The sequence below is a fragment of the Parus major genome, chromosome Z, assembly GCF_001522545.3.
Source record: "Parus major isolate Abel chromosome Z, Parus_major1.1, whole genome shotgun sequence".
Taxonomy (NCBI): domain Eukaryota; kingdom Metazoa; phylum Chordata; class Aves; order Passeriformes; family Paridae; genus Parus; species Parus major.
Window position 1 is genome coordinate 12747672 of NC_031799.1, and position 72089 is coordinate 12819760.

Consider the following 72089-nt stretch of genomic DNA (forward strand, 5'->3'; position numbering starts at 1 on the left):
CATTATTCATGCACAAATGTATGCACACACAAGCATAGAGCAAAATTTTCATTGGGGAGTAAGCAAAAGTATTTGAGCTACCACCATCTGGTGTTGTAGTCTGAATCACATTCCAGGTGGAAACGCCTAGCTTCTAACCACATGCCTCTTACATTGCAGCAGAAAATATTTTAGTGAGTTGTGAGGAAAATGTTTGTACCAGTACAGACTGCAAAGTACTGGACTTAATTTTCCTTCAGATGGTTCTGGAATTTTTGAGAAAAGGCTGGTCAAATAGTTGTCTGAAATGACATAGATTTGGTGGATCTTGTAGTGGGGAGGCAAATAAGCTGGATGACCTTCTAAAGTTCCTTCCAGCTGTACTTTAGTCATGCTGTGATTTCATAAGAGGCCTCTAACTATAGAGACATAACTGTATCTCTAATCTCTCAGGCTGTCATTTTCTCAGAAAAATGCATTTGACCAATTTTATACTTGGAAAAAAAAGGTCAGATCTTCATGAATTCTGCTTTCAAATTTTGTCTACTTTTCCTGTTGTGGTGGCTGGCTGTCTCGTTATGAACTTTTGGATTTGGGTTCTTTTTCCCTTTGAACTGAAGATTGATGAGATGGGAGGCTAGTGTTTTCTCTCGTTTGGTCTCAGTTGTTTATTTTTTTCTTATCAACATTACAAGGTACAAGGAGCTATGATAAAAGGGGTAAAATGGCTAACAAAGATCTTCTTCAAGGTCTTTTATATGTCCATTTACCTAATTAACAGATGCCAACTAAGTTATTTTTCTTAGTGACCCAATGACCCAACACCTGTGTGCTGCACTGCGGCATTTTTTACCCAATCACTTACTACTACCCAAAAACCCCTAGGAGAAGAACATGAAGAAGAAAGAAGAATTAACAAGAGACAACACCGTAAATCCTCCATCTTGTCTCTTGTTCTCTAAACTACTTTTTCACCCAGTGATTTAAAAAACTTTCTAATCTACACATTTACACTTTTCCTGTTTAACTTTAGCATTTGTTCTCATGTATCACCATGAAAACATGCCCATGAATTTCATATTATATGAAATTCAGTGTTTTTTTGAATCCTATAACTAAGTATTAAAAACAAGGGCACACAATCTGTATCTCAGACTCCAACATCTGGCCAAGTAAGTTCTGTGTCCCCTTTCTTACATGTCCACTGACAGGCCTGCATTTTAAACATCCATCCCTCTCCTGTGTTATGAAAGTCTCTGACTTGCATTTTTGGAGTTATTCTAAAGCACATTAAACCCAAAAGATTGATTATTGAAAATAATTATATAATTGAAAAGCAAATGTTACCTAGTCATGACCCCAGCTAGTCAGAGATTAGCTGAGTAGGTCAGAGCATGGTGCTAATAGCACCATGGTTGTGGTTTTGATCCCTATGTGGGCCGTTCACATAAGAGCTGGGCTCCATCATGGTTTCCAATTCAGAATATTCTGTGATACATCTGTGTATCTTTCAGTGCAGACAACATACACAGATGGTATACACTTAGCTGTATTAAAAATGTTTTCCTTCTTTTGCACTAAAAAAATATCAAAAGCTTGTGTCACTTATAGCTGGACATAGCCTATACCTAAACCCAAGCATTATGGTTGAAATTTGCTAACTTGGAAGCTGAGGATCTAAAAATAACTTAAAATGTCAATTCCTTCATACTTCCAAATGTTCTATATGAATGATACATGGGCATAATCTTTGGAAAAGAAATGCAGTATCAACTGGTTGGGAAAAAAACATCTCTTTCCTGCAAAAGTGTTGGAAGTAAAAGTCTTTGGCTATCTTACCCTCTCAATTTTCTCACTTTTTACATGGCATTAAATGCTTGGTTAGTTATGTCTTTGCCATTACATTCCCTCCTTGTGCTTCTTAGCTCTGCTTTAAGTGCATATGTGAATGACTTTATCTTTTGTAATAGTCTGATTTTACTAAATGTGAATGATTTTCCTTCTCACCAGCCATTCCTTAGAACATAGCTTGATATTCTCCTCCTGGAAATGCTGGAGAAACGCAGAGAAGTGCCTTTTTACACCGCTTTCTGTCTCCCAAAGTAAGCAGGTAATTCAGTTTTACAGGGCTCATCCAGGTTTGGCACTTGTTAGTGTTAAAAGAACTGGTACAGCACATACATGGTAAGTTTTCAAATTTCTCATGTATATTGCAATTATAAGTATCCATGTATGTGAGTAAATGCAAAGCTGTGCACAAAATATAACAGATCTGATTTTCTTTTGGAAAAATGCACTTCTCACATGTATTTATTGTGTATAAGTTTCGAGTTTTACTTTATATCTAATATTCAGGAAGAAAGTTAAGTTTCTGCAGTAAGTGGAAGGTCAAAGAAGAGGCCACTGAAGAAAATTGGGGTATTCATGTTTAATCTGAAAACCAGAAAATTAGCCTAGCATATTAGTTGTTTGTATATGTATTTACTTTATCTTATATCTCACTTCAGGAGTCCTAAGGAATTTACATTTTTCTTGCTCTGGGACTACTACAAATGATTGCTTTCCCTGATCACCCTGTCCATTCTCTAGAAATAAAAATATAAGCTCACTTTAACGTAGAAAAACCTATCACTTACATAGCATGCTTTACCCTATATAGATTTATGGGGGTTGCTTTTAATTTTTGGATGTGAGACACAAGCTTTAAAAAAAAAAAAAGGCTTTGCGGTGGAACAGGCAAATTTAAGTTTTATGTTTACTGAAGATAAAGAGTTATTCCCCAGGTAAAATAAGTTCACTTTTCTTCTTCAAAATCACTGTTGCATTTTATTATTTTCATCGGCTGAGAACATTCCCTAAGTACAAATCAATTGCTAACAAAGGTCAGCTCAACTTTGCAGTTGTAAATGCTGTCTTCTGTTTATTCTGGAATGTTTTCCCTGTATCAGGCATTTTCAGTTTTGCATTTACTGGAATTGAGGCATACTGGATGCATCAGGGAATTCCCCTAACACCCATGCACAATTTCCCTCTTACACTACTTCACTTTACCAAAAATAGAGGATAAAATAAGGCCTAACCTTATTAGTGTGTGTAAAGAGGACACAGAAAATAAATGGAGCTTTTTGATCACAAAATGGAATTTACAATCCTCTGGCCACAAGACACCTAGATTAGACTAACACACACAGCATGGACAGTCTTCCAGATGATGCAGGGCAAACTCAACTTCTCCAGCAGATGGCAGAGAATATGCCAGATTTAGATTATCCTTTAGTTAGTCCTTGTTAACCAATTGCAGTGTTCAGCAGAGCTTGAACATACATTAGGGAAAGATGTAGCCTAAAAAGTGCCTGCTCAATAAGGGAAAAATGTCTGAGAGAATGTTGCACTGCGTAAAGGTCACAAAACTGTGACAAGTATAAGCCTACTTATTATATTTAAACAGCAGAATGAAATATGGTAGCCCTCCCAGTAACAGTATCAGTAATTTACTTATTCTGCTCCATGTCTTGACCATTTTACAAATTTGTAATTGACCCCACTGCAAAACTGACCACCAACCTTTTTCAGGGTACCTTTCTCATGGCTGATGCATGCTTTTACATGGAAGTATTTCCCTGTCCTAGTGTCCCAGCTTAAAACCCAGCTAGGATCTAAGCCACGTGCAGCTGCTTGCTCATCCCACAACAGTGGGATTTAGGACAGAATGAGAAGGGTAAAAGCCTGAAATCCTGTGGGCTGAGATAAAGAGGGTTTAACAGGAAAAAAGCTGTGCAAACAAGAAAATCAAAATAAGGAATTCTTTCACCGCTACACATGATTAGGTAGGTGCTCAGCCATCTCAAAGAGAGCAGAGTACCATCACACATAATGGTTATGTCTTGTGAAGACAAACATCATCACTCCAAATGTCCCCCAGTATCACCTTCTCCCCACTTCATATACTGAGCATGATGTCATATGGTTTGAAATATCCCTTGGGTCAGCTGTCCCAGCTGTTCCTCTTCCAACCTCCCACAAGCCCCCTCCAGCTTCCTTGCCAGTATGGCAGTGGGAAAAGCAGAAAAGGCCTTGGGTCTGTGCAATCCCTGCTCAATAACAATAAAAACATCTCTATATGTTTATTAACCCTATGTTCAGCACAAATCTGAAACATAGCCTTGTACTAGCTAATGTGAAAAAATTAACTCTACCTCAGCAAAAAACAGCACACCTGCTTTTCATTGCTGTCTCTGAAGACCAAAATACGTATTCACCAATACATGAGTAGCATTATGTACCTCTCTTGCCAGGAGGCCTTTTCAAAGAATGAAACAGGAGGCTTCCTTGTATGTTGCTATCACAAACCTTATATTTTATATTCTCTCTTTGGAATTATCAATATATATCACTTTTTTTAATCATTTATAAATATCTCAAAGTTATTTGCTAGTTCTAAAAGTCTTTTTGCTGAATATTTTCTTCTAGCTATCAGAAGTTCTAAAGAACCTCCACCTCTGTCAGAAACACCATACTTTTGATTACTTTCATGATGGTTTTTCAACCAAATAAGTACAGAATGGGATGTCTTCTCGGGCTAAGGTGGGGACAAGTCCAATCTCCAGAAATGAAGATTCTTTCAGAGATATTTAGTGATATGGTCTCCACTATCAGATAAAGCATTTCCTACTTGTATAACTCCAACTAATCAAAACTGTTGCATAAAAGAAATTGGATGGCTAGATAGAAAGAAGTTTTCTGAGAATTTTATATCTGGAAATAAAAAAGTACATCATTAATATGGTCACAGTGACCCTGTGCTTCAGTCATGCTCCTTTTAACTGAACTGCAAGTACAGACAGAAGCCAGAATAGTTCACTATGCTTAGAAGCTTGTTGTGGAAGAAATAGCAAATGCTGAACACATCTAAACTTCTCTGGGTTCAGGTGGATCTCTGCAACTGCATTATCCCTTTCTTATTACTGGTAGATGTTTTCAATTATCGCAGTCTGCTGGTGGATATGTGCATAGCCAGTCCAGAATGAGGGAGAGCCAGAGACAAGGCTGTGTCACTTCTGTTTCTACACAATGCACTGCATCTCTCTTGCCTCTATGAAAGTTTGTAAAACCTTACTTTATCTGTTGAACTTTGTTTCCATATGGAAGATATCCACAAAAGCTTATTCCAGGAAATTTCACAGTAGCAGTTAGGGTTAATTACTGACTTCTCAAGTAAGCTGACAAAATTAAAATGAGTTTCAGATGGTCCTGAAAATGCTGTAGTTCAAAAAGATATCCTAATAAGATCTGTTTCTTTGAAGTCCTGCCTTCATTTTGTTCCCTAACTCTCCTCTATAGCAAAGGAGACTTTGTTCTGCTTATTGGAAAACATTTTTAAGGTTTTAATTTCAAGATACTTGGAAATTTTCAGAGGGAGGATAATGGACTTTGATGAAAGATTTTGTTCAAGGTTTTTGGTGCTTGAGGCATTTTAGCTTTTCAACTAGTTACAATAATAAGTCTAGAATATATTCACTGATTCAGAAAGAACCAGAAATATAAAAGCATGGGTAAGGTTGCTAATGGTTGATACTTGACATTCTATTCAGTCTACAGAGAAATCAGAAAGAGATGATATTTTAAAAGGCATGAAGACCTCAGGCCAGAAGATATTTGGATTATCAATGTGAGATACTGCTCTCTCAGGCAGTCATACAAAGCTCCTCATGAATTTATTAAACTGTAGGAATTAAACTTAGAGTAAACAATGCAGAAAAATCCAGGGGAAAAAAATCAACAAAAACTTAAATCCTTGGATTGTGAAAAATTGGCTTTGTTTAGGCCTGAGGAGTAACTGCTTAGAACAGGATCTGCAGTCCTCCCTGTAGTTTAACCCCTAATTTATACCTTTATACACTGCGTATGGTACTGTGTTACTATTAACACAAATGGAATAATACTTTTACTCTAGCCTATTTCATATGAGTTAGCATATTTAAAGTGCTAAAGTCTTGATACCAGCCCTCTGGTTCACTATATTCACTTGTTTTATGTATGTGTGAGCCCCTCTGTTGCTGGACACACAGAAGCATATAGATCTGCTGTAGATACAGTACCTCTGCACGCAGCTGGCACATGAGCTCTCAGAAGAGCTTCTGCAGAAACCCTTGACCCCTCTGGGCAAGATTTTTTGGAGAAGGATTCAAAGTGGATCTAATCATGCTCCCAAGCCTTGGTGATTAAGACCATAGAAAATCCCTCTTATTTTACTGGCCATACGTTGTTTGCTGTCACCTCCCCAGACAGATGGTCTGAATCTGAGCAGTTTTTGTCAGCCTGAAGGTAGAATGTCTCAGGGAGGCAAGTATCAGTAACAGTAACAATGAAAAATAAATATTCACCTTCAGTGAACAGCTAAATCAGGCCTGTCTAGGCAACTGATCACTAGCTAGTATGGTGCATTTGGTTGCCACAGTCCTGTCCAGGGGAGTCCTTTGAAGCAGTGAGCACTGTCTGCTAGTCTAGGATGAGCAGAAACCGGAAGAGTTTGTGCAAGGTGATGATTCACTGGCACTTGGGCAGATGGAGTGGCTGGCTACATCTGCAAACAGAAGGTTCTCTTGCTCTTCTTGTTTTCCCACTTCCCACCTCTTTTGTGCCATCTCTGTTGTCTGTGTCCATGTATGTTTTTACTCTCTCTATGGGTCTGTTACTCACCAGACCTTTCTGGGAGAAGACCTAACCTAACAACCTAACAGTTCAAACCCACCCAGATTTCTTTTTTTTCTGGATTTATTTTCTCCTATTGTGATAAATTAAACTGGCTCATAGAGGGCTGAAGTGTGCCAAAGCCAGCACCAGATATACCGAAGAAACAAGCACATGGTGGTGACTGGGAGTAAAAGCAGGCAAAGATGTGGAAAAAAAGAATAGTTACTTGACTTTGGGCAGATTCAAGCTTCCGAGTTTGTTTACCAAGAGCAGAACATAAGTCTAAAGAACAGTAATTATTTGTTTGCCCAGTGATGACCTTTGTGCATATACAGCCTGAAATATCTGTGCTCTGGACAAGTCTCATGTATTGCAAAGATAACACTCCCTGAGCTCTCTGAGTTTTGAATCCTAATAACTTGAGCACTTTTGTTCTAACCCAGTTCTTTCAAACCAGAACTCTCACAGCCCTTGTTTGTTTGGTGTAGTTTCTGCAGAATACAAATTCCAGTATCTAAAGCAATATCCTTCTACAAGGTCCCCTGAGAGAGAATCATTTGCATTAAAGTTAGCACAGCAGTAATGCTATTTGACATATTTCATGGAGAAACATCCCAAGGCATTGTCATTAATCCTAGAAACGCGGCAAATACATTAAAAGCAAAACAGGCAATTAAAAAGCTTAAAAAAAAGAAAGTGAGATGGCCTTAGCATACAGAAACAAATATAAAAACTCTTCAAGACAATTTCACAATTCAAAACCATAATAACAGGATGTTCTTTCTCCACTCAGTTGTCACTGGAACCTTGGCATTTGCAGTAGTCACAGAGCACAAACTGTCTTTAGGGCTGTAATACATAATGAACTTGGACAGTGAAGACACAAGACTATTTAAAGCTTGGTAAACTATTGAGTAACCTTAGCATCAATCCTATAAAAGGCCAGAAGTCTACAGGGAAATATCATTGATATAATTATATTCTGGCTGACCTTAGTGTGAAGTAGAATACAGACAATACCATTTCAGGCTGTCTCTAGACCAGGCAGGATATCATTAGCCCAGCAAATGAAGCATTTCATTAATCACTCCTGTGCTAGGACTATCATTTGATGCAAGACAAAGAGTGCCCTGCCTTATGGCTAACCCTTTGTGTCCCTCAAACTACTCCACTTTTAATCCCCTAAAACATTGGTTTTGATTCTAAAGAATTTATTTATTTTATTAATTTTAAAGGTTTACTTATGAATACACAGTAGAAATGTTTAGCAAGTACCGAAAATTGCTATGATGAGACAGTAAAATAGTTACTAGATTGTTGCCATTTTCACAAACAGTAAGGGAAAATCAGCTTCCATTTCTCTGTAAGTTGCACTCTGCCCTTTGGTACTGTGCCATCAGGGGAAGGCATTGGCAAGCTCCTCAATAGGGCCTTTTATTATAATTGATGTTGTTGTAGAACTGCATGTCAGTCAACTTGAGACTGTACTAGATGTTGCACAGTCACAAAATTCAAGTGTAAGTAGATGTTTCTGCTACTGCATATTGCCTTTGTAATATATTACTTGTGTCAGTAATATGCACAAAAATTAGGAAACTATATAAATAGTTCAGAGCTTAAATGCTAAGTAGAAAAAATCTGCTGTAAATACCCTATGAAATGAAATAAGAATCAGTCATTCCCAGGCCCACTGCTCTAAAGGAGAGGCTGAACACCCATCTACTGCAAAGCAGTGAAGTGCCAAGGGCCTCATAGATTTGCAGTCCTAGAACAGCACAAATCCAGCTCTACCCTCCCTCTGGTTTGCACCGTGTTGGTTCAGTTTCTTGCTTTTGTTACTCTTAAGCAGGATCAGGAAAAAAGCAAATAAATATTTCCAAATAAAAGAAGATAAAATCATTAGGTTGAAATACCTGAAAATGTTTACTAAAAGGACTATTATACAGCATCTGTCAGAAACATATTTGTAGTGCTGAAATACTTTTTGCAGGAAGAAAGTCTATCAATATAAACTCGTTTGAATATGGTACCATTACTAGTAATTATTTGCCTACCTATTAATTGAGACCAGACCTCTGCCAACACATACACTTTCTTTGCTACATCTACTTGTCCTTTTTAATATTTATTTGAATGTCTTGTTTGGGACCAAATTACAGTATATTTTACTCTTGAGGGTTACTATAGCTAATGATATACTTACCAGAAGTGAAATTGGTATTTAAGCCTTTAAAACAGCTGACTGAAAAATTAAGACAAATGTCTGGATAGATAAAATACTCTTTGCATTTCCTGTATTCTGGGCCAGCTATTAAAGGTCTTAACTCAGTTTTAACAATTTCATTCATAGGCAAATCACCAATCACTGTCACTGCTGCACAAATTAGTCATAAACTGAATAAGAGCCTGAGGATTTTGATGAAAATCAATAAAATGTGTACAGAAGTCTTGAAAGCTTGTGAATTAGTTTATCAAAGAGATGCTAAACCTGAGAAGTCCCAAAGACAGGCTCTGGCTCATCAAAATTTGCTCTGAGGAGTGAAGAAAGTAGTGTGACTCAAGATCTAGGCATCTCCTTAAGGAGATGCAGACCATGCCAACAGAGTGCAGGGATTAGAACTCAACATGTTGTGATGCTATGGCATGATGCGTTTTTTCTTCTAAGGACTGTGTAAGCAGCTCAGAATTGGTGTAGTATCTGAGATCTAGCATATGAGATGTCTTCACACAGAGGTGCTACTTTTCCATGAAGCCTTCATCTGGGGTACGCTAGGATAAATTAAGGTAAGTTTCACCAGCATTTTCATTGGCATTTCCATGGCATTGCTGCAGTGGATCAGCTCTGAACAAAAAAAAAGTACATGGCACAATAAGGAAAGAGAAAATTAAGTGTTCTTCTTATTTCTTTATGAGTATCTTCACAAAAAATATGCAGAACCAGAATTAACTAAAACTTGCATTCAGATCCATAAGCTGATTTTCATGGTGAAATATTATATGCAAAAATCAGCATGATTTTGGAAGTGGAGAATAGAGATTTGTGCTTAAAATGAAACCTTAGCAACATCAGCTTTATTCTAGAGCAGTTCCTGCTGCAGCTGTAAATTCAGTCACTGTGTAGTACATGTGGCCTGGGATCTCTCAAAAGACTTGTTCAGAGGAAAAAAAACTATGAGAAGATAAGGAAAAGATGATTCTTCTTTCAGCAAATGCTCACAATTTTCTGCCAGCCTCAGTTAATATATCCAAACCTTGATTTATATGTCTTAAAAATACTAAGCAGTTCCCAAAGCAGGCTGTGCCTCTGGAGAGAGCTAGATGGGTTAAGGTTAAAATTCCTTGGCACTATTCAACCCTTTTAGGGAAAGAAAAGCAGGGTAGCAAGGCAGAGTGAGAAGAGATGAACAGCAGACAGACTGACTGACTCCTTTGGCTTCCAAATTGAAAATGCTAGAAGTGCATTTTCCCTGGTAATTGCTGTATATCTGAGTATTTTGTATAACATGAAGGTAAGAAAATTGCATACTTAATTTGTACTGATGAAGTGAATATGGAAAGTGCAATGAAATATTAATTTATATGGAGAAATAGCTGAAAAATATAATTGGACAGCATTGCAAGAAAGAAGAAAATTTAAAAATGAGCTTGCACAACAAAGCTGAAAAATCTGTTACATTTTCCTTTTATTTCTTAAGCTGACTAGTGTACAGATTGCAGAAACCTTGAACAACTGCATGACCTAAAAAAGGGAGGAAAAAGTAGAAAACCAAAGTGAATTTGCTTATGTTCCCTTTTTTTTTTTTTTTTCAGGTGCTGGAGATTTTTCTGTTGCTGGAAGTTTCAGGCTTCTTTCCCATTTTTTCCAGGTGAGTATCTATTTAATAAAATATATGCTGAAGGTTAAGCACGTATAATTGTGGTGCATGATGTGAGGCAGGATTTCAAGGGTCATCTAGTATATTTTCTGTGAGAAATACATTCTGTTTGGTGTCAGCTCTGGCACTGCCACCAATAGTGGCAACAACAGTGAAGCATGATGGTGTTCTCATGTCCTTTAACTCCTACCCAGAGGAATCAGCCATCCTTGGGGAAGAGAGTGTACAGTGGTGGTGTGAGGCACAGCAAGCCATGTCTCTGAAGCACCGCACGGTTTACCCCAAGCCAGCCCCAGTCCCAGGGACTGTTTGCACCCCTGATGCCTCCCATGGAAACTGGTAGTTTGCTTTGTTCCTGATCTTTAGGCCAGGTGAATGTGTCTAGTTTCTTCTTTCCAATGGCCAGAAAGGCCAAGCTGGGACTGATTTCATTCTTAGGCATGAAAAGCAAATCCAAGTGGTTTTACAGTAAACCTGGTCATACCCCTAATTATTACTGAAGGTATGTTTTGCCTTTTAGGAAAGTTTTGCACACATGCTTATGGATGGAAATCCCTGATGATTTTCCTCTCTCTTTTCTTTTGTTTGTTGTTTTTTTTTGGGGGGGTGGGTGGGGGGGTGTTGGATTTTCTGTTGGGGTTTTTGTTGTTGTTGTTTTTTGTTTTTTTAATGCAAAAACCAATACTGGAGCAGCCCTTCTCCAATCCATTGCCACTGGAATTCTTTTGGCCCTTGGTCCGAGTGCAACGGCTGTACTCAAAAACAGGTATAGATAATCTTTTCTGTGTTTATAATCTCATTAGCATATACATTTTCCCCAGTTATTAAGAAGCCACTCTAACATTAAACCCCCAAATCAGGTGCTCAGGCAAAAGCCCCAGCAGAACAAGAAGGGTGAAGAGCAAAGAACTGAGAAGATAAATTCTCCAGTCTGTCTCAGTATGTTTCCTTTCAAAGCTATGATGTTCATGTTCTAAAATAATTTGTGATCCTTTTATTTTGGTGATCGTTTCGAAAAGCTCAGCTGAACTGTCCAGTAAACACCGATATTCCTCCACTGATGCTGATTTGTACAAATTCCACTGATTTTTCATTAGTGTCATCATGACACAAGGGAAGAAAACTTGGTTACGTTCAATGAAAATAAGTTGATGATTTCTACACTGCAACTCTGTAGATGTGCAAGACACTTGCTTTTGATTTTTCTTCTCATTTACTTTGATGTTACATCAATTAAGGAGGGATTAGTCGAAGTTAAAGATGTGCCATGAGACAATACTTACCTTTTTTTGGAACCAAAACTAGCCCACTGGATGTAAGATTTTATCATCTTCCTCAATGATGTTGTCAACTTTGAAAATGCTAAGAAATACATCTCAGGCATGGCTAGTCCTATGAAAAGTGTAAAAAAACCACTTAAATTTCTTAGCAGCTTTCTCTTGACTTCAGGTACATATTACATTTTTAACAAAACAAACCACGCTCATGCACCAGTCTAAAGACATTATAGACAAAAATGTTGTCTTTCTATTAACTTGAGAGTTTGCTACCATATGGTGGTAATACCAGGTGTGGCTGTTTGCAGAAAAAATAGTGAATGTCTAGATTAGTAGCACTGTCTTCACAGTAGCAAATTATTCTGGCTTTGCATTTGAATTTTCTAAGGTCTCCTTTGATTTGCATTCAGATTAGGAGACGGACAGTGGCTGTTTATGGCCAGTATGGAGGAAACCCCTGCTCTGGGGATACCTTTGAAACAAGACCATGCAAACCCACAAGAGGATGCCCAACAGAAGATGGCTGTGGTGATCGGTTCAGGTGTTTCTCAGGTACCATCCAAGACCATTTTCAATATTTTCTACTCATGAAGTTAAGAAAATATCCTTGTTATCTTTCAATTTCAGTAAATGGGCAATGTATTTGCAGTGTTCTTGATCTGCAGATGAATTTGACTAAGGTAAACATTTCTTTTGTTTCCAGCCTCGACTATGCATGCTTTTAATTTAATGTAGAGTATGGCAGAGCATTGAAGATAATATGCTGTAGCCCTGATACCCTCTTTTACTCATTCTGCCATACTTGATTGCCCCAGAGAACAGGTTTTTTCATTATAAGAGGGTAGTTAAGGAATGCAACCTTACATTGATGTCTTGCAGCTGTTCTAGGCTATTTCCAAATATGAAATTACCTGGATCATGGAAACTAATACTCCATAAAACATATCCAGGCTGCTCTCAATACCTTCACAGAGGAGCACATTATCTTGTCGGTAGATATTTATCACAGAGGACTGTGATAAACATGTTTTGGTGCTACTAGGGAGACAATCACAGTTAATCACCAGTGATTGGGTCAAAGGGTGAAAGCTTAGGAAGCAGATGTAGAAGTCAGCTGTTTCAATGACATATCATAAGCCTCAAATAGCTATGGCTCTCTCGAGTGTCCTGTGCACTATGTCTTTACGTCTACATTTAAGGCTTCATAAACCTTAAGGGCATAGGCTTTTCATCATGGGAGTGAATCTGCTAATTAATGTAGTAGATCAATAGGACTTCTACTTTGATTTTAGGTAAGCTACTTTCAAACTAACAAACACTTCTTTCACCATGCATGTTTGTCCTGATTTAGGTCAGTGCATTAGCAGATCCCTAGTGTGCAATGGTGATCAGGACTGTGAGGAGGATGGTGCAGATGAAGATCGATGTGAAGAGAGGAAAACTGTATGTGATATTGACAAACCACCTCTGAATTCAGAACTTACAGGAGCAGGGTAATGTTCTGTGCCAGGCTCAGTAGTACTGGTACCAAATGCACTTACATTTTGATGTATTTGAAAGCTCTGTGTGTACAGATAGACTTCCTGGGCTTCTGATAAAGCATTCCATATGCAAAAGTGCCCAGTACAACTGCTTCCACCATGCCAGCGGTTCAGTGCAGGATGTACAGTCCTGTGACCTGAAGCACAAAATAAAGCTTTCAGTGTTTCATTCCTGCTATTGAAAGACAGCTACAAAGATATGAAATCAAATTTCATTTAGTAACACATGATTTTCAGCATAGAAAAAAACAAGCTAGCAATGTTCATTCTTTTTTTGCATTGCTGTTGAATTTAGCACTCTAGATTCAAATGGATTTCTGTTTATACATCCAAACTGCAACCTAGAAAAAGAATTGTTATAAGTTTCTTTGATATTGATTTATCACTTGTTATGCAATACATTTCAGATATAATACCCCCACCCCCCATTTTGGAATGGATGCCCTGTTGTTTCTATGTTGCAGTAATTGTTCTAACAATAAAACTTTAAATCATTTGAGAGAGATATAAATGTCTTAATCTATAGAGATAATGACGTGTTAATTTTTGTTGACAAATCAAGACCAACATTTCCTTTACAATGTTGTAATATGCTAGGCATACTGCTGTTTGGCATGTATAAAAGGCTGTCAGGTGATAAACCCTTGATTAAATCAACCTTTTATAGTGATTTGCAGATACAGCACACAGTTATAATGGCTCTGTAATTTTTGTTGCTGTCTTAATGATATTTTCTCTTCCTGTAGCTTTGATCTTATTACTGGTGAGACCAAGGGAAGAGTCATTCATACAAAAAGCTTTGGAGGGCAATGCAGAAAGGTCTTTAGCGGTGATAGGAGAGAATACTACAGGCTGAGTGAAAGTGTTCTTGCTTATAATTTTCAGGTATGTTTCCATTAAGCATAGCTTTTTATTTACAGTCAGGATTAAAACGGGGAGAATGGTGCAAAGCTTGCAGAGGCCCTTGGCTGGTACACTTCCCTAAACACAGCTCACTGACACCTGTACCCTCTCTGCAGTTTTGTATTATTTTGAAATACAAATTGATGTATGTCTTGCTAAAACAAAAGGGAAAAAAAATTCTTAGACGTGATTTATAAACCTCTCACAGTTAGACTGAACGTAAAGCTAATCTCATTAGAATAAGCAGTGACCTGAATCACCCTAAGAAATGTTTTGGGGAATGAAATACAGGGCTTTGGCATGCTTTGTGTGGATCTTCCAGAGGTATTTTGTTTGAAGTCACTGTCTCACTGATTTGGTTTGTCTCACATTTATCAAAAGCATGCCAAACAATCCATAATGTACTTTACTACATAGTGTAAATACTTGAGATAGAGATATAGATATAGATATAGATTATATATATATATAGATATATAGATATAGATATAGATATAGATATATGAATGCACTTCCAATAGTGTGCAGTACTTCTTATGAAATCTAAAATGGATTCAGCCTGAAAAACACACCAGCTTATTTTGCATCAGAAAGGCCTTGCTCTACTCTATAAGTTATTGTTTCTAAATCCTAGCTCTTCATAGAGACACCTATCTTTTACCTTCTAGGTTAAAGTTCAGAATGATTTCAGTTATGAGTTTTTCAACAGCACCTGGTCTTATATGAAACACATAGAGCAGTATGAAAATTCAAACAGATACAAACACACACAGAATAAAAATCTGCAAAAGGTATGTATTACTTGTCACTGTAGCTTAGTATTTTGAATAAATATTTTCACTATTTTATTAATGTGTTTTTGTAGTGAGTTGAAAATGCTTGTTTTATAAAGACATTTTTGACACAAAGTGCAAGACAGTAAATATCCCATAAAACTATTAAAAAGAGATCACTGGTTTGCTTATCAATCCAGAGGAGCTGGCTGCTGTTTCTACTTCCTTTGTCTTACTTATTTAGGAGTAATTTATTTATTTACTATCTGTTTTTCTCCATATTTAAGAGAGAAATCATTGGCTTCTTCTCATAATTGATTCATCTTTTTCTTTTTGCAAGTGGTTGATTGCCCTTTTTTTTTTTCCTGCTACCGCTCGGTCAGTATAGTGGAGCAAAAAGATTGAAATACTTCTGTGGTTAAAATTAACGTATTTTATAATGCATTTTCCATTAGTAGAACTCCATTAAGAGAGAGATCTGGTGTCTTTAACAACCAGGAGGTCACATTGTTTATGCTTTTAACTTACTTTAAAAGGAGCATTAGATAAATAATTTGAGAGTAATTTTCAATTATGAAGTACACCTTCTATCTTACAGAAAATAAAATCAAATAACAAATGTATGCATTTTTATGTCTACCCCAAGCAGACACTAACAATGACATATTTTGAGACTCAGCATAACCAAGTTCAAAAGCAACTTTGAGAGTCTGAAGTGAACTGTATTGTACAGACATATCAGATTTTATAAGTAAGCAGCATCCTCAAAATGGGTAGGGCCCCTTACAATAAAAGCCTTACCTAGACAAAATTGACTGCAAATAACAACTGTATTACCTGTGATTCACTTTCAGACAAATAAGAAGTTAGCCTTCTTCTACCAGGCTTCTGATTCTGGAAGCCACCATTATCTTTGAAGAGAGAGATCTCATTTGTCCTTGTGCTAGTTTTCAAGTACACAGGAGGAAAAGAAAGATGTTGCAGTAATTGTAAATAAAGATCCAACCTCATTTCATGACTTCAGGGTGTTTTTTTTGCATTTATTGTGTTGCTTAGATATATCTAACAGCCCTGTAAAGCTGTTGGTTAGTTGTCAATAGAATATGTTTGCCATCTGGCTATTAGGAGCCACTCTGATAGTCACATGGAGCATGACTTATGGCTTTTCCTTCTCCCAGAGTAAGCAGCTGATGGTTGTGGAGAACAGTGTGGAAGTTGCTCAGTTTATTAACAACCGCCCAGATTTTCTCACTCTTGCGGAGCCTTTCTGGAAGGAACTGTTCAACCTTCCAGTCATCTATGAGTACAGCGTCTACCGAAGACTTATTGAACATTTTGGGACACACTTCTTACACTCTGGGTCTCTAGGAGGACATTACAAAGTTATTTTTTATATGGATACTGACAAAATGAAAGCAGAAGGTAGGGTACTAGAGTGTTTGTTGCAGAAAGCAAATTCAGTAATCAAGAATAAAAAGTTATATGTATGTTTTTCCAGCTAATGTCTAAAATCAAGTAACAGACTTCTACAAGTTGCCACATCCTCTTCATGGTCAAAAGAAAGAAGACTAAAAAATGTGCTCAAACCACAGCATTTAGTTCTAGATCCATGTTTGTGATATGCTCTGGGTATATAAAAAAATAAAATTATCATTAGTTTAGGACCTCCTTAGTCTAAACTTGAATATAAATCTCAAACAATGTTAAAGGTTACATGGAGATGAAGGTTGGGTAAAACTGTGTAAAGCAGAAAAAATTACAGAGCAAACACCAGAGTGGCACCTATAATGGTAATCCGTTGGAGCAGTGCTGTGAAAATACAGACTGCTGAGAAAATAAATGGTATTGTAAACTGTTCCCAGATACACCTCACACCTCTGAGAATTCATCCATAAGCTTTAGCAATGTGTAGATCTTCCCATAGTACACAAATGCTAGTTAGTTACTTTCTAGTTTGAGTGTAGTACTTCATGACCTCTCTAGCGAGTGGGAGACTCGGAAATGAATCCAACACACTTTCTGTGTACAGTATTGTTAATGGATGGAATTATCTGCAGATGTCAGCATAACAGACTTGTACAAGTGTACCTCATCAGGCTGGAATATACTCCTTGTGAAAAAGAAGAAGACAGAATGCACCAAACTGGATGAACTGCTACTGACTTCTTCAGGTAAATGTTCAATGGTGACTCACACAGTTGTCATCTATCTATCTCTCATCTCATCCTAAGTAGCTTCAAAATGAGGAGGAGGTGTTGATAACTTTGATGAATTCTGTCCTAACATGCTGAACCCATACATCAAGTGTCTGGTTTAAAAGGCTCTCTGGCACTTGTCAATTATTGCTAATGCTTTCCCACTAAATAGCACTTTTCTGGACACCCTAAGTTAGAACTGCCAAGACCTGAAAAAACAGATACCTCCTATATATGATCAGTGTAGGAGCTCTTGATGCAGGCACAGGTTGTTGAACTGCACCAGTGAGTCCTTTCACTACTTGCTAGCAGAGTTTTTGTGTGTATTGTTTCTATTTTCATTTGTAAACAGCAATGCCTACATTTTATGTATTTCCTATCATGAATCTGCAGGAAGCAGTGGCAATAAAATTAAAGGAGACCCTTACATAGAAGGAGGAAGCCCAGGTGCTGTTGCTGGCCTTAGTTATCTAGACCTAGATAATCCTGCTGGGAACAGTCGTATGTACACCTTGTGGGCTGCATCAGTGACAGACTATCCCAGAGTAATTAAAAAAAAGGTAAGGCTATTTTCCTGAAGCAGAGGTGAGCAGATGGGATCACTTTAAGAGGACAAATTATTAAGCTACAGCTGGTGATTAATCATGTCATGATCTACACTAATTTTGTTTTCAGATCACTTTGTAAAAAATGGAAAGTTCTCAGGAAGAAAATGCTGTGAAGCTAATATGATCAAGTGCATCACAAATCTAAGTCCATTGACAGATCAATACCATCCTTCAGTGACTTTAGTGGAGTTCCAGTTAGGAACAGAGAGTCATGTTAGCATTGGAGAAAGACCAGATTTGAGATAGCCCTTTCCCCAAAATGCATATGGGTATGTCTGTGTGGCCTCCACTTCACTTGCCAACTTCTGCATATCCCTTTTATCTCTCTTCCTTCACTTTGCATCCAGAAGTTTGGCATAACTAGAGATTCTCCAGGTCAGACACTTCAGACCTAGGCACATCCCTATTCACTGCTACCTTGTCTATGTCCCTTTTGGGAACTCTCCACATACTCAAGAATGGTATAAACCCCAAATATCTCTGTTAGGAAGTTTTCAGCTAAATGTAAAAGCATATAATATCATAAAGTAATCAATTAGAGGAAAAATATTTTCAATTTTTGTTACCTTTGATCACTGTTCAATGAAATGCCATAGTAGGCTCTTTAAATGTCCCTTTTTTATGCTGGGAACATCTGGGTGAGAATTCAAGTTAATGTACATTGGTGGTCTCTGTTGTAATTTTATCTCCTCTGTGTTCTCATAGCTCAAATATGTCTAAATATTACTGATATACCATTAACTTTAAAGGATGCTTTTAAGCAGAACTGGCTTTTCATAAAAAGACTAATATTAAATACTAACATAAGATTTTAGCTAATTAGCAAATTAGAGTATCTAATGTGCTAAATTCCATGTGCAGAAGCATATGTCACAAATTATTTTGCATGATGAAATGTGCTTATAAAACCTTATATCCCAGCATAACTATTTAATATGCATGTTTTTCTACTCTATGTAGCTAACACCATTATATGAGCTGGTAAAGGAAGTGCCCTGCTCTTCAGTCAAAAAGCATTACCTAAAACAAGCCATTGAAGAATATATGGCTGAAAATGATCCGTGCAAATGTCAGCCTTGCCAGAATGGTGGTGAGGCAGCCGTGGAAGGAACACAGTGTGTGTGTTACTGCAAGCCTTACACCTTTGGAGCAGCTTGTGAGCTGGGAACTCTTGTGCAAGATCAGCCAGGTCAGCACTCTTTAAACCTGTGAGAGCTTAGAAGTGGCAAAATGTGCTCTCCTGCTTCCAGTGTCTGTCCCAGTGCACAAGCATGCAGAGGCTGCTGGGGTGAGATATCACTGCAAACAAGCAACATGGGGAGGGTCAGGCCAAGCCCGAGTCTTTGTTTAGCATGTCTAAACAGTCCTTAGCAAAGAGCTGTTTTTATTGTTTGTGTTAAATACAGCAGTCAATACTAACTGCTCAATGCAGCCATCTGTAAGTATGTACATATCCGAAATTAATTATCAATTACTTCATAAGTTTTATTTTTTAATTTTATAATTAGTAATAGCTGGCAGCTGTTTTTATGTTTTGTCAGACACTGATAATGTATAGCCTCTGTGGAATTACACCTATGTCAAAGTTGGGGAAAGATGGAAGATTAGATTATTGCAATCTGGAATTTTCTGTAATGGCACAGTTGGGGCCATCGCTAGCTTTGAAAAACCCCTGCCTTTAAACCTCTCACAGGGAATGCTTTAAAGAGGGAGTGGTTTAAAGAGAGTAGTTTTCACATTAAACCAAATATTCCCAAATGTTGCACAGGCGTTGTTGATGGACACTGGAGCTGCTGGTCTTCCTGGAGTCCTTGTTCAGGGGGAAGGAAATCGAGGAGTCGAACCTGCAACAACCCCTCCCCACGTGGTGGTGGGAAGGCCTGCCTGGGAGAGCAGCATGAAAGCAAAGCATGTGAAGATGAGGAGTTACAGCATCTTCGGTAAGTAACACTTGGAGACAGCTGAAAGATTTAAAAATTTGTTTCAGAGGGGTGCATAAACTATTGAATTCAAGGAGATCACTTACTGAGCTTTAATATTTAAGTTTAAAGACAATAAAATTCAGAAGCTGTGAATGTCACAGAAGATAAGGCTAGAAAATGGGGTAAAAGCCAGTAAACTTGACAGCATTCTATTTACCACTCTCTTGTATAGCCTGGCAGTGCCTGACTCCAATATAATCCTGGTGTAAATGTACACATAATAGTCTTGAAAATGGGCTTCACTGAGGAGTGTAGCATTTTGAAAGGAAAGACTAAATTCAAACTAAACTCTACTTTTGTTTGCTTCATAGCTTGATTGAACCACACTGTTTTGATTTATCCATAAATCCTACAGAATTTTGTCCACCTCCTCCTCTCTTAGAGAATGGATTTGTTCAAGTAAGTTATTTCTATTGCTCTGTTATCTGTTCTATCCTTACCTGCAATGTCTTTTCTACAGTCAATATAGATGTTCACTTGCAAATTTGTATTTCTCATAGCAAGCTTAGCATCCTGACCTAGTGAATAGCCACTCTTGCAGCATTTTTTAATTTTTCTGAAGTTTACGTGACAGTATCCAAAACTTCAAACTGAAAGTTAAATAAAACCAAAAACCAGAACAAGATATTTTCTTCTCTGTACCATGGTACCTGCAGAGAAAAGTCATCTACTTGTCCTTTAGTCCATATATGTAGTCAAAATTTACTGATTCACATGGATTACATATAAAATCACAACAAACTAGAGAGGAAAAAATGTTCAGTCATCCAGGAAGTCCATAACAAAATGATAAACAAATTTTAGGAATCTTCACTCTGTAACTCACTATTCTGTTTCTCTGGTGAAATGAATACCTGACAAGGTACTTGCCTCACCACAGTTTAGGCCTATTTGACAAGGGGGGCTAATTCCTCCCTTGGATGAATGGATTATGCCTTCTTCATGTTATCAGACTGTCATAAGTCTCTTTCCTCGATAAATAGATAAAAGGATTAGTTCAAAATTCATTAGTTGCCTCTGCACAACTGCAACCTTCAGCAAGATCCATAATCTTGCCCTCCTTTTACTAGTGTTTTTTTGGTTTTTTTTTTTGGAATCAATAGGTGTCTTCTGCATTGATGTTTTTGGTTCACAAACAAAGGGTAAAACCCTGCAATTCATGGAATACTCTCAATGTTTTGTAAGATCTGTCCTTAGAAGACAGCAAAATATAAAATGAGAAAAAGCCTGTTTCTTCAAGTCTACCTTTAGAAAGCTGATAATATGCCATCCTAAAAATTGGCAAAGCCATGTACTCTCCACTGATCTCCCCCCAGCCCAAGGCTGTTCAAGATCTTATCCTGCTCTGCTAATGTTTGATAACAGCCATATTTGCAGCTTGTTTATACACCATCGGGAGAGCACTGTTCCCTTTTGATCACATTTAGTGACTTGATAACCAGGATTGCCCCCAATATTCCAGACTCTCTCACCACTGCATTGTAGAGTAGCAATAATACTTCTCACTGTCCTCAGCTACTACATTCCAGAATCAACAAAAGTTTAGTGATGCTTAGGTAGTTCTTAGGTTGTAGTGATGAAAGGTAGTTCTTATATTTTATATCCAAAATTTCACCTGTTCATTTTCTTACAGAATGCTGAAAACTCATACCCTGTTGGGAAAAACATTGTCTATGCATGCAAACATGGATATTCTCTTGTTGGTGATCCTGTTGCTAAGTGTCACAGTAATTTACAGTGGCAAGTTGGAGAGAGATACTGCCAGGGTATGTCTAACTGATTCCTGTTTTGAACTACAGGTCCATTTCTGAATTCCAGTGAAACATTTCAGAACATCTGCTTTCCAGCTGCAATGGGAGGAAAAGACACACCTGTATTTTCAATTCCCTAGACATAATCAGGTCTAAATTGACTTATATTGTGAATCCAGATATTGTAATGCTGAATTAGAAACATACCCATAAAGTCTAGTTTTAAGGAAGGCTGAACTGAGGAAGACTAAATTCCATCCCAGGAATTACTTCCTGTGGAAACAAGCATTGTTGCTTACTTAAGTCCTAGGGCTATATACAAGAATCATGAAAATTTTCAGCACTGCATTTCAACAGCCTCCTTTCCTCCTTTCAAGCAGGACTGACTGCCTACAAATGCTAGTCCACACTGATTAGAGGCCATCCCTATGTTTACCAGGACATGGTCTCCAGGGTCCCATATATGAGACATCCCTCTACTATGAACCTGTTGCCTAGTAGTAACCATCATCAGAAACATGTGTCCTAAATACAGGGAAGCCCTCATACATCTAGAGCTGCACCTGCAGGCAGTAGAAGATACTGTCTCTGTGTCCTTAGTTTGCATGTTTGACTGATGTGATAAGTTAATATCCCGACTGTACATTTTTACAGAAAAATCAGCTAATCTCACCATTCAATTTTTTAAGGAATTTTGAAGAAAATAAAATACATTACTGCTTTCTGTAATCCACTGATTTACTGTGGCTGTCTCAAATGCTTCAATCCACAGAAACCGCTTGTCTCCTGCCTGACCTGGAGGGGGGTTTGCAGCTAGAGCCATGGAAACCTGTGTACGAGATTGGTGAGAGAATAACTCTGTCTTGTCCACACAGCATGCACTTGGAAGGGGCACACTCCATTTTGTGTGAGCCCAGCCTCAAGTGGTCTCCTGATGTGAACACTATTCAGTGCAAGAGATCAGGTAAGCCATTGCAGCCCCCAGGTACAATGCAGGAGTTTCTTTCCTGGAGTTTCTTCCCAACTAAGCTTTATGTAGTTTAGATATATGCAGAGCTATTGCTGAGACAGTGATAGAGAAGCCACACTTACATCACTGGCAAGAAGCACAGAAAACATGGGGTATGTTTTCTGTGGTCTGTTCAAACAAGATGCCTGAAGGCATTTCATTGAAGTTTTGTTGAAGCTTTTTGCTTCCCACTCCCCTGTAGCTATCAAGTGTTGTCAGTAACTATTTTAAGAAATTGCCTGCAATCTCTTCTGTTCTGCCACCCAAATATGTTTCACTTTTCACATATTGTATAACACTACCACCATATGAAATACACCTTAGAGTTTTTCTATCTGGAAGCTGTTCAGTGCACCAGAGCCTCTTGTGACAGAGGATGACTGGGTGACTGCTTTTGTTGATCTGGCAGTCAGACAGCTGATACAAAGTGAATATCCAGCAACTGGAAACAATGGGAAAATGCTGCTTTAAATTCATGCTGTTTAAGCTCTAGTTTGATAAGGGCAGGCAGTGGCAGAAAGGGAAACAGGCTGTAGCTTCAAGCAGTTCTAAGTCATCTTTTCCAACCATGGAAGACAGATGGGAATTTCTCTTGAACACTGCTGTGATGCTGATCACTGACACAGAGGCACCCAAGGAGCTTGTGCTTTAAGCCTGCCACTACTTCACAAGGTCCCTGGTATTCACCTGGGGAGACCCTTGACTGGGGACAACAGCCACTGCTGCAGGAGACTAGGTGCTTTTCCTATATTTTTTTCTGTCCTCTCCTTATCAGCTGGTGCTGCTGATACTGCCTCAACTACAGAAGGTGACAGTCAGGCTTAGATTTCAAAAGGCCTGTGAAATTCCTGGTGTAAGTCATCTGCTGTCATAAACACATCAACAGGAAGTACAGTGATTTCTGAAGGAATAGTATAGCTGTACGTGAATGACTTGCTGCTGCTGCTAGACTGCCAGAGTAGCAGTGCTGAACTTCTGTTACCAGTTACTTAGCCTCAGTAACTGATTTTCATTTGATTTTTATTCTTTTGCTAGCATCATGTTCTCAAATTCCAGCAATAATTGGAAAGTTTCAAATGCTTCCATCAGAAAAAAAGATACAGCTTGTGCTTACCTGTATGGGAGAATTGTATTAGTATAAAAGTTAAAAAAACAAAGGACAACAATTAGATAAATAACAGTTAAAAACTCAAGGAGTATGAGATAAGGGTAAAAATTATGAAGATAAATATTCATAGACACAGTGGCATACATATATTTGGATGGGAGTGTTTGGTCACTATGCAGCCAACTATCCAGGGAATGAAGAAAATGCAGTGATTTTTGGTGAAAATTTCCCCTCTGCAGGAAGACATATCCTTGCTGTCTGTATCATAATGCACTGCAACTCTTACTTTTTCTTTTCTTTTTTTCTTCTTCTCTGATAATTTATTTTGTTTAGCAAGTCTTAATCTCTAAGGGAGGTTTTTTTTTAGGAAAAGCAACAATCCAGAGTACTAAATTTTCATGTTGGCAGATACAAAATATGAAAAAAAATCAGGATAAAACTTCCTTAGAAATTGTGTCCATATGGATTTAGCAAGTCTTGCTGTTATAAATTCTACAGAAACATAAAAATAAATGTTTAGCAAAATTTGGAGTAGAACTCTCTAGCTAAAGAATGGTACATCTGTGATCATGAAAATTCCCCAATAATTACTACTATTTTTATTTTAAAAGTTGGTACAAGCTGAGGACTGATGATGGGACTTATAATTTTCATTACCATCAATGTATAAAGATATTTGGGTTCACACAGGGGTTTTGATCCTTAGGTTTTCTAGAGACAGCAGTGAAGTTAATAGTTCTGAAACCTAATGACAAAACTGTTCCCAGCTACTATTCAGCCGTGCTAAATTTAGCAGAAACAAATAACTGCTGCAGAAATGAGATGAATGTTTAAGCTTTAACCTAGTACTTGTCTCTTTCCATCTGGCTGGTGACCCATGTATAAATTACTGAACAGTAACTTTGCAAAGTGTATCATATCTTTTTAATACTGTTGATTACTTTCCTGTAGTAAATACTTTTAATGACCATGTAGGATGTTACTTTATGTCATGACTATATAATTCAGTGCCTCTTAAAGTCAACTGATAATTTCAAAGTAGGCCCTTGTTTTTCTGACCCTTATATCTGTGTGTTCTTCTTTAGTACCCAGTGTGAAAACAGAAGTGACAGAGCCTAAATGTCAGCCATGGGAGAAGGTATATCAGTCACAATGTGTGTGCAAAATGCCCTATGAGTGTGGGTAAGTTCAGGTTCAATTTGGCAATTAGATTCTCACTTTATTCAAGACCAATTACATTTCTTAAATTTTCAGTCTATGACAGAGGACAAAACTTTACTTTACATGAGGAAGAGACATTGTACTTGGTTTGCTTTACACCTCAATTAATGTCCTCTTCATCACTTACCTGCCTTGTCAGAACTCTCAGTGGGTTTTAGCAGTGCTGGAATTTGGTTGGATGACCAAAGGGGAAGGCATAATTTTTCTTGATCTATGAAGTAGATGAAAAAAGATAAAAATGTATTTTTAAGATTTAGAGATTTGAAGAGAAGTTAAAACAGAGGCCCTTGGGACACAAAACATCAAAGCAATAAGCCAGTGAAATAAAGCAGATTTCTTTTCACTGCTGAGAGACTAGGGAGTTATGAAAGGCACAGTAATCTAATTTCATCTCACATTTACACAGCTGTTTTTGCAGACCAGTCATGTCACTTTTCCTGACTTCATAACTTGCAGATTAGAGTTTGCTGTTTTGTGCTAGATCTATGCCTATATTCTGCAATAAGCAATGGAGAAGAAATAATGTAAGGAAATGATTAGGTTCTTTGAGAGACACAAAAGTAAGAAAACCAAAACAGAGGAGTAACAAGAAAACACCTGAGACCAAATGGCACTGATGAACAGGTGTGCCAAAAAGTTCAGCACTCCAACATCTGGGATGGTTTTCATAGACTAGATGACATCTCCTATCAAGTCACTCCTATAAAGTGGGTGCAAGCTCTAGATATGAATTCTGGCCAGGTTTATGTGACTGAGCTGAGCAGTTTGGAAGCTTCAGGATAACAGACCAAATATGTCTTACCCATGTGTAGCAGGAGAAAGAAAGCGTGAAGGTGTCTCAAGTGATTTCAAGGTAGAACTTTCAGTGGAGAGTGTCTACTTCCCATCAGACACATAGACCAAGAGTGCTCTGCATGATGACTCTAAGACAAAATTAGCACTCTGAACATCTCAAAATTAAAGCTGCTGAGCTTAGTTCAGATGCAGATCCACCAGGTAGTTCCCTAGGTTCTGAGGCCATTGTCTTATGTGCAAAGGTAAGTGCCAGGTTTGTAATAACTGCCATCTAATGCCATTCCTATCCTTAAATACCTAAATGCTTTAAGTAATCTGGTCCTGCTCTTTTTCTCTCAATACTTATTTAAAAGGGTCAGCAACTCCTTTTCTGGTTTGTGTATAAATTGAGGTCAGTTAACAGAATACAAGAGGAATTAGAGCTAGGGAAGGCCTTTGGCAGAGTCACAGTAACATTGGAGGTTAAATGACTAAACTAAATTACATTTACTTATACACTGAAGCTTCATTCGTAATTAATCTACTACTTGTCTATTTCTGTCTTTTATAATTATGTTCAAAATAGCAAGAATATAGATAACAGTCATTCCTATTACCTCATGCCATTGTTTCACTGTCTTGAAATAATGCATCCAATGATGGAAGGATAAATCATCAGCTGTCAAAGCAGACTAATCTTCCAGCCTGTTATAACTCTGCAGGAGTAAAGCGTGTAAGCGGAGCTTGGTCCAATCTTTCCTAAGAGAGCAGAATTAACTTGCTTTTCTTTGGCAGTGACTTTCAGCAGTAGCCTCTTCTCTGAAGAGAGCTTGAAGCAAGAAGAGTTCATGTGGTAATCCAGGAACACCATAGTTTCAGACCTATCCTCTATCCTTTCACTTTCCAAGAGTCTATCTGCAGAGACTGCCCACAACAGCACAAGAACCCTAGAACAGGCTGGTAATTTGTCCTTTGTTGTAGGGTGCCTTAGGCTACATCTGTCCTTATAAATGAGAGCAAGGGAATGATCCCTAGGCACCAGAGCTGCTAAATTGTTGTAGCAGCTCCTAGCAGACCTTTGACAAGGGCCAGTTCCTGTATGATTCACCGGCACAGCTCAGGAGTGACCAGGAACAGAAACCATTCCAGTCTGATGTACTCCCCATCTTCTAGGATAAAGAGGGACACCAGATACTCTGTGTAAATTGTCCCCAGCAATGGAAGGGGCAGAAGAATGGTCTGTTAATACAGGTGGAACCTCAGCCTCCATTAGCTAAGAGCTATCTCCACAGTGAAACATGCAATTTGATAATTTTTAAGTACTATCCCTCTTTTTTTTTCCTTTAAATTTGTTTACAAAGCATCTATGTCTCTCCTGAGAGTTCTTGAACTGTGTTACATTAAAACTTCTCATCTCAAATGTAATTCCAGAAAGTTAAAATCATTCCCAGCATGATGAATTTTTCACTTCACCAGAAGTTTCCTACCTCTTATTGCAGGTGAAAGGTAGAGAAAGTATTTATGGACTTAACAGATATTATTTAATTTCTCACAATATGTGTGCTTTAGTAAAATATTATTCTTATCCTTAAACATATTTTTTCAGGTAAAAAGTATTGAATTTCTCACATTCACTTTACACAAGGATTATTCCTTGCCTCTAATAACTTTTATTGCACTCCTGTGATGTTCCCAGGGAAATGTGCTTTCCCAGGGATGAGTGCAAATTATTAATTTTTCTTATACATCTTAACATGTAGATCTCCACTGTCTTTCTTCTGCTGACCCAGCTGTAGCAAATATGTAAATCAATCTCAAGACAGTATGAGGCATTGAACTCTAGCAAGAATTTGGCAACATGGTCCCTGAACTCCTGGGTTTAAACTTAAGCAGTGGGTTAAATCAGCTCCCTTTCCTCTTTTGGGTGTTGCTAAAGTGGTGCAAAGCAGACGGATTAGTGCAGAGGTCTGAGCTTAATATTTTTAGGTAAATTAAGCTGCCTTCTCTGCAAGATATTGACCTTAAGACTCAGATATTGAAATTTATCACTTAGGCAAGTAAAGGAGACATCTGAACAATTTTAAATGCAATAAAAAATTAATTACAGATTAAACACAATTACTTTCCCTGGAACACGCTTTGTTCTTTAAGATGATATATAAACAGGGAGTTTTACTTATACTTCTGTCTATAAAGGTAACTTTCACATAAAAATCAAGGCTCCACTGTCTTGGAGACTGTGCAGACAGATGACCAAACAGGACAATGCATACAAGTGCACCTGTTTCCTTTATCAGGTGTCTACTGCTATATATCCTATGGTCTGCCTCAGAATAAGAAGGTTAACCTAATTCTTTATGTTAACAAAAGAGGATTAAGGAAAACTCATGCTACAAACTTTGCTAGGGATTTCGTAGCTGTCATTTTGACCCAGCACAGCAGTTAAGGGACCTGTAGTGGTTGAGGATGCTAACCTAAGTGGAAGATACAATACAGTTAATAAAAATATTTGGTCACAGGTAGACGCATCAAACTTTTCAGGCTTAGCTAATGAGATCCATGATATATTTTAAATACCTTAAATATGAACTATGCTACAGGTATTTTAAAATCCAGTAAAGCCAGATCTTTCAAAAGGCTTCAAAATCATCTTTTTAAGAACCATTTCCAAAGTTTGGAGAAAGCTCTTTTCCTTAGTGCCTTACTTGTAGATCAAAACCCATTCCCTAATTCACAGTGGGGGGGTGGGGGGGGTAAAAAGTTACTTTAATGCCTGGCGATTAAGTCAGCAAGGTTTGAATTCTGGCATTCTTACTAGGCTTTCCTCTTCTCTCCTCCTATGGGCTTTCCCCTTCCCTTCAGTCAGCTTCATTAAGCTCATTAGGGCCATTTGCTTTTTCCTCATTAGGGCCATTTACCTGCACCTTATCAGCCTCTTCTCCCCACCAAGCACCTGTTTAGCTGAGGTTGATCCTCAGAACTGGCCTATTAGTTCTGGCCAAAAGTTCCAGTGGAAGTGTTTGTGAGCTTAAAATGAGGAGCTATGCTGAAAACTAGGCTTTGGGACTGAAATTCAAAGCTCTCCATCCCCTGGGAGCCTATCTCTGCTCTCTGGTACCCTGTGAAGCCCTTATCCATGGCTGAAAAGTGCATCTGGGAAAGTACAGGCATGCTCTGCTCCAGATAGTCACTCTTTTGTTCATTCTACACAAATACTGCTGATTGCATTGAGAACAAGTGGAGAAGCTAGGAGCTCAAGATTAAAACTCAGAGGTAATGGAAAGGGGTTTTTTTCCTCCCCTCCTACACTTGGAACATAAAACACAAATAATGACACCTTCCTGGAATTGAAGTAATGGAAGGGTTCTTTTACTCCCCTCCTACACTCAGAGCATGAAGCACAAATGGTGGCAACTTCCTGGAACTGTCCCCAAAGCAAACACCATTTAAGATTGTCCAAGAATTGTTATTACCAGTTTTAAAAGCTCATTTATGTGGGTGTTAAAGCTCTATCCACATTTCAAGAAATAAGCAATTTCTCTGGGTGATTTTTTTCCTTAAAATTTCTGTGGAGATGTTGTGTATTTCCAGAAATGTCTATGGTTTCTGATGGTCGATTATAAGGTAGTTTTTAGTAAAAGCTGAGCATTTTAAAAGACAGCAGAATAAAAATCTTAAAGTATATTTGAACACCTTAAAATTAAGAAATACTTATAAAATATTATATACACATGTTTGTATACATCATATATGTATAAGAAATGTTTTCCATCTGTGTACTTACATTCATGTATGTGTCATATATTAGAGAATAATTGAGATCTGAGATATTTTTAACCGAAGTCTCTCTCTCACTGCTGCTGAGGTCGCTGGCAAAAAGACAGTAATATCCCTTTTCTTCATGTGGGGATCTTGACTCTGCTGAGGTACAGCATCCTGTGGAAAAGGGAGAAGTCAGGACTGTCCATATGTCTATGTTTTGAGTTCTTTGCTGCACTCTTAGGATGTACGTAAGGGAACAGAGAAGTTGTAACTAGACTCTGAATGTTTTCCACTCCCTCAGCTCTTTTTAAGAGATGCCAAGATAAAGCACATTTAAATAGTGCAATTCCTGCTATTTTTTTCAGTCCTTCCCTGGACACCTGTGCTACAGATCAAAGAACCAAGAGAAACACACCTTTAACTGTTTGCAAGATGCATGCCTTGGAATGTATGGGCAGAAAATACTCTCTGACGAATGCAGAAAACTGCAAAGTACCCCAGGCAGCTGAAATACCATGTGGATCATGCCGTCCATGGGAAAAATGCAACGGTAAGAGATTCTTCACAGATGTAAGCAAAACTGTTCATATAACCAAAAGGAAATCTTTATCCTCACACATTAGCAGTTGGGCAGTTGTTCTGTCCTGATGTTGGTATGGCATCTGCAGTCCCTCCCATAAGCACCAGACATTGCTAAGCTGGCTCAAACCATTAGTCAAATGTTTGGTATCCAAACATGTCAGGAATCTTCAACCATGGAAAAGAGGACCCTGCAGGATATTGTAAGAAAATGTGCTATCTATAGAAAAAGCTTATTCCTAGACCCTGTTAAGTGAATCATCCTTTTGGTCCCCTTTCTCCTTTGGTGAAACCCCTACCCTACTCTTTTTCACTGCATCTATCTGTTCAGATTCCTTAAAACAGCAGTTGCAGGAATCCTTACTGCCCACAGGAGTAACTAATCCACACCTGAAATTTGCCGAGCAGTCTCCCCAGCAGGATGCTGTGGCTAGGAATTAAAAGTCTTACTGTATGCTAGCTGGGAAGGCCAGTTACTGTTTGTACTTTGCTGTCTATCCCCAGTTTCTTATATAATGATAAAGGTGAGGTCTCTTCCCTCAAAGGAAATAGTTCCTGTTTTTTGTAATCTGTCTGCAGTGGTAGTTTTCAAATTCCCTGATTTATTTTCCCTGAGTGTCTTATGCTACATTGCATTTAATGAAGGGTTGCCAGGAATGGGAAGATGAAGTAATAAATTAGGGTTTTAGAAATGCCCAAGCTAGAGGCATGGTTATTGTCATAATTGGAAAATAAAAAGGATTACTAGATAGGAGTTCATCTGTTTTGTCTAGCAGGGTTGAACAGACAAAAATAATAACAACAACAAAGTTAAAACTGTCTGGAGCTTCAGCAAGGACAAACACAGGGAAAAAAAAATGCACACAACACCAAAGAAAAGGACACAGTTATGAAAAATAAATATCAGGTGGAATCTTCTTACCTGAATGTCACTGATACAGCTACCCATATTTATTTATAGGAGTAGACCCTTTGATCTTCATGAAACTGTCTGTATGAAAATGTAGATACCTGTTGTAAGAGTTTGCATGCTCAGTTTGTTAGTGTCCAAAGACAGATCTCTCATCTTACAAGTTACCTGAACTCTAGAGTAGTAGATACATGGAGCAGTTCAAGAAGGAACTGAGTTCAGAGAAGACACTGAGTACAGCACTTGAGACACCTTGAGCAAGTTTTTCCCACAAGCATGATCAACCTCTCCAAGCAGAGGAAGCCCCAGCAGTGCACAGTTTATTTCCACTTCTGGTTTTTCCACTGAGCCTGAATATCACCTAATGTTACCTGAAAGAATTAGGGAATTAGATTAAGCAAAGAATGACAGAATTGCAGAAAGCTTTGGTCTGGAAGGGACCTGTAAAGATCCTCTAGTCCAATCCCCTGCAATCAGCCGGGACATCTTTAACTAGACCAGGTTTCTCAGAGTCCTGTCCAACCTGGTTTGGAATGTTTCCAGGGATGGGGCATTAACCACTCTCTGGCCAACTAATCCTCTGTTTTACCACCTTCATCCTAAAATATTTCTTCATATCTAGTCTGAATATGGTCTCCTTTAGATTAAAACTGTTATCCCTTGGCCTAGCATTGCAGTCCCTATTAAAATGTCTGTCCCTATCTTTCTTAAAAGCCCTCTTTAGGTACTGGAAGGTGCTATCTTCCCAAAGCCCTCACTTCTCCAGGCTGAACAACCCCAAATCTCTCAGCCAGTCTGTGTAGGAGAGGTGCTCCAGCCCTCTGATAATTTTTGTGGTTTCCTCTGATTCTCCTCCAACAGGTCCATGTCTTTCATGCAAAAGCTGAGCACCCTCCAGAAAATTGCTTTCAGTCTTATAGATCTCCTAGAAACATTTTAGCCTGGGGTTTTTTTTTGGTGACTTGGGTGCTATCCTGAATGTTCTTCCTCTGTGCTTTTGCTTAGTGTCATCCAACATCTGTGTTTGTGATGAAGATGGGCTGTGTGATGAGGGAGGTGCCCAGGTCTGCGCTGAAGTGAGCGGCTCTGCAGCCCGTCGGACCATGACCGAGTGCGAGGTTGGGCTGCTCAGATGCCGGGGTGAGACTGTCACCCTTGTCAGCATAAGGCCCTGTGACACACAGAATAAATAAGATATGTTACACTTTATTTTGCTTATTGCTGGAGGATATGTCAAAATGTGTCAGCTCTTGGTCAGGACATACTTTGAACCTTGCTCTGCCAAATGTAAGCTCTGCTGTGAAATCCATCACAGCTGATGAGACTGTGCATCTGGTTAGCTCTGTATCAAGGCCTGAGGCTCTTTGTTAGAAAGAGATGCACTTGCACAACTGCTCACAACAGAGCTCTTAGGCACCAGCCTTACCACTGGCAGATTTACTTCATATTTCTATCCGAATTAAAAAGTATTGCTGCAGTGCAATTGCCAAAGTAGCTATTATAGTGATAGATTACCATGTCTGACATTGTCAATATGTTTTTCTTAAAGTCACACAAACACATGCTTGCACTGAGTAGATTTAGATTAGCAAAACATACAGACTAAGCTTTACAGAATAAGAGGTATGATTCTTCTCTTTTAATAAAGCAGCTTCTTTCTACCATATTCTACTCTGCTGAGAAAAGAGGCTGCACAGAACTGATCATGTTGTTGAGCCTGATCCACTTAAATGACAAAATAATGTACATTAATAGTAAAGCCATATTAAAGTAATGAGAATACATCTATGCTTGCAGCTTCTCATATGCAGAACCACTTTATGAAAAATCACCATTTTACATTGTCATTATTATTATTATAATAATAACAACAGGTATCATCATTATATGTTGTCATTATATGCTTATTCTAAGCACAGATAACTCAGTTACATTTGTCACACGCATTTATGTTTGTGCCAAGATTGGTTTCTTTACAGATGGTTGAACAAAGAGGCATTCTGCCTTAGCAAAACTTTCTCAGAGGCAACCATTAAAGAAAACACATCTTTACAGCAATGAAGACATTCTGCATGCAGTCACCTTGGAGATACCACTGGATTATCTTCAAAGACTATTTGTGAATAAAAGAAGTCTCCTACACTCTTTCCTTATAGAGCTAGGCATTCTCTCTGGCATAGCTGGACCAGGACATCTTTCCTTACATATCACAAGTACATTCAGGTTACCATGCTGGCAGTCCCATCCCTTCTGACTATACTTGGATGCAATAAAGGACAAAGGGCTGATAGCAAAAGAATGTTCAACAAAGTGCAGTACCATCAGCACGTATGATATGTCTGTATTCTTTCAAAGCAACAGGTTTTATTTCTTACTATCAGTAATACAGTAAGATTAAACATCTCCCTTGTTTATGTTTCTACCAGTAGTTTCTTTGCATAAACCTTACCCTCAGCTGGATAAAGCTTTTCTTTCTGTGATGCTGGCAATAAAGTGTAAGACTGAACAGGAGTGGCTTTCCTTGGAGACTCTCTTGTGGGGGTAGCTATGTTGGAGGGGAAGGTTGCCACACACTGAAAGGACCTCCTGATCTTTGTAACCATTATGCTGTCTGGAAAATATTATCAGATTGAGGGGTTTGGTTATTTTTTCTTCTTAAGCAAACAACAAATTTTTGTGAATATCATACAGATGGAAATAAGTAGAATAAAATCCAAATAGATTTAGTCAGTTATTTTTTCTTTATTATTTGCTCAGAGTAGTAAGTAATAGTTTGTAGAGCACCAAGATGTTTGCTTAGTTGATTACTCTAAAGCCTCTTGTCCACAATTTCTAACCTTTTTTTTGTGGCATTTGGCACAAGATGTGATTGGACCACAAGTCCCCTGGGTAGCAATAGCTTCTGTGTCTGCTCAAGGCAAGAAAAAAAATCACCTGGAGATCTCCTTATAGATAGCACAGAAATAATAGTGACTTGGTGATTCATGTCTTCAAACATAGGGAAATGTGGTAAACCAGCATAGGGCCTCAAGAAATGTTGAGAATTCCTGTTTCAAAAACAATAAAGTTGCCAGATAATCATCTCAATACATCAGCAGGAACAGCTCTCCATGTCCATAAAATAAATTAGTCTGAGATAAGGCAGCCAAAATATTAATGAAGGCTGCATTTCAGATACTTCATTCAGTCCCTGACATCTCACTGTTTATCTGACCCATCTAAATCCTTTTTCTCTCCTTTTTCTTTCTAATTACCCACTCCATCTTTTCCCCTCCTACTTCTCAGCCCAGTCAGCTCCTTCTCTGTGGGCTCCTCACAGACACATTACCTCCTACTGCCAAACTGAAGGTATCCAGCAAGGATCTGCTCTCCTTCCTACTGTGATACCACACCCCTTTCCCTGCCTTACTTGTGACTTCCCTGCCACATCAGGGGTATTTCAGTTCCATCACCCCTTCTGAAAACCCAAGTACATCTCACAGCATTTTAGAATAGACATTATGGGCTTCTTTGTTTTTTAACCAACTAGCTAACAGTGTAATCCTGCATGAGAGGAGAAGGTGAATAGGTAGAAGTCTTCTTCAAAGGAATATGACTGTTCATTAAAAGAAAAACAAGTTAATGTAGGACCAGTGTCTGGAATGGCAATGTTCAGTCACACAGTCTGTCTGGTCACACAGACATTCCTATGGTATGCATGTATGCTTTGCTAGTGGAAGGGCCACACTTTGTCTTTTTCAGTACAGAAGCATCTCCAGTCACTGTGGTCCACCATACTGATATTAAACTGACAGATAAATGCAGGACATGTTTTCTTGGCAAGAAAGCAAAATCAGATGAATGATTTTCAGATGAGGGGAACAACAGGGTGGGGCATGATTCCATGGAAACAATAAGCCTAGCAAAATGACCTGGCAGAGAATGGTAAACCCCTTTGTTTTACTTGAATTAAATGACTATGCATTTACCCTATGACCATATATGAAGATACTTAGGAGGAGCTTGATATTAGATGACCTGAACTTTGGACAGGTGTGGCAGATTAAATTTAACTCAGATCAATGTAATCTAAACAGATCCAGGTAGGGTAAACTTGTTATCCACACTGCTAAGATCATCTGAGGCCAGTGACTTAGAAGATACTCCGAACTGCTCAGTAAAAAGGCTTGCCTTGTGCAGAGCAGTAGGTATAAGAACAGAATGGAGGGAGCTCTATAAAACAGCAATGCTGAAAAAATTCCTCCTAGTTAACACTATTTGGTAAACACTATCAGCATATGGGATGAAATTCAGCCTTTGTTGCTTCCTTGCAAAAAAGTGGTCTGTTGAGCAACAGCACTACTAAAACCTGGCTTTCTAGGAATTTATTTTTGGTGTAGATAATCAAGGTAATAGGAAGTAAGTCTGTGTTGTGTCTGTCCCCTTGGGGCAGACATAGGAGAGATCTTCCTCTCCCCACCAGCCCATTTTAATGAAAGATAATGACAAATACCTTTCAGATCTAATCATGCATTCCATGTTTTTAAAAGTTAAACTACTGGTTCATATACTGTTGAAGGGACCACAAAACTAAACTTCTTCTCAGATGACCATGTGACAGACTCACTTTGTGAAAAATGGAAAGCTGAAAAAATGAGATACCCTAGAAGTGAAGGTGGGAAGGACATATTAGGACCATAACAGAGCAGTAGTGCCCCAAGGTTAAGCATGAAATGTGGAATATCTCCAGGCAGAACAGCCAAAAAGCTAATAGAAACCTAGGAAGGAATAAAATTCTTCTGATATATTTTTTCCTAATCTGGGAGTAGAAAATTAACATCTGCGAATTGCTGGAAAATTTGCCAATACAGTGACATGGGAGAAGCTTCCCAATCTTCTGCCAGATGGGAGTCCACTTGCCTAGAAAAGATTTGGGACCAGTGTGTATCTGGAGACTAACTGAAGGACAGCAAGTTGTGTTCACCAGCCTGCTGTTGTTAAATACTAACAGTAGCACTAGTAGAGTGAGGTATCCTCTGCAAATCTCTTTTCCATTGGAGACTGTATTGCCCTTGAGCTCCTCCCCTGACACCCATAACCATCCTTTGCTTTACAGAATGAGAGACACATGAAGCAGGATGCTGTGATTCCCAAAGCACTCCCTGATTTGCAGCCCTGGGCAAGACTCTCCCAGGTAAAAACAGATAAGCAGTTTAGTGCACTGCCAAAAGCAAAACACCATTAACTGAAAGAAAAATGTTTTAAGGTAGAACATAACTTGAAAACATGAAAAAGCTGTCAAAAATAACATTTACAAGATATATTTTTCCCCACCATTGAGAAGTCCCTTTTCTCTCTGTTCTCTAAATGTCTTCTTTAGACAGCTTTGGCCAGTGCACTTTCACTCTTTCATCTATTCTTGCAGGGCTTAACTTGCTGTTTCCCCTCACTTGCCAGTCATAACCTGACAAAACACCCTTGCAATTTCTTTACACCTGAGGATTTTGCCAATTGCTTTCAGTCTGAGGGCTGTTGCATCACTTCTTTTTTCATTCTTTCTCCAGCCCAAACAGAATCTTCTTCAATGACCTGGCCTGGTCTTGCTACCACTGAAAGCCATTGCATCACCTTGTTCATAACGCTATTACAGATCAGCTCCATTTCCACCACACTGTCGCTCTGCTGCATTGCTCACTGTGATGAGCTGCCACTGTAAGTAACAGCAGAGCCATTACTGTGTATGACAGGGGGCACAGGAAAATAAACTGCTATTGATTTCTTTCTCTCTGTACTGCAAAACACAAAGGAGTTGTTTCTGGCCAGCAGAAGGATGCTGTTGGCACACTGGATCTTCTGGCTTAACTCGGGAGACAGGCTAATTGCTCAGAGCTCAGCCTCTGGGACCTGCTCTCCTGCACATGTTCCTTAGGTGCCTGTTCTCACTTCTTGTGGTCAGGGGCCAGTGAGCAGAGTTCTGTGCCACAGCATGCAAGAAAAAAACTATCAACTCACTTTAAGACTTCTCTAAATGGATTTTTATTATGCAGCCTCTAAGAACTGTATTGTGTCAATATGCAAAATAAACTTTAGCAAGAGATGAGCAGTGGCAAAAAGCTGCCAGCAGTGCTTTTGGGCAGTGATAGTTTAACAAGACTAGATCAGGAGCTTCTGGTAAAGCAAAGCCATTATTTTATAATTTACTGTTAACATAATTACACTGAGAACTTAAAGTGATTGTATTATTCAGTTTCTGAATAATTATGTAATTTATGTTGCTAACTGAACTTGCTCAGACTACAGGCACTATTGATCCCAACAGACAACCAAACAACACAAGCAATGTTCTTTTATTTTGGGAACTGTTACTTGGGTTATCAAATCTTATGATGAGGAGAGCTATATAAGTACTGGGATGTGCATAAACCTGGTTACAGAATTCTACTTGTGCAAATAGTCCAGGCATATGTAGAAGCAAAGGCTGCTGCAAACCCTCTCCAGATAGAAAAAGATGCCAAATCTGGCATTTCTTGAGTGAGAATGAATTTATTTAGATCATCCCCCCAGGACACATACATGTTGATATGGAGCTGCAAACAGGATTGCCATCTTTATTTCACTATATACCATTGCTTCTGGAACACACATACTGGATATTGTCTTTCTCAGTATCCAAAGCTCCCACCAAGATGCAAACTTCTCCTGGTCTTTGAAACACTGGTTGTAGAAAGAGGAAGAGGTATTGTGTCTCTCAGAGGGAAAATCTGGGAACATTATCTACAGAATAATTGGGCTTTTATTCTTTTTTCTCTCTACATTGTTTCTTCTACTAGATTTTATGGAAACTCACAAATAAAGTTTCTTTCTTGGACAACTGGATCTTTGTGAATCCCAGAGATGATTTTAGACTATGTACACGAACTCTTCCTGCTCTTTAAGCTGTCTAGACACAAGATAGCCTGGTCTGGAGACCGTGTAGCTGCACTGGGGAAACACATTGGCTGGCTAATAAACACTGAGGGGGTTGGAATGGATTCATATGAACACCAGGCAGTGCTTTGAGACTTCAGCCATCTTTAAGGCTGTTAAGAGGTGGCACAAATAAAGAGCTGGGGCCACTAGTGCCAGCCACAACTGCAAGGGCTAATGAGGACTGACTGCTTGCGCTGTTTTCTGGCTGCAAAGGTTTTTCTCAGGCCTCTTTGATTTTAGAATGATAGGACATACATCATAAGGCTAAAAACTAAGCCAAGACAATAAGAGATGTACTGGTGTTAGCCACTCCTAAAGCCTTTCCAGACCCCCTAAATGTGTAGTTTTGCACCTGTGTGCAAACATACCCGCATACACCCTCCTAGGCACACCCATCAAGCCAGTAAGGAATGCAGCCACTGCTCTGATGTTTTTAGCAGGGTCCTGCATGCTATGTGAGCCAAGAAAAAATTCACATTTACAGGAAAACTCAATGCTGGTCTCACCCTGTAACGCAGCAAATAAAAACATTGCACAACAAATGTTGACACAGTAACTCTCAGAGGAATTTCACAGACAAAATAACCATGTGCTCAAAGATACTAATGCAATAACCCAGGATTTCACATGTGTTTATTAAGAAATTATTTCCTAGCAAACAAAACCAAGGATATGAGGTGATTATCATCTAATACCATCAGGTATTGTACCATGCCAATTTTACTTAAAAAAGCTTGAAAACATGTAGGGGATATTGCCTGAGGATTTGGTCATTACTGAGAAGACATCTTGGTTTCTTAAAATTTCTTAGCCCCTTTTAGACATTTCAGATGTCTAAAACACTATGTCATGTTTCATTTATACTCTAAAAACTGGAACATTTTTCTGGCCCTGAGCTCTGACCCTGTGGACTGTTGTTTGTCCCTAATGGACTGCTGTCCATCCTTAATGCATGCTAGGGAATTTCATAACAGATATAGGCATGCGGATAAAGTAAATCAAGTCTAGGAATTCCTGGGAAAGAGGAAATAACCAGTGATTGTAACAGTAAATAAAACTGGACAGGCCTCATTTTGCCGTCCCAGGGGCAAAGGGGTGTATATCAGTTCATATCTAGTCAGCAAACCCCACAAAAACAGTTGTCTTGCTGGAAACAGTCCCTGGCCCATGTGAGTGGTTCAGTTGGCCCCAAATGCTCTTTTGGGGGAGAACCAGCTAGTACAGACCAAAATCACATTAAATAATTCAACAGGAAGGATAATAATGTGCCACTTTCTGGACCCCATGGCTTGGTCCTCTCAGTTTAGCAGCACAGATACAACCAGGATGCTTAACAGAGGACAGAAATGGCTGCAATGTTATGGTGACCCTTCTCTGCTGCTTCTGGGAACACAGAACGAAAACCACTTTCCTCTTAAAGTATCCTGAACCTCCACAAGCAATGAAATCTTAAATGCAACTGCTTTATAAAGTAACTGTTCTGAAGTATTTCCAGGAAATTAGGCCATTGCTGAAGTCCAATTCTGAAGTGCTATTTATTTGCTAAATACTTTTTTTTTTCCTCTTGGATGATCACTGGTGATAACAGTAGCTCCTAAAATGATTTCATAAGAGGTACTTATTTGTCAGGCTCATTTCTACCTTTCAAACCTTTGCAAATGAAATCAGCAGTTCATTACATGCAATACAAAACTTTGTAACCAGAAATCATAGAACTTTTGTTAATCCAAGGACTGGCCATCAAACTTAGCATTGAAAATGTGGACCTAAATCAGGGCATTTGGTAGCTATACAGAATCCATTTCCCAGTGTAGCAGGTGTCCATCCAATGCTCACTAAGACTTTATCTTTTCAATAGCCAATTCATGTCAATGTCACAGTTACAGGGAGCAAAATGGAGAAAAAGGGTGGGTCATTGAGACATTTTCAATCAAGTACTGGGCACATAGCTTCATTATCTTCTATTCTACAGCTCTGACAAGAGCAGAAGTTTCTCCAGAGCTCTGTACTCCCCAAAGCTGATAGAAGGCCAGCTTACTTTTACCTTCTGAAATCTGAAGAATGCCTGTTGAATCCAGCAGCCTGGCTGGTGTGTGCCATGGTTCTTTGTCCCTGTAGTCCTTGGACAAGATGCGTTTTTCCTGGTAAATCAAGATCACCACCTTTCTGTAATCTTATCTAGCTGTGCTGGGGGAAGCATTGATGGGCTTCAATGAGGTCAGGGCCTTTCTCAGTCCTGCACCCCCCCAGAGTGGCTGGTGCTGTGCTCAGTGACTCATTTCTGCAACAAGGCTTTGACAGTGACACATATGCCACCTCCCTTATTAGAACCTGGATCTTCCTGATTAGATGTGCATCATAAACAACAATGGTGGAAATTGACAAAAACAAAAAATTAAGTGCTTTCAACTGGTAATGGTTGATTCTGCTATAAGTTTCAATTGCCTCTAGCTGAGCTGATTTCCAGGAACAGATCTCATTTCTGTTTGACTGTTTATTGCAGTTCTCTCTTGGGACTCGTAATATGAAGCTACAGATCGGCTGCTTTACAGTGCTGTGTCAGAAAGCCTTCCTGAGATACACATAAACAGCCAGTGAACTGAGGAAACTGCAGATAATCAGCTTTATTTTCTCCCTGAGTGGGTTTTAACACATGGGTCACATTGACCTTAACACATGGGCTTGAAATTCACACTTGGTGCCCAGTTACCCACAATCAGTCGTGTGATAATTTTTTGTAGTTGATTTATCTGAAAGTAAGATACCATGTAAAAGGTAAGGCTCTTCTTTCGGCTGCACAATTACACTATACTCACAGAACAATCTAATAAAAGAGGAAGACTGATTCTATTATTTAGCAAGGTCTCAGCAGCAGAGAACATGAGAGGGAGAAAGTCCCTGGTAACCAAGTTATGTGCCCAGTAAAGAAAATATCATTAGAAGTTTGCACTCGCTGACATGTTTTTGATTTCCAGATAAATGTGCATTTCCTGAGTGCCGTAGGGACTGTGTCTCCCTATGGACCCCCAGGGCAGCAGGCAATACCTGACAGTTCAAACCAATCATGAAATCAAAGTGCTTGTGGTTGGAAGGGACTTTAAAGATCTTCTAATCCAATCCCCATTCCATGGGCAAGGATATCTTTCACTAGACCACATTGCTCAAAATCCTATTCAGCATGAGGTATACACAATTTCTCTGGGCAACCTGATCCAGTGCCCCACATTTACAGTAAAGAATTTCTTCCTAATATCTAATCTAAATCTACCCTCTTTCAGCTTCAAGTAATTTCCTCTTGTCTTATCACTGCATGCTCTGGTGAAAAGCCCCTCTCCAGCTCTCTTGTGTGTGGCAGCGGCCTCAGGGGAGACAAAGAGTTACATTGTCCCACCCCAAACCCCTTGTGAAGGGCGGCCCAGGTGCTGTGATTGGGTTTGAGTCCCTGGGGGTTTCTCCCTTGCTGTGTTTCGCGTGGTCCCTGACCCTGAACTCCACCCTCAGGGGTGGAAACCCTCGAAAGTTCTGTCCCTCAAAAACCCCGGCTCTGCCTTTGTTCGGGGCTCTCTGTTCTGGATCTGAGTTAGTTCCCATGCTGAATAAATGGTTTCATGAACAAGGCCTGTCTCGTTGGTGTTCCATGCTGGTCCCCAGAATCCTGCTGCTTCCCTGGACGAGATCCTGAAGTTGCAGACTGCAACACTTGTGGGCCACAACTAGGTGCTGGAAGGTGCTATAAGGTCTCTCAGGAGTCTTCTCCAGACTGAACATCCCCAGCTCTCTCAGTCTTTCCTCCTAGGAGAGATGTTCCAGGACTTGATCATCTTTGTGGCCTCTGGTTTCATTCCTACAGGTCCACTCCCCACCCCCTGCCCAGAGGGCCAGGCAGCCCAGACCTGGACACCTTCCTGGGGATGGAGTCAGGCCAAGGCCAGCATGATTATTGGTCCATGGGCAAGGATCCCAAACAGCAAGGTCCATGACCTGGCGGGGCACTGCCTGATGGCCCTGAGATGCTGGAACAGTTTCCTGGGTCGTAGAGAGATGGGGAATTCCCATGAGAAGCTGGTCAGGGACATAAGTATGCCTGCACCCCTCAGGCCCTGATGCTTGAGATACCATATGTGTTCTGGGGTAAATTATTTCCCCACATAAGGATGATGCTGGGTGAAAGGCTCTGCTATCCCACAAACTATGGAAGTAATACCTTCCAAAGATAAAATGTGAATTTTAGCAACAAGGCTTAACTGAAAAATGAACAGTGGTTGAGTTAATATCAAGTTCTGTCTGCTCTGGGTTTGGCTATTGCAGGTTCAGGAACAACTGGGCTGTCTGGGTAATGAGCTGGGCAGGATGCACAGCAGCCACTCATCCCCTATCCCTGTTCTGCTGGTGCCTGGCTGTGCCTCATACAGACACCTTCATATCTTCCACCCACGTGTAAATAACTCTGGCTGTTTTCTGGTTGACAGAACATGCAATGAGAAGGATGCACAGGCACGTCATTTGGTGCTCAGCAACCTTTAAGGAGCCAGCCTTAAGCTATCACAGTGCTGAACCCCACAACTTTGGTCTTTTGTGGATGGAGCCAGCTATTCCTGAAAAGAAGTGGTAATACAAATAGTGCTGATCTGGAAGACAAATAATTTGGTGCTGGAAATTAAGTATAAATTAAACTTAAATATCTTAAACATATTCTTTTTAAAAAACAGAAGTTGGAAAGTTTAATCCAGTTTTAGAAATCTATAGTGTAAATAATTGTATTTGTCCTAGTCACCGCCTACCTTCCTTAAAAGTCAGCATAGGAAGACAGGCACTATTAGGGCATGACTCACCCAGCTCATTTTGTGATATCTATCTAAGACAGAAATTCTGTCTTTTAAGGGTCTATTTCTCTCCTCAGTTGACTAAAAGGACAGCAAACAATGATTATCTTGGGTGCAGCCACACACCTTTTAGGGGCATCTCATTTGTAGTAATAAAGGAACAAAGATCAGCTTGCTCAGATCTATCTGCATTGGAAATCTTCACCCTAACCCATATATAAACACACAAGCTTGGGAGCTATTGAAAGATAGCTCATAGAAAAATTGACATCTGTGAGTATAAGTTTCATTAATTTAGTTAAGTGTTGGTTTTAAAAACATATTATTTGTGTCATCTTTATTCTGTAACCCTTCATGGGTGAAACTGAATTGTTTCTGTTACAGACAGTTGAAGCTTCCCTTTTCTGAAAAAAAAAAAAAAATAGTCAAAGCATACTGCTCAAGGACATCTGAGGAGAAATGTGATGGACTTCTCCCTCTGAATACCCAACTGAGTATGTTGAGCTGGAGCTATCACGAATGCTACAATTTATGCTGCTGCTGGAGATGTATCCCTGCCTTTTCTAGAGTGCAGACCTGAGAATGCACTGGACAGCAGTGGACTCTGCCAGAACTTACTGGAAAAACACTGGCTAAGATGGTCTGTGTTTTATCACTCACTGAGAAAGTGTTACTAGCAAAACCACTGGTGCCTATTTTCTACTGTGTTTACTACGTCTAGCAATTTTGCATTTAATAGTCTTATTTTGCACAAAAATCTTAAATCAAGAGATAATTACCACTCTCACTTCATCTGAAGTATAAAAATACCCGGACTCAAACATTTAATACCAGATGTTTTCATATTTGCAACAAGGAACAATAATTGCTATAACTAACTGTGGCTCATCAGAAAAAGTTTGGCAGTTGATATTTAAACTTATATATTTGATTTACCTTCAAATCCTTGAAGAAAACTCTGGATTACCCCTTTCTGAGGTTGCATAAGGATAAATATTACAACAGACACTCTTCAGTTTTCTTCTACATTTTCTCAAATTTTGTATTCTACATTACATACCTATATCATATCTACATATCTATATTTATACAGAAGTCAGGGTGAGATGCCTACAACATCAGTGCTAATTGTCCAGTCATTGAATCATGCCTCAGCTGTCTCAGACCCTGGTAAGTGTACTCTATATACATTACATGCTTGTGCTAGTGAAAAATTAGACATGTTGGAATTTGTATGGAATTTTGTGTGGAAAGGCTTATGACATTTATTTTGAATGATGCTTCCTCTCTAATCTTAAATCCAAAAAGATAGGGCTTTTTTCCTGTGCAGTAGACATGCTGCATTATCAAGAAAGATGTCCTTTGTGAATTGGTAAGGTCCCTGTGACCTAGGTTACCCTGACAGATTCACTTCAGGTTTTCTGTATCTTCTCCAATTATAAGTTATGGCCCAAGGCAGTGATCCATCAAGCCAGGTAGGTTACTTGGAGCTTACAGTGGCATAGGGATGGCATTTCCTGCCCACAGTGAACAAGAAAACTATCATTATCTAATATAAGTCATCACATCTAAAAAAAAGATAGATGTTGAAGGAAATATTAAAGAACTTCAGAACTTGATCTAAGGGTTGAGGACCCTGTGACAGAGCACAGGAACAAACCCAAAGTCCTTGCAAAGTGAAATCCAGACCCTACTGAAGTCAGCAGTAAAAATCCCACTTATTTTAGCATGCTGAAAATTTTCTCTGGATTCAGTGTATGGCAGAATCATCCCCTTATTAAAGAGTGGCAGATGATGTCTCCTTTCTGTGCTGTAATGCTCAACTGAAAAACAGAAAGAGTGGGAATTATAGCTGGTAGTCAGTCATAGTGGTGTCCCTCAGGGGTCTGTGCTAGGGCCAATTCTGTTCAATATTTTTACTGATGACATGGATGAGGGTATTGAGTCTTTCATTAGTAAATTTGCAGTTGACACTAAGCTGGGAGTGTGTGTCGATCTACTGGAAGGTAGGAGGGCTCTGCAGAGAGACCTAGAATGGTTGGATGGATGGGCAGAGTCCAGTGGGATGAAGTTTAACAGGTCCAAGTGCTGAGTCCTGCATTTTGGCCACAATAACCCCCTGCAGCACTACAGGCTGGGGACAGTGTGGCTGGACAGTGCCCAGGCAGAAAGGGACCTGGAGGTGCTGGTCAACAGCCAACTGGACATGAGCCAGCCCTGTGCCCTGGTGGCCAAGAAGGCCAATGGCATCCTGGCCTGTATCAGGAATAGCATGGCCAGCAGGAGCAGGGAGGTCATTCTCCCCCTGTACTTGGCATTGGTGAGGCTGTACCTTGAGTTCTGTGTCCAGTTCTGGCCCCTCAGTTCAGGAAGGACATTGAGACGCTTGAGCATGTCCAGAGGAGGCAACGAGGCTGGTGAGGGGCTTGGAACACGAACCCTGTGAGGAACAGCTGAGGGAGCTGGGGGTGTTTAGCCTGGAGAAAAGGGGACTCAGAGATGACCTTATCACTCTCTACAACTCCTGAAAGGTGGGTGTAGGCAGGAGGGGGTTGGTCTCTTTCTCCAGGCACAGCCAACAGAACAAGAGGACACAGTCTCAAGCTGTGCCAAGGGAAATATAGGTCATATATTAAGAAAGAGTTTTTTATGGAAAGGGTGATAAAGTACTAGAACAGTCTGCCTGGGGAGGTGGTGGAGTCACCATCCCTAGATGTGTTTAAAACAAGACTGAATGTGGCACTTGGTGCCATGGTTTAGTTGAGGTGTTAGGGCTGGGTTGGACTTGATGGTCTTGAAGGTCTCTTCCAATCCAGTGATTCAGTGATCCACAGATTCCAATTCTGTGATTCTATCCCCATCAGCAAGAGAGAGCAAAGCAAATCTTACTGTGAGCACTTGCACTGCACATAACCACTCTGAGACCAGAAGTGCTGGAGAAGTGGGGGCAGTCAGAGAGCACCTGGCTGCCTTCTGTTTAGCAGGAAATAACTTCATCTAGCAATTAATCATGGTGAAAAATGTCAGGGATAAAAAATTCCCTTTAATCAGAAACTTTGCTATACAGTCAAACAGGAATCAGAGGCCTGTAATGAAAAGCTGATATTAAGCTTAGAGGATCAGGAGAAAGAAATCTTCATTGTTTGTTGGTGGTGCAGAGAACATACACAACCATTCTGACTGATTCTTGCCCCACAGAATGCAACAAGCAGGAAGAAACAAGGGCACTAAAAACCAATCTAAATATAACAGAATTTGCAGCTCACTCCTAGGTCACCACTAGCGTATTACTGTAGATCTTCAGCTGGAGGAAAGAGCTATAGAACTACACAGGAAAGCCTATCCCAGGCTTTTATAATATTTTTTACTACATATTTTATGTAAGAAAACACACATTTATTGTATTTAGCAGCAGGATGATTTCTTCTTTTTCTTGAGCTCCATCAAGTTGATACTAGATGATGCTCTAGGGAGCTTGACAACATCCTAAATATGTTTCTTTGTAGGGAAAGATAACCACTTCACATCCAGCCCACTCCCAGCTCCCAGGTGATTTTGTCCAGCCTTTGGCACGGTTTAACACTGACACATAGGGCAGGTTGTTCAATAATGGATATTTCTCATGCATCATGTGGTGGGTGAGCAACTGGCAGATGTGTCAGACGTAAAGGACTGTAGTGAATGGAGTAACATCAGACTGGCAACCGGTTACGTATGGAGTTCTTCAGGGCTCCATCATGGGCCCTATTCAGAAACAACTTTGGATGTAGGGCTGGAAAGGATACTACATCTGCAGATGATAGTAATTTGGGAGGAGCTGTTGACTCCCTCCAAGGCAAACAGAACCTGCAGAGAGACCCTTGGTGACCAGGCTGATCAATCACCAACATTATGAAATTCAACCAGGAAAAATGCTGGATCCTGCACCTGACACAGGACAATCCTGTATGCATGGACAGACTGGGAAACGAGATGCTAGAAAGCAGTGCCATGGAAAGGGACCTGGGGCTCCTGGTTGATGGCAAGTTGAACAGAAGCCAGCAGTGCCCTGGCAGCCAGGAGGGCCAACCCTGTCCTGGGGGCATTAGGGACAGCATCACCAGCTGGGCAAGGATTGTCCCACTCTGCTCTGCTCTGGGGCGGCCTCAGTTCAAGTGCTGGAGCAGTTCTCAGTGCCACAACATAAAAAAGACTTGAAACTATTTGAGAGTGTCCAAAAGAGGGCCATGAGGATGGTGAAGGGTCTGAAGGGGAAGCCGTGCAAGGAGTGGCTGATGTCACCTGGTCTATTCAACCTGGAAGAGATTGAGGGGAGACCTCACTGCAGTTACAATTTCCTTGTGAGGAAAAGAGGAGGGACAGGCACTGATCTGCCAAAGGAATGGCCTGGAGTTCTGTCAGGGGAGGTTTAGGTTTGTTATTAGAAGAAGGTTTCTCACCCAGAGGGTGGATGGGCACTGAAACAGTTCCCCAGGGAAGTGGTCACAGCACCAAGCCTGTCAGAGTCCAAGAAACATTTTGACAATGCTCTCAGGCACATGGTGTGATTCTTGGGGTGTCCTGTGCAGAACCAGGAGTTGGACTTTGATGATCCATGTGGGTCCTATCCAACTCAGCAAATTCTATGTTTCTTTTCTGTGTTTCTGTGAGGTTTTTTTTTCCTGATTGTCATTGTTCTGATGTCTGTTGGTAAAGAAAGAATTGTTTTTCAATTTTCCCCTTCTTAAAATGCAGGTTCATACTCCAGTTTGTGAAATTCCAAGTGCTGAAGGGAAATTCTAGTTGCAACTGCTCAGGAGCAATGATTTGTGACCAAGGAATGCTGGGGGCATGGACCATGGCTGGGCTGAGGTGCCCTATGCAATTGCTGTCAGGTTTGGTGCTGATGCAGGTATATGCAAGGAATCTGATTGTCATGTTTTTCTGTAGACTCCAAGCAGAACCACTCCAAGTAGAACAACATATTGCAGTAGGACTCTGCATTGTTCATTAAATGTTTATTTTATATTTAAAGTACAAACATTCTTAATTCATCTTGACAGGTACCATGAAAATTCTCCAAGCCTGAGACTTCAGGCTTTCTGCCTAAAGCTCAAACCCAGGAAACAAATACAGAAAGCAAATACCTCCTCCCTTCAGCTACTCCAATTAGAGATCACATTGTTTTGAAAGCTTCACTCAATCATTACATAATTGTGGATTTCAGTGTTTGGTATTGCTCCTTCCATTTGTACTGTGACTGCAGGTAGCCTCCTGCTGCCCCTTCCCCATTTGACGTCAGAAGTGGTGTTGAAGTGCCTGCTCTGTCTGCCTGCATGATACAGCAGGTATTCATCCAGTGAAACAAGAGTGCACAGCAGTCACAAGCACAAGGATAAAGCAGCAAGTGGATGAGGAAAGGAATAGTCTCATCAGATCTTGGGGAGAACAAAGGCAATATTTCTTTTTCTCCCTTTCCATTTGTTCCCCTCCCTTCCTCTGCACATCGCCAGTGGTGCCAGCAATGACAAGCTGTCCCTATACTCCCAAGCCCAGGTCATTTTCAGACAGAAAAAAAACCACTGCCATCCTTCTCCCAACAAGCTGTTAAGCAAGCTCTACTTTTTTTATCATCCTTTTGTTTTGATCGACTTATCCTTTCATAACCGATCAAGTTTTTCCGTGGGTGGCTCAGTCTGCATTTGATGCAATGATCATGGTGTCTGCAGAGAGCAAATGGGTTATGGCAGGCAGCTCCCCTGCTCCAGCACCTGCAGTTTGATGCCAGCACATTTCATGGCTGCCAGCATGCAGTGACTGACTGTCCTCCGCCTCCCTGTTGTCTCCATTTGGATGCAGTGAGGGCGGATCTCTTCTTTGGGACACTGGTAAGGCATCAGGCAGAAGCACTGGGTCTGCGTCTCTGGGAAAGAATGTGTGGAAATATAGCAGCAAGTGTGATAGCTAAAACCAAATTTTATACTTTGATAACATTTCAAAGTCCAACAGGGAAAAGCACTCTTGGATTTTTGTGATATATTAGTTACAAAAAGCCTGTAATGCATTCACTGGATGGTTGGATATTAGGAATAGAGACATAATCAACTTTAAATAACAGTTTTTGCAGCAATGGCCCATACAAAAGACTATTTTTTAACTATTTAACTACTTTTATCAACTGGCTTTCCCTGACTTTTTTTCTAAACAAAGATATATTAAGTTGACTTTCTTTTACCAATTATCCTTGAACACAATCTTGGTATGAAATGGAGTCTTAAGGTCCATATTGTGTCAGCTCCTATTTCATTAAAGCTTTCTTCATGAATGCTAAGCTAGCTACTGCTGGCCTATGGTAAAGCTCAGTCCTGCTGGTTATTTCATTACCTATTTCTGATCTAATCAGGTTCTGACTCTTTATACTCTTTCCCAGAAATTCCCTAGGCAGAGTTTCTGCCTTCATTTTTTTTTTAACATGAAAAATGTGTGCTTTCTTCCATTTAGCTTCTTTCATGGTACTGCAGTATCTTCTCTGCAGTGTGTTCTGTCCCTGTGTTGATACCAGCTACCTACTCTCAGGAAAAACAAAACATTCATTTCCTAAATGTTTGTGCACACTCATGAAAAGTGGACTTCTGCAGAGATGGTGAAGAGTCCAGTTCTAATCTCTTGAGCACCACACTGACAACTAATCTTATTTAATATATTTTTTCCCCTCTCTCTTATTTTTCTGAACAGGGCTCCTCTGTAGGCTTTTGAGATAAAAACACTGATATGCTGGCACAAGATCCAGCTTGAAGACATTTGCACAGTGGAGGCAGAGCTAGGCTTCTTAGAGGCTCTGGAATAAGTAATTTTTTTTAAAAATTCACCTTTTTCCCAGGAGCACAAGGTGCCTAGAGGTTCCACCAGAGCACGTCCATCGATGGACACACCTGGTCATGCCCTCTGCTTGAGCCCACAAGGAACAAGAAGTCATGCAGTAATTTTACAGCCATATTTACTTCAAATTCTCTGCCACAGAAATCTTGCATCTTCAAAACAGGGGTTTAGGATTGCTGCACACTGCTGTTGCTTTATTTATCATTAAGTAGACCAGATGTGATAAGAATCGGATTTGTCTCTGGCAGCAAGGGATGGAGTGAGTGTGTCTGTCACTCAGCCTTTACCTGGCAAGCACTTGATGTGCGAGGAGCCAGTCAGAACCTCAGACAACTATTTACAGAAAAACCTACTGCTCTTATCACCTGGTTACACACTAAATAGCCAAGTTGCACAATATTGTCTAGGAAATAATCCTCTTAGGGATTTTACCAGCTTAGCTAGTTCATTAAAACTCTTGATAAATACAGTTTTCACATATGTGTATTTGCAAATTTTACCATTAAAATCCCATTAAGCCTGATGGCCCCAGTCTCGCTTTTGAAGTAGTATCATGATTTAATTTCACAATTTAATTATATGCTATAGAGGGTGTGGGCCAAATTAATTCCTGAATTAAAAACTAGAATCTAGTAGCCTTACAAGGCATGGGTGAAAATATTACCAACTACATTTTTCTGATTAAAGATTCAAATGGTAATTCTCCTGATAAAGTTCTCTTAATTTCAAAGCTCCTCTTGTGCCTTTCTAATGGGAAGTAACAACATTACACTAGTTGTGAGTAAAGGGAAAGGGCACATATTTAAGTGTAACCCTAAGTAGCAGGGACGCAGAACTGACTACAATTTCACACTTTGTCCCCAGAGGGACCACAATGCTGTAAATCCTGTTCCCGGAGCAGCAAAAGTCAGCACATTTCACTTTTAGATCCAAAGGGATGGCTAAACCTCACCATTCAGAAGTCATACCTTGACAATCCTCCCAGTCATAGCAGGTGTCATAACCACAAGGCACTTTCTTCAAGCTATTTTTAGAGAGCTTTGCCCTCTCAATAGCCCAGTCTAGGTTGGAATTACCATGGCAAGGGCCAGCATGCAAGAAATGAAATGACTTCACTCCAAGGCACATTTCGGCTGAGTACTGACAGCTGGGCTTGGTCACATTCTGTTCAGAAACAGCATGTAGCACACAGATGTCTTCTGAGTAGTGGCTGCCCAAAGGAAGAAAAGAAAAATTATTTTAGCAAGCTGTAGAATAAGTCCATGCTATTAAATAGTCTAGCAGCATTGGATGAAACACAGCAAAGCCGTGGCCAGGCTGGAGATCCGTCTCAAGACCTAAGGCTGCCCTAACTACTGCAGAACCTGGACCTGATAAAACAGCTCCTGTGAGATGGAGAAGCTTTGGTCCTGTTCAAGTGTTGGGAGGTGAAGGGAGGTGAAGGACATGTGTCTGTACAGGAAACAAGAGAGGCTGTTATCTCCACAAGGATGTGAAATTTCCACAGGGCCTGGGTGGCTTTTCTGAGTTAATGCATCCCTGCAGCTGTGTGTGCAAGTCTATCTCTGATGCACAGTTGTCTTGGAACCAAGGGCAGGCAAAAGCAGTCATGCTGTTTGTAGTTTCCTTTTTTCTGTATAGTTCTTGGTTACTGAGTGAATTCATTCCTAGAAGGTGCATGTATTTCCAAGCAGCACCATTTTGTGGAGCTTAGTAATTTTCCAAAAAGAGCATCATAAAATCATAGAATGGTTTGGATTGGAAGGAATCTTAGAGATCATAGTTCCTGCATGCTTCTTGTGCACGTTGATGACATTGGAGAAATAAAGAGAAGAAAAGGAAGAGTTGGGGTCTCCAGTAGCAAAGAGCAGTGTAGATTAAAGGGATGTTCTGTCATGTCTCTGTACAGTAATGTCATTGGGTGTGAGAGGAATGATGAGCTTGTCTTTACAAACAAGCTGTGGGTCAGTTGATAAGATGTAGCTATCAGTGAGAGACGACAGAAACAATGGGATGGATTCCAATAGAAGATCAAAGGGGCACTAAAAGAACACTATGAATTCCATAAAAGTTAAGAAGGGATTATGCATTGGGGGTGGGGGTGGGAAGGTACCCCAGGTATCAGGCATTCCGGGAAGCCTGTACCTCTCAAGTACCTCGGCCTATGGGGAAAGAGAGAAGGGACAAGCGGCCGGGAATTAGGATAAAAAGGAGGCTGCGCCCTCCAAAAATTTGAGAGACCCCAGGGGAATGCCCCATGGCCTCTCCCTTTATTCGAATAAAGTAAAAGGACTCCTCTGTCTCCTTTTTTGGACATAAACCTCTGGTGTTTGTGGATTAATTTTCCTGACAGGTGCATTCGGGAGAGCATTGCCAGTCAATTAAGGGAGGTGACCCTGCATATCTAGTCAGCCCTAGTGAGGCACACATGGGGTGCTGTGTCCAGTTCTGGGCTCCTCAGCACAGCAGAGACATGGAACTCCTGGAGTGGGTCCAGTGGAGGGTTACAAAGATGATCAGGGACTGGAGTATCTCTGTTTTGAGAAAAGGCTGTGGAAGCTGTGCCTGTTCAGCCTGGAGAGGAGACAGCTGAGAGGGGACCTCAGCAGTGTCTGTCAGTGCCTGCAGGGAGGGGCCACAGGAGGGACCAGGCTCTGCTCGGTGGTCCCAAGCAATAGGACAAGAGGCAAGGGGCAGAAACTGATGCAATTTCAGGTAGGAAATTCTACCTGAATATGAGGAAGTGGATTACTGTGAGTAGGAACAGTTTGCACAGAGAAGTCATGGAGTCTCCCTCACTGGAGATACCTAAGAACCACCTGGGCACAATCCTGTGCCCTGTGCTCTGGGATGGCCCTGCTTCAGTAGGCAGTGTGGGCCAGGACACCACTGGGGACCCCTCCAACCTGACCCATTCTGTGATCCTGTGATTGTTCATTTGTTTCATAGGCTACAAACAGGGCTGTAATTTGAATACAGAGGAATAACTAGCTAATATCCAAACAGAGAGTAGTCTTGATTTGCAGTTGTCTTTTTCTGCTCTTCCTGTTCAGTGTTGCAATGGCCTCTTGGTCTATCATTAGAGAAACTTTGATTTCTAATTACAGTACTTACCCACAATCTTCTTCTGGAGACATGCAAACACACTGAGATCCAACCTGCTTTTGTCCTGGATTGCAAGTACCTCTAATTTTAGTTTGCACATCTGAAACAAGTGAGAACTACTGTAACTACTAAGAAGTGGACAGAAATATCTTATGCTTCTACCATAAAAGCTAAAATGGATTTATTTCTATTTGTTCTAAGTTTCTATTTTCAAAAACTCTCTGGTTGGCATGCTACAAGTATCTTCATCAGTCTTTGGAAAATTCATTGGAAAACATTGTTTAACAAGAGAAGCTGAATAGAATAGAATTCTATAAAATTCTATAGAATGCATTTTCCTACTTTGCCTTCATAAAGCCCTGTTAATGCAGCTGGGCTTTGGTTTGGTTTCAGATTTAAGCAAACAGTTGCAGTGTCTTAATTTCATTATTAAAGTTTACAGTACATTGCATCCAAAAATTCTGAACATAATGCAGAAGTTTAGAGCTGAAGTTCTGTGGGAGACACAAAGTAAAACTGAAATTAATGAACAGCTGCTATATGTCTTAAATGCAGTCATCAGCCTTCTAGTTCAAGCTAGCTGAAGTAAGCAGTACTGTTAATACCAGCAATATGGAAACAGTATCTGCAGGCATACTAACCTGTTTCACATATAATAGAACTCAAAATAGGAGGCATCCAGGACAGGTCTTTCCCACAGGTATACTTTGTGTGACCAGTGACTACAAACCCAGGTTGGCAACTCAGCTTCACTGTTTCACCAATGTTGTACTGTTGCTTAAACGGGGAAATTGTGATACTGTCAGATATTAGTGGCCTGAGGCATACTGAGGCTGTAACAAACAATAAAAAAAAGCATAATTCTTGTTGGTTTAATGCTTTGTGGATATTTACAGAAAGTCATAATTCTTTATCTGAAGAACTATATAAAAGATACTCAGTAACGCTGAACATTTGTCTGACATTAAAAACTAATAAAAAGGTAACATAATTAAGTATAGAAATTTTAAGTGCATCGTCATAGTCTTTAAATATTTCTCAAGTAATAACTAAATAACGACAATATGTTTCTTATGTATGCCAATATAAGTAATTTAATTTTGCTGTTTAAAAATAGTAAGAATGCCATTTAACAGCACATTTTAATTTTTCTTTTGTAAATGGAAGAAAGTCAATGACAATAGAAAGCTCATAAGTATATTCAGATACTTCTTTTTTTAAAAAAATAAGACTAAGTAAATACAATCACACCAAGTTTTAGAAAAGTACTGAATCTCTCCTGTTAGCAAACACAGACCAATTCTGATCCTTAATTCTTAACTGAGCTATAAATCCTTCAAGGCATTGATTTATGGTAGAGATTTTCAAGGCAGCCTGGGAGGTTGTTGTTAGAAACATATCATCCATTTAATATAAAAGATAGTAGACAAATTTCTGTAAGAATAATTTCTTCTTCATAACTGTATCAACCTAAAGGTGTCTATGTAAGTCTGAAAACAAAATCTGAGTACTTTTGTTAAAAATATGTAAAACTATGAAAGAGGAGGATCTTGCAGCATCCATCTGAGGATTTTCTAATACACTGGATATTAGCATTTCCTTACAAAGCACATAATAGCAACACTTCTGAATTGAAAGAGGAATGATGTAGTGACTCATGATGTTTTTGCCATGTCTGTATGAAATACCTTCTTAAAATGCTATCTTTTCAGATACATTAGAGATTCTTCTTAAAAAAACTTTTATTAAAATCTTTTTTGTATGATTTTCTTCCCCTTCTATTTTACTGCTGTGCATTTTGTTGATTTTCTCTTTCTTACGTTGGCACTCAACATGTTGCTGTGTCCAGGTTTGATCTGGCAGACACCGAAGGTATTGATAGCCAATGAGGTTATGACCACTCATGCAAGCAACTTCAACTTCCTCCCCCACAGCATACTGGTTCTTTTCATTCTAACAACAAAAAAAAACACCAAACAAACAAACAAACAAAAAAAAAACAAAACCCAAAAATTAAAAAAAAATTTAAAAAAACATACACCAAAAAGCTCTGCAAGGATCTATGGTAACGAGGCTAGGCATTGTCAAAGGAAACAATAGCAAAATCCTGATAAGATGTAATGAATGCATGCAATTCCTACTCTGAAATATGAGTCATCCACTCACCAATATAATGATAACTTTGTCCAGTTGCGGTAACTGATGTTATGGTTACAAAACAAGGATTCAAGGACCACTTGAAATGAATTTTACCTTGATTTTTCTTCAGTTGCTGATGGAGTGTGGTGGGCTAGAGTCCTGCAGCATTCCTTGAACACAGCACTCTCACTAGCACAGCAGGTACATTGGATATCAGGCACATACAGCAGAGAAGTTATCAAATTTCCAATCTCTGCAACTACTACAGTTTGCCTCTGTATCATTTTTCATGCTTACCCTGATAAAGCCGTGCTCTGGTGGGTCTGGCCTAGAACATCCAGAGTCAGGTTCACCAATCAAGACATTCTCTTCTCTCTTGGCTTCATCATCATTTATACAAAGAGCACCTCTGAAAAGTGAAAATTTGCTGTAAGGCTTTATCTTAAGCATTCAGGTTACCAAGCAATAATGGCAGAGTGTCAGGAGAGCTGCAAGTGTGTCTTGTCATCCTGTCCCTATAATTTTATTCTGTTAAATAAAAGATGGTGCACAAAATTGCAGGTTGATAGGGGGGAGAGCATGAGAGCAGTAAAAAAGTGCTAAATGCATCTATCAACATAATTAATTAAATATTTTTATGCAGCAAGAAAAAGAGTCATCAAAGAATAACAAAACAGGAAGTCTCTAAATAATCCATGTAATTCTGTTGCCACCTCGGGGCGGTTAAAGGTGGCTGGTCTCTGAGGGCATGGAGCTGTACAGCCCATAGTGCCTAACTCAGTAACAAAGAACTGTGGAGCCCACTGCTTGTAATCCTCTCCTGTTCACTCCAGAATGCCCTCTGCAGTCATTACAGCAGGGATAGTGAGAATCCTGTTTCAGCTCTTGGTCCCAGTGGAAAAACTGAAGCCTTGGGCTTGAAGATGAAAAATACTGAGCCAGTTTTTTGAAGGTGAAACCATGCTAAAAAGGTACATCAGGTACACTTGAAGTGAAAATATGAGAAAAGTTGGTAGCTTCATCCAAACTCTCTCTGTTTAGATCTAAGATCAGATCTAAACCTCTGTGAAGGAGGGGATAGTAAAAAAAAATCCAATGAAGAGAAGGAAAAGACTTCTCCTTGGCTTTGGAAAAGTAGATATGCAAAGCAGAATGCAAGATCTATCTTTAGTATGAAGTTCTTCAGCAATTTTCAAGGAATAGAAAATTAATAAATCAAAATGTGAAGCAAATTGCAGAGATTTTCAGAGTTTCCCTTTTCTCCACCAAAGAAATTCAGAGGGGAAAGTTGTCTGCTATTTCTCCTTGGCAGTCACAGAGTTGCTCTGGAGGGCTCCTTAACTATCCCATTACTATGGAGATCTTACAAACTTCTTACCTGTCTGAGAACACAGAGACATAACAGTCCTCCTCTTCTTCCCACTGCCCTTCACACGGCTTCCCACCATTCATCGGGGAGGGGTTATTGCATTCCCGAGTCCTTCTTTTTTTGAAGGAAGCATCACATGGGCTCCATTCAGACCAGCATCCCCATCGGCCATCAACAGCAACTGCAAGGAATAAAGGAGACACCATCTTTTTTTGGCAGACCAGTACCACACAAAATATTTCTTTTATGGCCACATATGAGAGAGAGAATGGCAAACTCTTAATAGTAATTTTCAGAAGATTTAAAATTGTCAATGTTAACATTGCATCTAAAACATAAAGTTTTCTGAAAGATGTCCAGCCAAATTCCAGCTGCTTCATAAAACACTACAATACATTTACCTTTCTAGTTTTGATTGAAAGTAACATTAAAACTCAGAAGCAGCATATTTTATACTTTCATTGTACACACAGATGCATACATGTCATGGTACTGACAAGTTTCTTAGGTAATTATTTAATGAGTTTTCAAATAAATCTGAGTTCTAATACCATGTCTAAACCCCAAATGTACATCCCATGCCAGTTAAATTAAAACATTACTATTACTGTCTTCTCTTAACCCTTGGCATCTATTACCTGTACCACCGTGAAACATGCATAAGTTTCTCCCCTTACACACGTTTTCTTTTCTGCATGCAATAGACTTTCTGTATCCATCTCTGTCTTCGGTTGTTTATTAATTTCAAAATATTTCTCTATCAGGGTCAGATAATGAGACCTGTATCTGCCTAAATGACTTTACCTTATTTCCCTTTTGTTTGTGGAATATAAACATATATAAAGTCTCTTTTGTTTCCCCTAGGTATGGCACTAGTGCCAATTTAATTTAAAAATGTTTTTGTGTTAAGTTGCTCTTTAAATTTGCCAGAATGGTGATTATGTTGTCTCTCCTTATGATAACTGAGTTTTCCTTCTAAACCATAATCAACAATTTTTATGTTCATTAGCCATTTAGTCTTAAGCATAATAGGCTATAGGGAAAACTAAGCAATGGTTTTCTTAACTTTTTGTATCAATTATCTTTGATCTCAGCTTCCCCCTTATTGCTGAATAGCTCATTTCATATTACTTTAATTATGTAGCTAAGAAATATTTTACCATGTCTTACACTGTCTTTTGAGTCATGGCTATTCAATTTGATTTTTTTATTTGTAATCCCTACATTTATTCTCATGCTTTTTTGGACATCACCATGTGGTAGGAAGTGCTGTGGATTTAGCAAGGGCAGGTTATGGCAGATTAACCCCAGACAAAGAGATACCAGAAGGACCACATTTGCCCACCGCCACCATCACCCCGAATACCTGCTGTGTAACCCGGAGCCCGTGTCTCGCAGTTGGCGCCGTAGGTGCCAGCCGGGCACAGGCAGAGGCACTCTGTTCCAGAGAGCACAGGCCTGCCATTGTTGGGGCACGGGGCACACTGGCAGGGGTCAAACCTGCCCACGTGTTCCCTCAGGGCTCTCCTCAGATGGCGGCGCTTGGTCACAGCGCATGGCACGTTCCTGACCAGGTCCACGATGGGTGACACCTGGCAGAGAGCTGCACAGTCAGCAGGAACCAGAACACAGCAGGCCCTCACGGGGGTAGCCAGGGCACTTTAAAGGAGCTAGAGCCTACATATGAAGCTGTATCACACAGGAATTATGGATGTTTTAAAGGAGCACAGCAGTGCTATACATATATGTTATCCTGTTCACAATGCTTTTATCTCCCCAGTTTAGGACTCTGTGAGATGGGAGAATCAACCAAGTGGGATACTATGTCCTAAAATTCAGAACACTCTCTACCACACATCACATCACTATCACATTACATCCAGTCCCTGTCTTGTCAGACATCCCTAGGTTGCCTTCAGGAGTTCAGCAGCTGCAGCAGTAGAGACCTCAGTGGATGCTGCATTCATGCTGGTTTTGCTATTTGCCTCAAGTGCTGCTGAGCAGCTGCTGTACCAGCTGAGGAGGGAGACAGCTTGGTGCACTCACAGCAGCACCAGCACACTGCATTAAAGGAGCAGGACAGAGATATAGGGCATTGCTGTTTTATTTCAGTTTAGCTAAGTGACATACTTTGCAAGAGAGGCCTGACAAGGGAATGATCCCATGCACTGTTTTTCCTGCACAGTAACTAACCCTGAGCTCCTGCTGGTGCCAGAGCAATTAATTCACATTCCTCACCCTTAATCCCACTGTCCATGGACAGTGCAAAACTGGTGTGCCTTATAAACCAACATGCACAAGAGGTTGTTCTAATAAAAGTTCTGTATGCCTATGTTGAGCCTATACTTACGTAAATTCATATTGCATACAACATCATCCCTGTTTACAAGAAAATATATTTGCACAGCTCTATGAAGAGCTGCTAACCAGTTAGTCTTTGCTATGTCAGTGTTTTTCTTGTTCTTCTCTTACCTCAAAGTCAATCACCACAGGATTGTCCTTTGTTGATTCCAGCCAGTCTGTGAAGACTCTATGTCCTGGAAAAGCCCCTTTTTTCTCCCAGGCCAGAGCTGCTGCATACTCTGACCTGCCACCTTTTACCAGGGAAACTGATCGTTCAGCTGACTCCAGAATAGAACCTGAAAGACAATTTCATCACAGTATTTTCAGACAAAGGCTTCCAAAGACAGTGGGTGTGACAACAGAACTATAAGAAAAAGTATAAGAGGATATTAAAGAATATACTAAGATTAATTTTTTGGAACTATCCTTGGAAAAATGAAGGATCATTCAAGTCAAAGCTCAGAAGAACAATCCCTGCCTGCTATGACAGCAGCTTGTGATAATATTCCAAATGAAAGTGTTTGAGACCTGAGTCCTGGGGATATTTAGAGTGTAAGACAGTTACGGAAAATGTAGAGCATGGAGGAGCCTCTTCTAAAACACACAGTATGGCAGAAAGGTATCTCTAGAATGCACAGCATGGCAGGTTTAGTCCTGGCTGTAAATATCTAAATAACAGATATTAATCAACTACCGAGGACAAAAATATGGTGGAAGTGATGAAATTACTATCCTTAGTGATGCAGAACATGACTCCTGCCATTCTCAAGGAAAATGTGCAAGGTCACTTGGGGCAGCTGAGGAAAATGGTATCTCTCAGGGTAGGTAACAGGACATGGTCCCTGTTCTCATCATGGTCACCTTCATGTGTCACAGTCATCCTGTTTGTGGTGCATCTGGTACTGACTTTCTTTTTCTTCCTGAAGAACACACGCCTGGTTGTTTCTGTTCGGACACACTCTGTTGATTCCTCAACTGACAGGCCTAGAAATACCACAGAGCAGCATTTTCATCACCATAACCAGGATACATGGCAGGCACCATGCCCCAGGCTCCCACACTGAGGGGAGCCAGCAGCTTCCCGTGCTCCTCCCCTGCCCCTGGAGACTTCACTACAGCAGGCATGTGCTTCCTCTTGTGTTGCACGAAGGCATGCTTCAGATACCCTCCCATATCCATGCAAGTTACAGCAGTGGCATTAAAGATCATAGATTTCCATATTTGTGGTATTGTATTTTTGTTTTGACAGTCTAGCAGTCATGGGAAAATTTTTAAGTAATTTCCAAACCATCAACTTTATTAACTGCATCTGGAAAAGTACCCATTTTACCTCTCAGACCTCAGTCCCATGTACCAGCTGGGGAGGTGACATGCTACAGGATGCTGGAACATTTTTTTCTTGTGGCACCTGGTCTTGGTCTGAAGGTCTTAAGTGGTTTCCCTGAACATAGTGACATTTACCAAATAAGGAATCTCCTGAACTTTTCAAATACAGTGTACAGCAAAAATTTCTTCTTGCTCTATATGTAAGCAGTGTGAGTAATTAGTGAGTCTGTGAAAGAATTTTTGGCTGTTGGAGAACTTACTCTATGGTCTAAGACCTAAAAACAGGGATAAGAAAAGCTGTTAAACAAATAATTTTATTTTCTTGTTAAAGATTACATACCCGAGTTCTGCAGTTCCTCAGAGCTGTACTGGTAAAGAATATCATAGGAACCACCCATCTTCCCAGAGGTGTAGTAATGAGTGCCAAAGTCATCAAATATTCTGCTGTATAAAGCATAGTTGTACTCCAGGGGCAGGTGGTTAAGTGCTTTTAGAAAGATGTCTGATAGCTGCAGATCTGACTGTTTCATTGTGAAGTTTGCAACAGAAATTACTTTATGGACTCTAATAAAGTTGGAATTCTAGAAATAAGAAAAGGGGAGTGTTAGGACCTTCAGAGGGCAGTAAGTGCAGAAACTAGAGGAGCCAAGAGTATATCCTGAGATAAACTTCAAGAACAAAATAATCCTGCTATCATGATGTTTTACCCACGAACAAAGCAGCTCTGGATTTTCTAAGAGCTCTGTGAGGTTCTTGAGGGCTCTCTTGCATTGTGGGAGTATATAGCAAATATTCCAGTATTTGTATTCCAGTAAAAAACAGGGCTCACCAAGCCCATACCAATCCAAAAGGATTCCTGTCATGAAAAAATACATCAGCAATTGGTAAGATGACCAAAAGATTCTGAGGAAGACTTCACCTTTTAATTGTGGCTTGTTTGCAGCTAATCTGGTGAGTGGGTATTTTTAACACTAACTCTTTTATGAAGTTCCACCATTTAGCAGTCTGCTAAAACTAAAACTAAACCTAGGGATAAAGACCTCCTTGAGTTCAAGAGTCAGGGTGTTAATGTGAGAGATAAGAAAAAGAGAATGTTCAAACACTGGAACCATAGAATCATAGGTTATCCTGAGGTGGAAAGGACATCTTTTACACATAGAAAAGAAATATATTTTTGAAAGAGCTTATTCACATATTTTTGCAATGATTGAGTCTGTTTATGTTAACGTTGTACTAAGTAGAAAGCAAACAAATAGAAAATACTGAAAGAAGGGACTTGTAGAGTGACAAGGGGAACTAATGGCACAAGCCAAAGCAAAGAGATCAAGAGAAAAAGGAGGGACAGGAAACAGGAGCAAATAACCAACTGGCAGATAGGAAAGATTCATTATAAAACACTATGTGTTTTATTCACAGGTTCTTCTGCTGGATTTTGCTGCTCTGCTGCACTCCACTTTCTCAAAATACAATGGTGCCAGCTAATGTTTCAATCATGACACAAAATTCTGGCCCACTTTGGCAAATATTGATTCTAAAACTTTAGTTGGTTTCCATATGTGCTTGCATGCAATCTGGGAAATCCCAGAGGGGGAAGAACTCACTAAGAGCACCCCTGAGAGAAGGACCTGGGGGTGCTGTGGGTGAGAGGCTGGACATGCCCCGGCCATGGCACTCACAGCCCAGAGAGCCAAACGTGTCCTGGGCTGCATCCAGAGCCCCGTGGGCAGCAGGGGAGGGAGGGGATTCTGCCCCTCTGCTCTGCTCTGCTGAGACCCAGCTGGAGCATCCAGAGCTGGGGTCCCTGCACAGGAAGGACAGGGACCTGCTGGAGCCAGTCCAGAGGAAGGTCAGAATAATGATTAAAGGGCTGCAGCAACTCTGATATGAGCACACACTGGTAAAGCTATTCAGTCTGGAAGTCTCCAGGGAGATCTCATTGTGGCATTCTAATACATCAATAAGATTCATAAGAAAGCTGGGGACAGACCTTTTAGTAGGGCCTGTAGCAGTAGGGGAAGGGGTAATGGTTTTTAGAGGGCAGATTCAGGCTATATATAAGGAAGAAAATTTTTATGATGAGGATGAAACTCTAGAGCTGGTTGCCTAAAGAGATGGTGGATGCCCCCCCGGAAACATTTAAGGCTGGGTTGGACAGGGCTCTGAGCAACAGGATCTATTTGAAGATGTCCTAGCTGACTGCAGATCAGACTAGGTTGCCTTTAAATGTTGCTTTCAACACAAACCATTCTACTATTTTATGAATCTATGATTAAAGGATCAGAACTCATGAACACATGCTACAGACCAGTCTGCTTAGCTAAAAAGTTTCTGGTAAAATAGAATTAAATTTAAAAAACAGCAAGTCTTCATAGTTTTTCCATGCCAATACAAAGAAATGCATGGCACTTCAAGTGGCTAAGGTCCTCTAGAGAACCATGTAAAATTTTTACGCAAGTATTTATATACAGTATGTTCATTTATATGCATATATGCAATATATATATATGCATATCACATACATTTTAATATAAATATTAATATCTTATTTATACATATTTTAACATATAGGTCTCAATGAGATGTCCCAAAGCACAGGAAAGTTCCTCCCTCCTTTTAAGTGATCAATATTGTCTTCTTTTTTCACTATATAACGAAGTCTTGCAAATTTACCTGTAGGTCTTCCATATGCACACAAGTACACATCTACCTATGTATATTATAGTAATTGTGTTTACTCACTATACAGTTTATGGAGAGAGAGATGAAAATAGAGGCTTACTGTCTGATACAGTAGATAACATGAGGAAGACCCAAGGTAATAGTCCTTCTGTATATTCATTAAGAAAGGATTTTAAACTGTATCATCTTTACCCAACACTGGACTAAGTTATTAGTGGGTTTCTATGGCTTCACAGAATCATGGAATGGTTTGGGTTGGAAGGGACCTTAAAGACTATCTAGGTTCAACCCTTCTGCTTGGGCAGAAACAACTTTGCTTGAACACTGCCAGGGATATGGGCATTCACAGCTTGTCTGGGCAACCTGTTCCTGTACCTCACCACCTTCCAAGACAACAATGCTGAAAACCAATGTAGATGCAAAAGAACTTTTCTGTTGCGAGTTTTACCTAAACTAACATTTTCATAACTAGCTCTGGTCTGTGTTTAAGCCAATAAGAAGCCACTGTTCTCCAAAGTAAACTTGCCAATTTACAGGAGAGCAGCCTGATCTGTGTACAGATATCTACACAGGCCTGAAGGTGAACTGATTTCCAGCAGGTGGAACTTCAGGATAGTTGCATTCAAACTAGGAGCAATGCACTGTTCAAGCAATCAAGCTGCTTAACTATTAAGACAAGCAATAAAGGCCTGCAGCAAACTTCCATTATAGGAAATCTTAAAGTTAAGACTAATATTTTTGCAAAAGTTTCACTGTAATTGCATAAGAACTCCTGAGTTTCAACAGGCCTTAGCTTCATTCAGTCCTACGGCCTTTCCCATGCAGAAGTGCAAACAATAGCCAACCATTTACTGCCATTAAGCAATAAAGCTGCATGATATTTTACCCTACCAGTATTTGTTTGCTTTAAAAGCACAGAATCTTATGGGAAAAATGTTATCTCCTCTGAGAAACTTTTCTGTGGGTGTGTTATTTCTGGAATTATTTTTATGATCAGACGTATCTTGGCAGACATGAGACCCCAATATACAAGTAAGTTACCAAATAAAAAAAATAAAAATCATGTAGATTAATACCCAGTACATGCATATGTACAACATTCTTGAGTACACTTCCTTTATTTTTTGAGTTGTTTGCTACTGTTAGGTATTATGCCCTCTTAATCTATAATTAGGAGAGAGGAAGGAGTGGTTTACGCAATATGATAATGTCAAATCTATGCTTTTTAAAAGTGGAATAAGCCTATGTTTTCTGTACTAAACAAAACCCATGATGCATTACAAAAGGTATGCTACAACCAGGCATATATTGTAGTATCAGAAGAGAATTTTTTAAATACCTAATTCTAGTGGGCCAATGTCTTGATAGGGAAAGTAGCCTTTGGCAACTCAGTTCTGAAATGAGCAGACAGAAATCAATAGCAAGAAAAAACTGAAGGCAACATTCAATTACCTTTTCATATGAAGCTTTAATAGCTTTCTTGAAGGAGGAAAGTGAAGTAACCTGGACCCGTGTCTTTCTTGAGAATAAAAATGGGATACCAGAAGAACTTTTACCACTACGAGTGGATGAACTACTGTCAGAAGCACTATCACTCAGGGGAGTTAAATCTTTGTAGAAATCTGATGTTACATCATCATCTTCATCTGTTACCTGGCAATTCAGTAAAGTGAAATGCATTTGCATAAATGATAATATGAAACAGAAAACTATTAAGCAAAGAATTCTTGATTTCTTGCTTATTTTTTTAATGAAAAAAAATATGCCTGATTATTTGAGATATGAAAGTAAGCTATGAAACTGTTCATAACACAAAAGATGAGACTGAGAAAGGCTAAGAGGCAAAATGAATACAAGTTAAGCAGCAGTCCTACAAATAACTGTTTATACAACAACAACCACAAAAAAGCTGTAACACTTTCTTCTAAAGCTTCTCACCCCTGTGCCCTAAACCTTAGGAATATTTTTCAACAAGTTTCAACATAATTTTAATAGAATTCCAGACATACATGTTGTGTCCACATCATGACAACTTCCCAACCCCATGGCTTCTATTTTGTACAAGACAGGGTTTGGTCCCTCCTGACCTTTCTTTCCCAATTTCCAGCTAGAAGAAAGAACAGGTTTGCACAGGAGAGTCTCAGAGTATACTTGGACTGTTAGCACCTATACTGCATGATGGTTTAGAGGCAGGTGAAGAGGAATTATGAACAAACCTACTGATCAAGTTGGTAAACCTCCAGTGGTGGTGTTGAGCAAAAAATCAAGACAACCTCAGCATCAGATCAGAAATTATTTATTTCCCAAAATTTGGGACAAGACCTGTGTTTTTGAAAAATGAGGTTTTTTTCCCCTCCTCTAGGCCTGTTTGCTTAATAGGGCTGCTAAGGATTTTGGGATATGAGGCAGTGCATTCTCCTGCTCCACTTCCATTTTACAAGAAGTCATATCCTTTTACAGGAAAACACACTGGAGTTCCAGGAAGGCCCAATCCAGTGGCCCTTCTACATGAGAAGCTGCTCTAAATGTTAAAAGATAAAGATGCACTCTCAAAGGTGAGTTTCACAAACCCTTAACAGTTCTGCAAGTGGGCATTAGTAATTTACTGAACCTTACTGGCTATAAAGAGACCTGGGCAAACCAAACATTGGTTTTCCTCTTAAATATTTCTGCACTCAGTAATTTTCACCATTGTTGACAAATCTGAAATGTCATAGCCAATTCAATTGCAGGTTCTGTGGAATGCAGCAGGGTGTCCTTTTTTCAGTTTCCTCTGTTAAAGTAATTCTAAAATCTCACAACACCTCTTGCAAAAATTGTTTTCATCTATTAGTTGAGCTTTCTTCACATACTGTAGTATTTTCTTCCCAGTGCAGCATCTACTGGCCTCAAACAGGGCCTGCTCATATGTACACAGCCAGATGCTGTGCCCCAATCATGGTATTCAAAGCATTTTCTGAATGCTAGTGTCAATGAAAAAGATATTAGTTGTTCCTAGATTTTTTTTATGATACAATCCAGGTTCGTTTTGGTCATTCCCCAGCTTGTCCTGTAAGCCTCCTCTCTAGGCTGTGTGTATTTTGTCTTCCTGCTTCCTTGGCTCAGTGCCTGCCTGCTTTCTTTGCTGCCTTGTGGAGGGACTGAGCAGGGAGCAGGCAGGACTGAGGGGCTGAAATGGCCCAGGGAGGAGCTGGGTCCCAAGGCTGCAGGTGACAGGAAGGAAGCTGGACTCTGTAGGTGCAGCCATTGGCACTTCGAGTATACAGAAATGATGCTGGAATAAGCTTTGGAGTTGGACAAACCTCTGCCTAGATGATGTCTGGCTAGGAGAAAGCCCTTGGTTCCAAGTCAGAACAAAATAAGGCTACAGTCACAAGGAAGCAGGAGAAGCTCAAATCAATCATATTGACTCTGGTATATGGTGCATTGAGTTAACACAGATCTGAAAGACATGAGTGGAGCAAGAAAATTTATCCCCTTTTCACATATCAATTGAAGCATCTTCAAGCCTCATCAGGTTGAGAAATCTTTGTTCTAAAACATACAATACTGCTTAACACTTGAGCACTTAACTTGGATTTTGATTACACCAAGGGTTTTATAGCCAGGAGCTGCTGCTTGAGAGTACCTGAAAGCTGACAGCCTCCAGATTTGCAGGAACACGGTACAATTTCCTTGTCTCATTGCGCTTCACTGTTGTGCATTGTCCTCCATTGAACGAGTTGCCAAGAACTTCCCCTCGGCTCTCTCCTGCCAGAATGTGAAATCTAACAAAGAATTTATTTCCAGAGATTAAACAACTCCAGAAAGATGTATGAACTTGAAACATTTCAGGGTATACAGCTGCATTGAGGTATCGAAGATTTGATTGAGAGCATGAGCATCTGGGTCATGTTACTGGTTTGAAAGGAATTACAACCACTTCTCATTCACACTGAATTCACTGGAAAAATGCAGTAGCATCAATACAGTTTCCTGCTTTCCAGAAGTGCCTAACCTTACCGATAACCCCAAAGCCTGCATAAGGCAGTCAGTCTTAAGTGGAGAACCTAAAATTGGTTCTAGGTAAATGAGCTACTGGTTCTCTATTTCTACCATAAATGATGTTACTGGACAACACTGAGATCAAAATTCAATTAAAAAATACCAGTCTGCTTGGGACAGGCATCCCATGTTTAGGCTTTATATTGTTTTAATTAATAGCATGGAAATAGTTGTTATCCTGTGAAATGTCACACAGACAAACATCTGTAGAGGAACATCCTCAAAATTTTCAAGCATTTGGTATGATGTACAGGCAAGTAATTCCATGAGCTGTAAGTTGCCCATACACGCTCTGGTTGCTATGCCACAGAACCAGGTGTCAGGGACAGTGTTCCTCAACACCTCTTCATCTACCAGCAGTGCTGGACTGGAGGATGCAGCAGGCAAGTCCTAGCCTGATTGTTTTATTGTATTTTTATAATTTCTTGCCGGTTTTAATTTGAGAGATTATATGCTTTAATGAATGCTCTCACATGGTAACTGGAAATTATTTTGTTCATGTAAATTAGTGAGGTAACAACTAAAGCTTACGAAAAAATTAGCAGAGTTGGCTTACCCACTGCCTATTAATTGCACACCTGGGATGCTCTCATACTTTCGGTTACACACCATCTTTTTCCTTCCACAGTTTCTTTCATCAGAGTTGTCCCCGCAGTCATTTTCTCCATTACATTCCAATGTTTTTGAAATACAGCGACCTGCACCAGAGAAACAGCAGCAGCAAAAGTTCATCATGTCTAAATGCAGAAAAGGGCAGTCTTGTCTTTTTCCTTTGCAAAAGTGTGAGCTTGCTATAGATGGTAACACTGAGTTAGTGTAAGGCCAGGATTATCCCAATTAAGAAATGATTGTTTCAATTCTATGAGTTTTGCCTCATTTCAAAGCTGCAAAGGCTTAATTTAAAGTTTGGCAAAAGGATATGTGGATAAAATTATTTAGCCTGATCAGGTATATTTAAATTGAAGCAAACAAGAAATAGACAAAAGCCTAATAAAAATAGTGAGAATTTATGCTCAGACAAATGTGCGCAAAGAAATATAATTGGAGTAGTGCTATTTTCCAACTATCATGAGCATAGTAATATCCCAGGCTAATAACCGCATTTTAATTACTTATAGAAGAAACTGAAAAGATAAGCAGTAAGCAGTTACTAATACATATAAAATTCTCACATAAACTTTTCTCCCTGGTCCCTTTTCCCTGGAATTTATACATGAAATGTATGGATATCATTTGTCTCAGTACTTAGTCTTTTGACTAACTGGTAATACTGCAGTTACACAGTGAGGATAATCATTACCACTTTCACACCGAAATTTATTCTTGCAGTCAACTTCCACTATGTTGCAGAGTTTAGTTGGGAAACATGGGCGGGAATCCACCAGTGGCTCAGTACAGGCCTGGCCCCCAAATTGGGATGGTCGCAGGAGTGTCCGGGTACGGAACTGAAAGGCAGAAGAAATAAACCCAGGGTTCCTTTTATGAGCTGTGTTTGTAGCTAAGTTCCACCCTAGGCAGAGCCACACACCTCAGTGCTGCTGAAGCTTTATCAGAACTAGAACCCTGAAGGAAATAATCCGTCATTCTTGTCCTTCCATTCTACTATGCCATCACCCTGGGTGAGGCAGGCAGGTATCCAAGAGCCTCATTAGCCCTGATGAAATATAAATGATTAAACTGCAGACTACCTGGTCTACATCACCAAACAAATTACAAATTCCATCCCTGTATCTTCAGTATACACAGCAGGAAATTATGTGAGAACAGGCTTACAGAGATTTTTCTCTATTCTTTACAATCTCTGTTGAATTAGAAATATCCTGACAGTGACAACCCAGCTGGCTTGACTCCCATATGTGGGATCTCTTGTTTGAGGAGAACTGGATGACTTGAGAGGACAAAAATGCTTTTCCTGAAAGTTTCTGGGAGCTCACTGAGTTTTCTTTCCCTGAGACAGCACCCTCCACACAGAATAATAAAGTTGAAGGGTGTTAGATTAAGTACTTCAGATATGTTTTCCACTCCACAGGACTGCTGGTGAGACCTGTCTGCATGTGCCTGAGTAGTTTCTCCTCTAAGAATTTTTCCTACTGCAAAAGTATGGTTCATTGCAGACTTTCCTCCCTGTAGATAGACCCTGGAGACAAATAGTGTAGGAAGTTTCTAGTAAAAAACAATTACCAAGTGACTCTGGAGAGAGAGTGTGAAGAACACCAGAAAATTTTCAAGCTCATGAGAACCATTCCTTACACTCCATTTCAGTTCCATAACTCCCACTGTACTATTTGTCAGAGCTTATACTAGTCTTCACTCCTACACTGTAAGCCAGGTCCTCTATTCTGTTGGTTGTTCATATTTTTAGAGGTCACAAGCAATGATCTTGATATTTTCTAGAAGAAAATGGACCACAGTCCACAAAATCAGCTTTTCATTTGAAGAAACATGTATGTTGCATCAATACTTACAAAATTACTAAAAATTAATACATTTGTATAGGGATGTAAGGTAAGACATTCAGACATATAAGAGGGTATTGAAATCACTCCAGTTTAGAGGAACATTCCCTTTCACCTCAAAGTTTTCTGTCTCCCAGTCTCTCACTGATTCTCCTTGCTCTGCTCCCGCACTGCTCATCCTAGTTGCAACCCCACAGGCTGGTTCACCTCTCACATATAGAACAGCTTTAGTATGTCTTTCTCACACTATTTGGGCATCAAAAAGTTATGTATGTAAAGATATACTTAAGAGGTTTGACAGGTTTTCAGAGTTGCTTTTCAGGCATGGATTTCTGAAACCAAGATGTCCCACATGCAGTGGAACATCTGTGTCTGCACAGAGCCTCAGAGCTGCTCTCATGGTCAGCTTCAAAGCTCATACCCACCAGCCATACAACTACCCCACACAATCCACTGTCACTTCCTTCAGTCCTCTACAGCCTTACATTTGACAGGGCTTGGTATGTTTAGGTCAAATTCACTTTAACCTGATTTTTCATTTCTTCCCTCTCTACTGTCTCACCTCTAAGTGTACCACTGTCACCTGAGAAAAGCCCAAGAGGAAAAACCACCATCCTGGGTGTTTGTCCCACAGACACTGCACATCTGCCTGTGGCAGTGGCGGGGGGTTGTGCATGCTGTGAAGGTTCAGGGAATGTTGCTCTGTATTTCTTAACAGCAATCTCAAACTGATCCTGACTATCAGTATAAGATACAGACTGAGAATTTCTAGCCAGCGACACTCAGGATTTGTTGACTCTTTTTGAGAGATGATTTGTTTCTATTTTTCTTGTCTTTAGAACATGCAGAATGTTATGGCTAAGCTAAGATTCTGTGACTTTCTGCTGCTTAAGCAGACATAAACACTTTATGGTTTAGTTGATTCATTATGTGAAAAATTCACCATTAATTATGGCAGTGGAAATTTTGAAGCAAGTTTATCATAAGCATCACAAGCAGTCTCATAAATTGATTTACTCTACTAAATCACCCTTTTCTTGTCTGATCTGCTTATTTTAACTTGTTCTCTTCAGCTCCTATTGTGTAATTCATAACCAATTTCCCTTGTTAACTTAAACTGTCATTTTCCAGATCAATTGATGTAAAGTTGAAACAAGGAGATCTCTTTAGAATAATTTCTTTAATTTAACCCATATAATACATTTTCTACCTACTTGTTTTTTAACACATGGGTCACATTCTGACCAAGGGCCAAAGCCTCCAAGCTGACAGTTGATAGGACATGTTTGCTGGTTACATGCACGAGATTCTTGCTTTGTGCACAGCTGGTCACAGAAGTTTTGGCTATAATATTCATCCATTCTTATTTGCCTAAAAAAATGTAAAAAATTATGCTAGGAAACAATAGACAGATTGTAGGTGTTCTCTACTCGTGGGTGAAGGCTGACAAAATGATTTGAACTCAAATAAGAAATCCTGAGAGATAATATGCAGTTGCAGAATGTTGATTACAAGAAAAATCCAAATATGCCTTAAGTTTAAAGAGCAATTTTTTTTTGGTTCATGTCACTTCAGATGTCCCAGAGGATAGCTACAGACAGAGTCAGGAGGGAAAGAGGGTACTTCTCACAAGTTTAGATTATTCCACAGAGCTGAATCAAATTAGATACTGCTGAATTTTCATTTGACATCATTTGTTGTCATAAAACTAATGGTGCAGGGAAGAAATTTGGAGCTGACCCCTCCTGCGGCATTGTGCCCAGTGCAGGGCTCCCAAAGCAGGGCACTGAACAGCAGCCTTGTGTGTCCACAGCAGCTGAACACCCAAAGCACACTGCCAGCAAGGCCACTGTAGGACTGGGTTGTCCTCCCCTCATTACATCTATTGGCAAATATTGGTTTGTTTGGAGGCACTGGCTTATAGGATTAGAGTGGGCTGAGTTGGAAGAGATCTCAGGGGTCATTTAATTCCAGCCCTCCCCTTCCCTCCCTGCCTCACGGGCAGTAATGTTATGTATACAAAATTCTGTCATTTTAAAGCATTGCAATTAAAAGATGATCTACTTATCTGATAAACGCTCGAGCATGACAATTTTTCTCAATACATAGTGGAAGGTGGAGCTTCAGACATAGGTGCCCCTCTCTGTAAGTGCTATTTTTCACGGAAAAGAAGTAGTGAGATGACTTAGCCCTACCTGTGCCTGGTCTGTGTGCCGAAATTGCAGGTCTGTGAGCAGGCAGACCACAACCCCCATGGGTAATGTTCACAGTAGCACCCCTGGCTGCTCCCAGTCATCAGGCTCAGCAGGACCAGGTGCATTGGCACAGTCACACCCATGGCAAAGGCATCCATCTACATCACAGAGACAAGCAGCTTAAGCTCAAGAAACTACCACTTGGTTATGCCAGGGCTCTTACAGAGATGTCACTTCAATTAGGCCCAGTTTAGCATATTCAGCTCTGAAATGCACATTCACTGCTTGCAGAGTCTATAAATCTACTTCAAAATACTAAGATGCTAAGCTGGGCACCTAGAAAGGGGCAATCATGCATGATAGACGTATCATTAATTCAGTCAATACTTCAAGGACCAGAAGTCACAATGGGGTTTTTGGCCACTTATTTATCAGGAGAACTAACACAATTATGCATTATTTCTGTTTCAGAAGTTGCTTGTAAATTATTTTGACCATGACAAATAAAGATCTGTTATTGTTCTTCATTGCTTAGAAGTATTCTCAAAAATATTTTCTAGAAATAAGAATAAAAATATGAGAGTTCTTCCTATACAGTATATAAAACAACAAACAAGACCTTATGACTAGGCAACTCCATCTATTAGCCTGTAACCAATTAATTTTCACATGCCTATAAACCCCCTTTGCATAAGCATTTTATTGCAGTGAATTCTCCCCTCTCAAAGTTTTGACTAGCCTGTTGAAACTGCAAACCATCACTATTCAAAGCTCACCTGAATTTTCTATGAGCAGTAGAAACAGAACATCTAGCCTATTTCTCACTCCAGTGGTCAATCAAACTTCATTTTTTGAGACAAAAGG

General features: G+C 39.8%; 2 protein-coding genes and 1 long non-coding RNA gene across 10 annotated transcripts in view; 2 read left to right on the forward strand and 1 right to left on the reverse strand.

Annotated features, from left to right (window-relative positions):
- The first annotated feature begins 8533 nt into the window (after positions 1–8533).
- C7 (complement C7) lies at positions 8534–33451 on the forward strand. 4 transcript variants are annotated; one of them, XM_033520583.1, is made up of 19 exons: positions 9793–10181; positions 10483–10538; positions 11241–11313; positions 11408–11486; positions 12235–12376; positions 13176–13267; positions 14112–14250; positions 14937–15059; positions 16220–16463; positions 17099–17212; positions 17630–17796; positions 18805–19033; positions 19613–19784; positions 20138–20225; positions 21460–21592; positions 22350–22541; positions 24780–24876; positions 29817–30001; positions 31946–33451. In XM_033520583.1, exons 6-19 carry the CDS (start codon positions 13206–13208, stop codon positions 32131–32133), a joined length of 2133 nt encoding a protein of 710 aa, XP_033376474.1. In that variant the 5' UTR covers positions 9793–10181; positions 10483–10538; positions 11241–11313; positions 11408–11486; positions 12235–12376; positions 13176–13205; the 3' UTR covers positions 32134–33451. The 4 variants fall into 4 exon arrangements, with proteins under 4 accessions (XP_033376473.1, XP_033376474.1, XP_033376472.1 ...); XM_033520582.1 differs by lacking the exons at positions 9793–10181; positions 11408–11486 and adding an exon at positions 8534–9456; XM_033520581.1 differs by lacking the exon at positions 11408–11486.
- Positions 33452–43110: 9659 nt separating this feature from the next.
- Positions 43111–47825, forward strand: LOC107198378. Its single transcript, XR_001518932.2, has 2 exons — positions 43111–43881; positions 47446–47825. It is a non-coding gene; the product is annotated as an uncharacterized LOC107198378 (long non-coding RNA).
- Positions 47690–72089, reverse strand: part of C6 (complement C6) — a 25419-nt gene continuing 1019 nt past the window's right edge. For 2 of the 5 annotated variants that reach the window (XM_015615360.2, XM_033520518.1), the window contains 18 exons: positions 72002–72089; positions 71226–71383; positions 70245–70401; positions 67875–68019; positions 67131–67272; positions 66159–66297; positions 63983–64183; positions 60192–60432; positions 59387–59509; positions 58655–58821; positions 57549–57774; positions 56192–56363; positions 55111–55222; positions 54495–54627; positions 53316–53507; positions 52684–52774; positions 50538–50779; positions 47690–48613 (listed from right to left, as the gene is read on the reverse strand). The exon at positions 72002–72089 is cut by the window's right edge. In XM_015615360.2, coding sequence (XP_015470846.1) covers positions 48432–48613; positions 50538–50779; positions 52684–52774; positions 53316–53507; positions 54495–54627; positions 55111–55222; positions 56192–56363; positions 57549–57774; positions 58655–58821; positions 59387–59509; positions 60192–60432; positions 63983–64183; positions 66159–66297; positions 67131–67272; positions 67875–68019; positions 70245–70401; positions 71226–71383 — 2823 coding nt within the window. In that variant the 5' untranslated portion in view covers positions 72002–72089 and the 3' untranslated portion in view covers positions 47690–48431. The remainder of the gene's footprint in view (positions 48614–50537; positions 50780–52683; positions 52775–53315; positions 53508–54494; positions 54628–55110; positions 55223–56191; positions 56364–57548; positions 57775–58654; positions 58822–59386; positions 59510–60191; positions 60433–63982; positions 64184–66158; positions 66298–67130; positions 67273–67874; positions 68020–70244; positions 70402–71225; positions 71384–72001) is intronic. The other 3 variants (XM_015615363.2, XM_015615359.2, XM_015615361.2) reach the window with 2 other exon arrangements.

What these genes read in the sequence shown, in the direction of transcription:
- C7 (XM_015615052.3), top strand. An exon ending in ACTGCTACTGACTTCTTCAG is followed by an intron (nt 17,213 to 17,629) that starts GTAAATGTTCAA and finishes ATGAATCTGCAG; the next exon opens with GAAGCAGTGGCAATAAAATT. An exon ending in CCAGAGTAATTAAAAAAAAG is followed by an intron (nt 17,797 to 18,804) that starts GTAAGGCTATTT and finishes TACTCTATGTAG; the next exon opens with CTAACACCATTATATGAGCT.